The sequence below is a fragment of the Castanea sativa genome, chromosome 2 (assembly GCF_040712315.1).
Source record: "Castanea sativa cultivar Marrone di Chiusa Pesio chromosome 2, ASM4071231v1".
Lineage (NCBI taxonomy): Eukaryota > Viridiplantae > Streptophyta > Magnoliopsida > Fagales > Fagaceae > Castanea > Castanea sativa.
Window position 1 is genome coordinate 43,506,889 of NC_134014.1, and position 69,850 is coordinate 43,576,738.

Genomic DNA, 69,850 nt, shown 5'->3' on the forward strand with positions numbered 1-69,850 from the left:
GGGTGGAGGGCGAAGGGACTTGAAATAGACCGCCAACGTCAATCAGTCGAGTCAGTTTCGGGTTTAGGTGGAGCTTGGGTTGGTTCAGTTGTTGCTAAAGTTCGCTGGAAACTGCAATTCATTGCCAAAATCTAGAAATTTTTGTTGAAATTTGCTGTGATTTGGTTGGATCTAGCTAAATTCCACCAGATCTAATTAAGATCTCACCAAATTTGGTCGAGATCTTGTCAGATCTGGCTGAATTTAGCTCGATTTCCTATATATCTCTTATTGGGTTTGGGTAGCTCAGGTTTTGGAGAAGGAAACCTGCCACTTGACCCACCAGTGTCGCTTCTTGAAAATGGAGACCTGCTGCCAACTAACTAGACCTTCAGTTCAAGCTAGGATCAGGTCGACATCAAGCAGTTTAGCCGGGGTTTTGGGCTCCAGTTGAGTCTGGACAGTCCTACTGGTGACCTATGTCAAGATCCAATTACCAAAGTCATTGCTCCAATGACCAGTTTTGGCGATTCGATCACCGAAGACATTATTCCAATGATCGATGTCGAAGGCCCAATTGTCGAAAACTGTCTTGGTGGCTAGAAACATTTTTTCAACCACTAATGATGACAATCTAGTCATCGAAGACATCACTCCGATAGTGGTGACTGACAGTCTGGTGTTGGAGCCACTATTTTAGCTGTTGGTTCCAACGGTTCGGTACCCGAACCTTTAGTATTAATGGCTCTAGTGGCTGATCTACCAGTTTTAGTGGTTTGCTAGAAAAAATTTTACTTCTCATATCAAATACTTGAAAAATATATTACTAAAATTGTTTTGCATGTAAATATTTTACATTTTTGAAAATATTTAACTTCAAAACAAACTAAACTTTAGAATAATTTTATGTCCTAGCCTATCTACCATACCATATTGACCAATTACTCCTATTTTTTTAAATTAAAAAAATTATAGATAATGACCAAAAATAAAAGATTGACCAAAAACACAATCAAACAAAAATGAATAAAAATATAGTGACCAAAAACATTACGTGCCACATAAAATAGGATTATAATAAAACCATAATATATAGGAGTATTAAATTTAAAAAAATCCCATAACTTGGGTTTGAGGCGCCTGAGCCCCCAAACCCCCAAAATTTGAGCGTGAGACGCGCCTAGGGTTTCGTTGAACCCCCCGACCCGCCAAATCTCCCTCCCTAATAAAACAAAACAAAACCAAACCCTAACCCCATTTGTTACTTATCACTTATCTCCGGCAATTCCATATTCTCTGCATGAACCGGATCCAGATCCGAACCGCCATTGCCGTCTCGGGTCCGGACAAGCTCCACAAGCTCCAATGGCGTCCAAGGCCTCACCGAATTCGGCTTCGCCTTGCAGATCCGACCCTCCCAAAGACTCTTCGGTATTCGCTTTCGATTACGTTATTCATTTCTCTTTTTTCCTTTGTATTTTTCACCTGAATTATATAAATGTTTGATTTTCGTCTGTTTAGGTTAACTAAGGCAGAGATAATTAGCTGCATTGTCAAAATTTGTAATCAATTTTAGGTCAAACTTTGTTGTTTTGACAATTTCGTTGCAGCACATAATGTACGACGTTCATGTTGTGGAAGCGCGTGGAGTAATTTAGAATTTTTGATGATAAACTTGTTGTTGTAGAGTGTTCACACGTTAAATTTGGTGTAGTCATCTACTAAACTAGTGTCTGGTGTCTGGTGTACAATGCATTACGGTTTATGTTGTCAGCTGAAGTTGCTTTATGTTATGTTATGTTAATGTTGTTGCTGCTTTCGTGGTTTTTGTTAAACAAAATGTCCGTCCTCAAATGCCGCACTTAGGTTTGCTAACATATGGAGGGCACGTTAGATTGGTTGAATGTAGTAAGTTGGTAAGAATCATGTTGATTGTTTACAGATGACGGGGCCGCAAGAAACAAGTCCAGCTCAAAAGGACATTTCAGTGGTCATTGAATCTCTAAAGAAGCAAGTTGCTGCTGACCGGTCTGTTTTCATAATGGTGCGTTGTTAGCTTTCCTTAGATAATATTTGGTCTTATAATTTTGATATCACTCTTTTGGGTTTGGTCGTTGTTAATCTTTTTTTTTTTTTTTTTTTTAATCATCAGAAAAGAATGGAAGAAAACAGGCTTAAAATGGTTGGTGTGACAAACCATCTGTTTAACTTGTCTAATGAAAGGAGCAGTAGGACTAACAATACTGATAGAAGTATAGATCTACTGACTAAAAGGCAGAAAGATGCAATTGATATGCATAATAGTGTCGACGCAAGTAATGGGGATGGGGATAGTAGTAGCTCCCAAGAAGATGACCATGCTTGTACAGCAGTTCTTCTCGGATCTAATGTTCCAGTCAAGAATGCTGTTCGTCCCATTAAGCTTGTAGAATTAAAAAGATTACCTCCCTATACTACATGGATTTTTTTGGACAGGTGTGTTAAGATTTCCTTTTATTTTCTTTATTTATTTTTTTAGTTTTAAGAAAAACTTGCTCGGCCATGTTGATTATTTACATATTTATGAAATATTTTAATCATCTACTCATGTAAATGTATTTAAGACCTGAATTGTTCTATTTATCTTTGTTCTGTGCCCAGTGTTAATCACTGGTACTTTGTGGATTCTGATTTCCCAGTTTTAGTAATCCTTGAATGTGGTGTTTTCTAGACTGAGGATATAATCCTCCCATCCCCCATTCCCCCTCCACCCTTCATTTTTTTTTTTCATGATTGCAAGTTATTCAAGCACCTGGTAGGTTTTGAACTCATGACCATCATCCTCTTCTTATTGCTAAAGGAGGTGTCATTTGAGCTATAGCTCGTTGCAATTGGGAATATGTAGACTGTGTTTGTTGGCAAATTTCATGGGCCTGATTTATTCCACAAAAATTTAGAGTTATTCAGAGGACCAGATATATTCTACTTATAAAAAAAAGAGTAGATCATTTGAGGTGAGATCTTTCTACAAGCTGCTTCATACTGGAGAGGTGCAACATTTCCCTTGAAATGTATTTGGCAGGTTAAAGTCCCCTCTTAAAGTTGCATTCTTTAAGTGGACTGCTGGTTTGGGGAAGATTCTGACATTGTAGGAGAGTATCTGTTGTTGAACGGTGCTATGTGTAAAAGGGCCAGGGAGAGTGTCAATCACTTGTTGCTTCATTGTCATTATGATAGAAAGCAATGATCTCTAACATTGTGGGTATTTTGAGTGCAATGGGTTATCTTAACTGAAATCTTCCATGCATCACATGACAGTTTCCCAACATATTTAGTAGTGGGATAATGGGGAATGGGACTGAAGGCATGGTCTATATGTGAATGACCAGATAATGTCTCATTATATGAACTAGTGGCAGGACTTGTCTGTCTCCTTCTGCACATTTCTTTGACAAATCAGGCAAAATGAAACTCTAAACCAAATGGAAGTTATTTGCAGATAGCAGCAAAAAGGAAATGTGGAAGCACATGGTTAAGACTGGTGTGTTTGTCTCAAACAACACTGAAGGTTATGCCTTGAAGGGTTGTGGATTTGTTGGCATGTTGAACGGGGGAGGTTTGCCACAGTGGGGGAGGAATATGGAAAGCTGTACCTTTAGGTCTTATGTGGTCTATTTGGAAAGGGTGGAACAACAGAGCCTTTGAAGGGTTTGAATGGTCCATGATGGATCTAAAGCTGCTGATATTGTGTGCCTTGTTTGATTATGGCTGTTTTATCATGACATTTAAGTTCTAACTTGTTTGAATTTACTGATAGCTGTAAATTTCCCATGATTTTATTACCTGTGTATACAGCTTGTGTGCAGGGTGGTGTTTCTAATTTTAGTAAAGCTTACTTATTTATATAAAAAAAGTAATGTACTGATGTCAAATTCATATTCCATCTCTAATTGCATTTAATATTTATCTAGCTTGAGATTTTAGTGACTTCATGATAATTATGATGCAGAAATCAAAGAATGAAAGAGGATCAGTCAGTGGTTGGTCGACGGCGAATCTATTATGATCAAAATGGTGGCGAAGCACTAATTTGCAGTGACAGTGAGGAGGAATTAGTTGAGGATGAAGAGGATAAGAGAGAATTTGTGGAATCTGAAGATTTTATACTTCGGTTGGTATAACCAAATTAACTAATGTGATCCATATGTATTTGTATGAAATAAAACTTATTAGTTTGTGGTATTCTGTTATGAAATTGCCAGTATGACTGTCAAAGAAGTTGGTTTATCTGATCCCGTGTTGGAATCACTAGCACAGTGTTTTTCTAGAAGCCCTTCTGAAGTCAAGGTTTGGATTTTAGTTTGTTGTTTTCTATTTTAGGAAACATTTTTATCTCTTCTTCATGCTTCTATCCTCTTTATTTTCTGATTAAAACTGGTCATAGTGTAAGCTTTGGTCCAGCCGTTTCCCATTTGGTTTGTGCTGGCTTTACAGAGATATGAAACACGATCAAACATCTTATACAGGCAAGACACGAAATTCTTATTAAGGAAGAGAAGGCTGTGGGAGCTTCTAAGAATGGGGATAATGAAGATGTTTTACAAAATGGGAATTCTTTTCTTGATAAGGATCTTGATGCAGCTCTTGATTCTTTTGACAACTTATTTTGTCGTCGATGTCTTGTAAGCATTGTTCTTGTGCTCCATTCAATTCATGCTGTATTGTGCTATCATTCTATTTATAATTCTGTTGAATTTTTTTCTTCCTTTTCTTTGTGAAGGTTTTTGATTGCAGGTTACATGGATGTTCACAGGATCTTATTTTTCCTGTAAGTTTATTTCTTTTAATTAATTCTTAAGTGTTTGTTTGAATATCTCACCGAAGTCTTATATTCTTTGTCAATAAATATTTTCAGGCTGAGAAACAATCTCCCTGGTGCCCCACAGATGAGGAAAACAGACCATGTGGCCCACATTGTTATCGATCTGTAAGTGTTTGGTTTATTATTACATTGAAATGTGTCACTCAGAAGACTTCTGTAGAGAAGTGTCAAAAAAACTATATAAGTAGCTTAATATTGGCTCATGTCAGGTACTGAAGTCAGAAAAAAATGCTAGCATGAATGGTGATTTTGAAGAAAAAATTGTCCCTTCATCCAGTTGTGCTGGGGCTCAGATATCATCTAGGAAGAAATCTTCTGGTCCATCTGCTAGAAAGAGGCTGAAGTCCTGCCAGAGTGAAAGTGCTTCATCAAATGCTAAGAACATCTCGGAAAGCAGTGACTCCGAGAATGGCTCCCGGCAGGACACCACTTCTACCCACTATTCATCACCTTCCAAAACTAAGCTTGCAGGAAAATGTGCAGTTAGTAAGCGGAACAGCAAGCGAGTTGCCGAACGTGTTCTAGTTTGCCTGCAGAAAAGGCAGAAGAAACTGGCAGCTTCTGATGATTGTGATTCCTTTGTGAGTGGAGGCCTTTGTCCAGGTGATATGAAGCCTAAGTCTAATTCATGCAAAGAAAATGAAGAAACTAGTTCCTCTTCACATAAGAATTTGAAATCTCCAACTAGTGGAAGGTCTAGAAGGAAAGAGCCATCAATTCAGGACGGTCACAAATATCTGCAGGGTGAAGTTCCTAATGGTTTGTCTAATGAGGTGATTACTGATCCACCTGCGACTAGTAGTGATGACAACTTGAGGAAAGAAGAATTTGTAGATGAAAATGTCTGCAAACAAGAACTGAATGATAATAAATCTTGGAAAGCTTTTGAAAAGGGTATTTTTGAGAAAGGTGTCGAAATTTTTGGCAGAAACAGGTCAGTGGAGATAATTGTATTTGATCGTATAGATTTTTCCATTCTATGTTGATTTAGGTTGGTAATAAGGTTGGACATGATTTAAATACTACAACAACAATTAACAACAAAGCCTTGGTCTCCAAAGTGGGGTCGGTTATGAATCCTCAATAGATAGTCTAGGTTGGCCACACATTATTTTCCTCCATTCTATTTTATCCGAAGTCATATTCGAAGTCATACTCTGTTACTTTCTTAATTGACATGTCCTTTTTTGTAACTTCTACTAATGTTAATTTTGGTCTTTCTCTACCTTTTTTTGGTTCCTTCGACTTGAGTAAACTCACTCGTTATTACCAGTATATTAAGTGTTTTCTGAACATGATCAAACCATCTCAAGCGACTCTCTCTTATCTTTACATCAATAGGGATCACCTTCTTTAAACTAATTTCCTCATTTTGAATATTATCCTTCGTGTAAGACAAGTTCTCTTTGAACATGATCAAACCATCTCAAGTGACTCTCTCTTATCTTTTCATCAATAGGGATCACCTTCTTTAAACTAATTTCCTCATTTGAAGACTCATTTTAGCTACACTCATTTTATGAATATGTAAAATATGTTTCTTAACATGATTTAAATATGTAAGATAATTGATGTGACCACTTTATTGAAAATCTACTAAACTTTGCTGGACAAGGAATTTATTGAATTATTGAAGTGTTCAATTTTTGGTTCAAAATGTGGACATAAGTAGTTATTTCTAAAAGAGAATCATTGTCATTGATCTTAATGGTATCCATAGTTGTCAGTATTGCACGATACGTGTATAAAAAGTTTTGTATGATAAGGGCATATTGTAAGTACTTATAAATTGTACAGTACAGTTGTACATATCGTATGAATCATAAAATCGTATCATATGTATCGCATGATACATAGACATGTTTTATAATGAGTTTTTTTTTGGTTAAAATTTGTGCTTTTATTACCAAGTTGTTAGACTTGTTTTTAACACATATATTGTTGTTAGACTTATTTTTAACACAAAAATATTAGGTTACTTAATTTAACCAATAAAATAACAAGTCCATAAGTTCTTTTTTCCTCTCTTTCTCATACAAAATTTGGACTACACACTTATACTTCACTTTCATATTTGCAAATTTCTTTTTCTATATTATGAATAAGGTATTAATTGACAATATAATTAATTTTTTCTTTATTATTGTTATAAGTCTAAGGAGCTAGAATGCTAAGAAGAAATATTTAAATAAAAGAACAAGAAGAGATAGTAAATGTTGATGATGATAAAGAAAATTTTGATAAAGAAATAAATTTGCAAGATGATGAACATGATGATAACATTGATTTGGATGGAGTTGATTGGGCAAGATGATGAATATGATAAAAATAAATTACTATTTTGGGTTATTTGTGATGTATTATTATTTTTGAGTTTAATCAATTTGAGTATGTATATTATAAACACGTGTTAATTTGATTTATTTAATTAGCTTGTTAAATATTATTACATAAGTGATATTAAATTAGTTATTAGTTGAATATATTCCAAATTTATAATGAATATACCTTTTATATAATATCTATAATTTTTGTATAAATTTTATTAAGTTTTTGTATATTTTACGATACACGATACAAAAATAAAAAATCGATTCACGATATAATTCACGTTTTAACAACTATGATGGTATCTGTAAATCAATCATTTCCACATATTCCTTGTTTTTCTTTTTTGAGGTAATTAAAACATTGAGGTTTGCTAATATCAATTTGCTTTCTCTTACAAGGCCAAAGCTTTCTTATATTTGCTAGTCTGGATATATTTTTGAGATTTGGTTCATGGAAAAGATAAGAGTGCTACTGTCAAGAAATGAATGCGTAAACCTCTTCTAGATATGTGTTTATATGTTTGAGAGTGGCAATATGGTTTGTAAACGATACAACATATTTTTACCTCCGTATTCTCCCTGCAGAACTTTACTCTGGCTGCTTTTGGACATTGTCATTATTTCCTTCCTGACTGCTTATTGATTTTTTTCCAATTAAAGTTTTTTCTTTATCTGTCATGACAGCTGTTTAATTGCAAGGAACCTTCTAAATGGTATGAAGACATGCTGGGAGGTTTTTCAATACATGAACTGCTCTGAAAGTAAGCTGTCTTGCCAAGCTGGTGATGGTGCAAATTCTCATGTTGAAGGCTATTCTAAGGTTGACTTAAATGGAACTATGGTTAGTGCTTTATTGTGCTTGTTCGTATCTTGCATGGAACCCTCCCTTCCCTAACAAGTGATTGCGTTTTTGTCTGGGGTAAAATGAAATTTAGGGTAATAATGAACTGAGAAGAAGATCAAGATTTGTACGTAGGAGAGGTAGAGTTCGACGCTTGAAGTATACGTGGAAGTCTGCTGCCTACCATTCGATTAGGAAACGGATTACTGAGAGAAAAGATCAGCCATGCCGACAGTACAATCCTTGTGGTTGCCAAACTGCTTGTGGAAAGCAGTGTTCTTGTCTTCAAAATGGGACCTGCTGTGAAAAGTACTGTGGGTGAGTTTTTATATTTTGTTTTAATATCATAAGGCTTTTCTTGTATAGTTGTAGTTTTATATTGTTCTCCTCCCCCGTTGTCAAGTTACTACACTTGTAGAGGTTTCTCTTCTCACTAGATGAGCGATTAAAGGGTTTATTAATTTAGATTTTTGGTTTTTGTGTTTGTGTTTGTGGCTGCTGACAACTGATAATTTCTTCTGAGCCAGATGTCCAAAGAGTTGCAAGAACCGATTTAGAGGCTGCCATTGTGCTAAAAGTCAATGTCGAAGTCGTCAATGCCCATGCTTTGCTGCTGACAGAGAATGTGACCCAGATGTTTGTAGGAATTGTTGGGTCAGGTGAGTTACTTATAAATAAAATAAAATTGTTGGGTCAGGTGAATCATAATAATTGATATTTTCATTTTACATTTCACCACCTTTGACCATTGTGAGTGCAATGAAAATGAGGGACTTAGATATGCGATTTATCTCTGTATATTAAAAGAATAGAATTGTTTAGTGTCCACTTATATGTACTCTCCAAAATACCTCATTTTATGATACAAATTTTCTAACAAAATTAGATTTTGAGAGCATATAAATAAATTAACTCCTAATTAAAGCATGTTTCCAACTTCCCTTGTGTATCTTCTCACCCATAAACACACACATGGTAGTAACCAATCTTTCAAAATCATTCTTGTAAATTCCATAATTCAAACAATAAATAACTCCCAAGATATTGTCCAACAAAGCCAAGCCATAATGGGTTATACTAGCAAATCAGATTTGAAATTGAAGCCCTGTAAGTACTGATTTTTCTCTGGTTCTTGAGTCTTATTTTGGACTTCCATTTTCTAAGCAGAGTTAAGGTTTTCAGGTAATGCAATTCATTTCCATGACTTTTCCTAACGTTTCAGCTCTCTGATTATTTGTGTGCATCTGAATCATTTCTCTGTGAAAAATCCTGATTTGAAAGTGTTCCAAATTTGGGTTGTTTCCCTCTCTCCTCTCTGCGAGATTATGACTCTGCATTTGTTTCTCTTAGGTGGTTGGTTGTTTGGATAGACCAATCCAACTACCACTCCCTAAATTGCAATAAGACCTGGATACTATTATTTATTGATTATGTTTGACCCCTTTTTTTGCTATTTGCTTGTTTCTGTGTAATAAGCATTGACACTTCGGGAAAAACACCACAATGATGGTCCCCTTTTGATGAATAATTGGTGCATGAGTTCTCTTTTCTTTTATTTTTAAAATAATCAAATGCAAACTTCTAGAGAAGTTTGTCAATGAGTAATGCCTAGGAAGCATGGACATGGCTACAGGTACAACACGGCGAAACAAACAATATTTGAAAAATTATAACATGACAAGGACGGTACGACACCGATAGGGCTGTAAATGAGCCAAGCCAAATATTAAAAGTTAAAGCTTGTTCATTTAATTTTTTTCCAAACATGAGCCGAGCTCAAGCTCATCATTGAACAAGATTTTATGTTCAAGCTTGGCTCATTTTCTTGTTGAGCAAGCTTGAACTTGTTCACAAGCTACTTGATTAACTTATTCTTTTTCTATTTACTGTGAAACCATGACTAAAATGTTTTAGTCTCTTCACAATTCTAAGAATTTTTTACTATGAATAGACTATTTATATCATCAATAAGCTACAAATAATAATTTAATATAATATGAACCTATTGACAAATTCACACAATCTGATTTCAAGTCTATATAAATATAAAAATATAATATTATATATAGTTAAATCGAGTCTTAATGTTTATGAGTTTGTTCACAAACACATTATTATGTTTAAGCTTGGCTTGTTTAATAATCGAGCCTAAACTTAAGGCTTGAACTTGGCTTGCTTTCTAAACAAACAAATACAAACAAATTTTTCATGGAGCTGAGCTTGAGCTGTTCATAAACAACTTGGTTCATTTACAGCTCTAGACACCGATACATGACATTGGTACGACACGAGTACATCACCCCAAATGATGTGTCCGTGCATCCTAGAGTAATGCAGTTGAAAGTGAAACTTGCAGGAATGCAAATGTGGGTCTTAACTTTGTTTAAAAATGAGTTTAATTTTGTGAATTTATTTATCAAATTTTGAATTTTTAAATATGTTAATAGCAAATGTGATGCAAATAGGTTAAGGAAGAAGAATATATTTTTAATATTTTATGTTGTTTTAGCTTTCCCAGTGGAATTAGGATTTATTTGCTTTTTCAAGTTGGGCTAAGATTCTTTTCCTAGCTGAATTAGGATTTTATTTGTTTTTATTTTCCTAGTTAAATTGTTTTCCTTTCTCAAGTAGAGTAGGTTTATTATTTCTTTTCCTAAAAGGAGTAGAAGGATTTTTCTATCTATAAATATTCTTTATAGGGAGGTGAATTATTATTATGTGGTTATTAATAAAAGTTTGTTTTGAGAGGTTGTCTCTATTATTTTGCCTACTAGCTTAGTGTTCTTGTAGAATTTAGGTTTTGTGGAAGAGTTGTAGTAATTGTGTGTCATAGATTTTGCTTCTACATGCTTACACTGCATCAAAATGTTACTAGAAAGCAATTGAAATGGCCAATGAAAGACATTGAACAATCAATTAATGTTGCATTACAATATGTACTATATCTATAATGGACTGAAACATTTTACAATTTGGCTGGCTGTAATTCTCTACATACATATTGATGCTCTAAACAATTTTAATTTATGGGCATGTTTTACTGAAATTAACTCATTGGACAAATGCATGAACCCCGAATTCGGATGAATGGAAATATTTGACAGAAAAGAAGTGTCTGAACATAACATGTGCATAATGATGTGAAGAGGCTAATATATCGTTGTTTTATCCTTGGTGGGATGAATGGAAATAATTGATAGAAAAGAAGAGTTTCTGAACATGCAACTAGCGCATGTGAAGATGCTAGTTTCTATTTGTAAGATTGCCAAAATATAAATAAATACTTCATGGCACCTTAAGATTGAAATTATTTTCTACGAAACTTTTGTATCTAGAAAAACAATGAATTTAGCCAAGTAGGTGATATATTCTAATTTGCTCTTCTCAATCATGGACACATCACTGAGAGTTAGTGATTAGGCAAGTTTATGTGCTCTTATATAATTGTAGACATGTTAATATTTGCTCTTGAAATTAGATAATAATCGTTAACTAGCACAAGTAATTGAACAAGTAAATGTTTGAAACTTCTTGGACGTTGCCTTTTAAATTAAAAGCAAGTACAATTTGCTTCACCCAAAAAAAAGAAAAAAAAAAAAGGAAAAGAAATAAAAGAAACTGCCATACTTTTCAAATTTTGATTTGCTAATTTAATTTGTTGAAATTGAAAAAAAAAAAAAAGGATTTGGAATCTTGCTAAAAGCTATTTCAGCTTGTCAAAAGTAGGCATTTATCTTTTTGGGGTTTAATAATAATGGGGTTTGAAGATTTAGTGCTTCTCATATGGTAATATTTTTTTGAAAATTTTTAAACAGTGATAAATAAATTTTCATAAACAGGGATAAACTAATTCATTGTGATTATGTGTGCTATTTTGGATATATGTCTATAGTTTGCCTTTATTTTTTGAAAATTTTATAAAAATATTACTTAATAAAGCATTTAATGCACCTTAACTACTACCCTTAGGGCATTTGTTAACAAAAGCCATTTTTTTAATGAATCTCTTACATAACTGTGTTGTCATATCAATTTATTTATTATTATATTTTTAAAACTGTTTTGAGTTTTTAAAATTGGCTTTGCAGCTGTGGAGATGGTACTTTTGGGGTTCCTAGCCAAAGAGGTGATAATTATGAATGTAGAAATATGAAGCTTCTTCTCAAACAGCAACAAAGGGTAATCACATCGTACTGTTCTTCTGATATGTTTCTTCCTTTTCTAATCTATTTGCTGCAGTTGGTTATCCAAAGCTTTTCTTGTAATAATTCTATTAGTTGTAGGAAGGAATATCAAAGTTGGGCAATGCCTCTTTCTTTTGCAAATGAGGACCAGCGAGTCCAATTATCTTATTCCTATATGCCCTCAGTAGGTCTCCTTTAAGGAGGACTACAGGTTTTCATTAGACTTATTGAGGAAGTTGATGTGTGGTTATGTTGATATTGTGAAATTTCAATGCCTCTACCTTAAACTGCAGTGAACTTTTACATCATTAAACTATTTTTGATATTATGTTGAATATGATATTATTTTCCTTCTACTTATATGTGCCTTGGTCGTAGATACTTGTCATGGCATTTTGTTTTATTTTTTTTTCCTGGTTTCTCCTTGCTATGTTTGAAGCTTTTACTTTATTGTCGTGTGTGTAGGTTTTGCTTGGTAGATCTGATGTATCTGGCTGGGGGGCTTTCCTAAAGGTAATATATAAATCTGATGTTGTTGTGTGCTCCATTTTGTTCTTGCTTCTGAAATTTTTTTTGCGACCCTCCAGAATAGTGTGGGCAAACATGAATACCTTGGTGAGTACACTGGGGAGCTAATTTCACATCGAGAAGCAGATAAGCGTGGAAAGATTTATGACCGTGAAAATTCATCGTTTCTCTTCAATCTGAATGATCAGGCATGTTGTAGGACTTTGTATGAAAGTTGAATACCTTTTTTGTGTTTACATTTCAAATGTGAATATGGATGTTGAAACATTTTCTACAGTTTGTTCTTGATGCATATCGAAAGGGTGACAAATTGAAGTTTGCCAACCATTCACCAGATCCAAATTGTTATGCAAAGGTACCATTTTGACTAACGTTGGTTGTAGTTGCCCTATTATCAGATTCTTTAAAATTTTGGCTTTTGAGCTCAATGACTAGAAACATTGGCATTACAAATAGGTTGTCTCCAATTACTAACTAGCATTCACTAAAAAAATTCCGAGGCAGGTTATTATGGTTGCAGGGGATCACAGAGTGGGCATATTTGCCAAGGAACGAATTTGTTCCGGAGAGGAGCTCTTTTATGATTATCGTTATGAGCCAGACAAAGCCCCTGCTTGGGCTCGAAAGCCTGAGACATCTGGATCAAAAAAAGAGGATGGTGCTCCTTCAAGTGGTCGTGCTAAGAAGCTTGCTTAATCCGAGGATTTATTTGTCAATTCAAATTATTTTTTATTGTTCTTTTACAGGTAGAGGCATCATTCTCGTTGACTAGAGAGGAAACTAGTATTCTTGATCATTTTGTTTTGAGAGGGACCATTGCCCTCCCCATAGAGAACTATGTATCATCTAACAATTCATGTTTATTTCAGAGCTAATTGTATTGACAAAAAAGAAATGAAAAAAACCCAGAAGCGTAGTGATTAATTTTATATAAAACGACAATTGGATACAATCTCATGAACTTCATTTTCTACATTCTATAATTCTATTACCAATTGTTATTACCTTCAAGTGAACCCTTAAGCCCAAGTTGTACAGAGCTTTTATAGGAGGGGCTTGTCTTCTCAACTAATTTTGTCTTCTCTGTGGTTCTCATCCCAGAATTGGGGGGGTTGGGAGGGAGCTGGGATTTGTTGTCACTGTCACAAGAACAAGCCTAGAAATTAGACGTGGAAGGTGGTCATCTGACTAAGTTGTCATAGCCCACAGCCAGAGCCCATCGATAATCGTATCACATCGAAAAGGATAAAAAGGTCCAAATGAAGGTAGGTATTTCTTCTCAAATACTATCAAACAAACCAAGTTACAATACACGTTTGCGCGAGGGTATGTTGTAGATCCGTCTCAGGGATTGTGATTTTTCTAAAAATTTTTGGAACAGTATGAATGCTGGTAATGTTATCCATGAATTCTTCGATAATTGATATTGATTTATGTTGTTGGCTAAAAGCTAATGTCCATTGTAATGCTGGCGGCCAGGGAAGTTCTATTCATTGGAAACTTTTCTGTCTTTTGCCATTTGGAGCATTTGGCTCCATAGAATCAAGGTGATTTTTAAGAAATCTCCAGTAAACCTGGACCTTCTTACAGAAGTTAACCACTATACCTCTGAATATTTTTTCCTCGCTGCCCGGTCTAGAATGAACTAAAAGAAGCATGTAGTTAGAGCAAGATGGACTAAACTTGAGGAAGGTTGATTCAGACTTTGACACTGATGGCTCTTCTTTGGGCAACCTTGGCCGTGCTAGTGGTGGGGGTGTTATTCAGGATCATAGAGGGCTGTGGATTATAGGCTTCACTATATCCATTGGCGTGACCACTGGTGTTGATGCAGAGCGTTGGGCACTGAGAGATTGTTACGACCACCTTGACCATGATGACCACCACGTTCACCAGTTCCTTTAAAGTTTTCTAAAATAGAAAAAAAAAAATACAAATTTTACACGTTTTGAGCAAAAAAACACCCACATCAGTAGGTGTAAAAATGTATAAAGTTGTGCAAATTCATCCACGAGCTACAGTAACTGTGTATGTTTACACGGTTATTGTAGCTCATTTATCCATTATTTTAATAGTTGTTTCTCTCTCCTTCACCTCACTCTCACCTCTCTCTCGTTTTATATCTCCCTTAGTCTCACCGATCTCACCTCAGTTTGATTACAAAAGCTCCGATCACGTCGAATCCCTTCAAAAGCTCCGATCACATAAGCTCCGATCTCACCGTTGCTGGGTTTTTTTGTTTTTTTCTCTGGTTTTTTGGTTGATTGTGGGTGTGGGTCAGTGGGTTTTGATCTTGATCGGCTTGTTTTTTCTGGTTCATTGGTGGGTTTTGATGATCTTGCCGCTGATTGGGTGGGTGATGATTTGGCTTGACTGGGTTTCAGGCTGGGTGGGTTATTAATGGATTTGGGATTGAATGGGTTGGTTTTCCTTGATGATGTTGGTTGGGTGGTGATGGTGGCTGGGTGTGGAGTGAATGTTGGTAGTGATGGACTGTGGCTTTGTGAGAGAGAGGGGCAATGAGGAAGGGAATAATAAAAAATTGTAAAAGAATGAATATTTTATTGAATAAGTGTATATAATAGATAAATTGATGTGAGTGTTTTGTAAAAGTGATTGTGTAAAATATAAAAGTGATGGTGTAAAATATAAAAAATAAGTTTTTAGTGTAAAATGGACAAAAATTTTTAAACTGAACTGGAGTGGATGCTCTAACAAACTTAATAAAGAAGATAAATTTGGTTTTAGTTCGAGAAAAAACCAGACCTCCGAATTAGCAAATTTGCTGAATAATATTCTAATTGATTTCTTATTGATATAACGTGAAGCTATATAAATAACTTTACAGACTTGGATAATCAATAAACAACTCCAATATTCCTAAACAACTCAGGAACTGGATAAGGATAAGCAAGACTTCTAAACCAACTTCCTGATACTTCAATCTGATAACTATTCAGATTGTTATTATCAAACCAAACTCCTAATACTTCAATCTGATAGCTATTCAGATTGTTATTATTATTATTATTATTATTATTATCTCCCCTGACTCTACTAGCACAGAGAAGCTAAAAATAAATACGAATAAAAGGTAAATGCTAAATAACTCAAAACAAATGAATATCCAACCGAGCGTGTAAACCTAGTAGCTCCAGTCACTTCCTTTGGACATAACAGAGATGGTCTGGTAAACTTAAGATGTGCATTAATTTAAAATTGTAGGCAATAGAAATAGAAGTTGATGCTAAAGTAGTTCATGATTGGATGAATACTACTCTTAATAATAATTACACCGCATCAAATCAAAATAATAATAATTACACCTTGCATCTCTTATATTAGATTACACAATAAACCTTCTTAGACAAATACTTTGGGTGAGAATAAGACATTGCTTCCCTGAAGCAAACCAATGTACTATGATGGATGCTATCCTATTCTATATACTAGTCCCCCAACCCCCCCCCCCCCCCCCCCCCCCCCAACACACACACACACACACACACACACAAAAACACTTTTGCATATGAATGTTATCATCTTGCTGCATCTGAACACACCATAAGTTGTCAAGGCCTACAGTCGACCAACATTTAATCTAGGGATGTGTAGCCAACCCGCTAAAACCGACTCGACTAAACCCAATTAGCTGGGTTGGGTTACAAATTTTTTTTTGATAGCGGGTTGGGTTGGGTTTGGGTCATAAAATTCCAAACCCGCCAAACGCGACCCGACCTACCCACCCATATATTTAATATATATCTAAAATATATTATATAATTAATAATTTTTTTCAAATAACCAACTATTTCTATCCTATATAAAAGTCAATTAGTTCAAACAAAACCTAGTAAATTACTATTGTTGTTTAGTCAATAGTGTTGTTTGCCTTTAAAGAGTTACATTGATACTAATTTTTGGATTTTTTTTTAAGGATTTTCCTAATTTGTGTCTTAAGAGCACACAATAATTTATCATTTTTGGAAAAAATTTCTCGGAAATTGAAAAAGTTTTGACAGCTTTTTCAACTCTCAAGAAAATTTTTCCAAAAATGGATGGGTTAACTGGACCCTTTTTTTAATATATTTATATTTATATTTTTTATGCTCAATTTAATAATAATAGTAATAAAAAAATTGTCCAACCTATAGGTTCAACCAAATCCAGACCATGATGAGTTGGGTAAAAAAATACCCCTTAACCAGACTCGATCCGTGCACACCCCTAATATAATCCAACTTGAGAAAAGATTGAAAATGTCCAAACTAACATTACGGTGGGAAGGCATTTCTCACCAAATACCAAAATAGCAAGAGAAACTGTCCCAATTTTGATCGCAAAATTCTAGATATGATTCCTCAAAAAAAAAAAAATTTCTAGATACGATTTGTGACACCCCTTCCAATTTTTGGTTCAATGTCCTCCGGATGGGCAAAAGCAAAGTATAAGCAGAAACAAACCTACCCCACCACGTGAGAAGCACCGAAAAGTAACCTGCAAAAAGTGGGGCCCAAAAATCCAAAAGTTAGAAAATACTAAAACCGAAGATTAGAATTTATTAGAAGCATAATAAAACCAATCTTACCAAGGCAAAAAAAGCATCATTAACGTTCAAACGATGTCGTCGTGACTCACCGACCTTAATTAAAGTCCCAACCACCCTTGACAAAAACAAAAACTAAAAAAAAGTGTGGGGTTAAAAAAAAAAAAAAAAAACACAAAAGGTGATAAAGAGCCCGCGTTTACTCTCCAAAGAAAAAGACCATGTCACCTTGTTCCTTCTCAGCACAGTAAAATTGTTCTTTTGCTTTGTAATTGTACCTACCTGACCTGAGAGACTGTGAGTGAGAGAGACTGCTTTTTCTCTTTACAGTTTCACTGGTAGCTTCTTGAAACCTTTGCACAGGAAGCTGCCATGTTGGCGTGTTCTGCGGAGCACCGTAGCGTGTGCACAGTTTCTGCTATTGCTTTTCTCTTACTCTCCTTCACTCTCTTCTCCACCACTTCCGCTGCTTGCTCCAATGGAAACTGCCAGGTTTTCTCTTTTCTCCGCTCTCTTCCTCACCAATTCTCTTTCTTTTGTTTAAGATCTGTGCACTTTCATATTTTTCTCAGGTTTTGGAAGCTTGTTCAGCTGCCACTGACTGTGGCACAGGTCTCTACTGTGGCAACTGCCCTGCTTTGGGCAAGACCCAACCCTTCTGCGTCAGAGGCCAAGCTACCATACCCACTTCTATTGTAAGCTTGCTTTTCTTTTCTTTTTTTGTGTTTTTTGGTTATGGGTTTGAGCTAAATTGCATGCATCTGTTGTCTTTTATTTATGGTTTGTGTGAATTTGGTGGTGGGTTTGAACTTTGAACTGTGATGCAAATTCTTTGGAATGTAGGTTAATGGGCTTCCCTTCAACAAGTATACATGGGTGGTGACTCATAATTCGTTTAGTATTGTTGATGCACCACCTTTGCCCGGTGTTCAGAGACTCACATTTTACAATCAAGAAGACACTGTGACCAATCAGCTCAGAGTATGTGCTTTTCTTTTTCTTAGTGCCTAAGTTTTTATTTCGTTGATGCCCTGTGATGTGCTGTGCTGTGCTGTGCTGTTCTGTTTGGTTTCTGAGAATTTGGTGGTAAGAATAAGAAAGGGACAATTGATCATTACATATCTTAGTGTTCTTGATGCTAATATACAATGTGATCAGCTCAATTATGTCCTCTACGCTTGTGAGTTGTGACATTTTGTTTAGTATTCTTTCAGTCAGTATTCTAGCCCATAAATCAAAGTACAAGAAATTTTTTTTGTGATATCTCTTTTAGACCTTTTCGCTGGATTAATTTATGTGTTTTTGTTTGATGGTGATGTTCAGAATGGAGTGAGGGGATTGATGTTGGACATGTACGATTTTGATAACGATATCTGGCTCTGCCATTCGTTTCGAGGGCAATGTTTCAATTTCACTGCATTTGTAATCTATTCTCTCCTTTTCCTTAACTTCTGGCTTTTGAAGTTTTGTTTTATAATTTGATTGTGTCAAGCAATTTTACAACGAGTCCACTGTGATCTTCCAGCAACCTGCTATAAACACTTTGAAGGAAGTGGAGGCATTCTTGAATGATAACCCGACAGAGATTGTGACCATTATAATTGAGGACTATGTGCATACTCCTAAAGGGTTGACAATGCTGTTCACCAACGCTGGTTTGGACAAGTATTGGTTTCCAGTATCCAAGATGCCCACAAAGGGTGAAGACTGGCCCACTGTGACTCAGATGGTACAAGATAACCATCGGCTTCTGGTTTTCACTTCTGTCGCTTCAAAGGAAGCAGAAGAAGGAGTTGCTTACCAATGGAAGTACATGGTGGAAAATGAGGGTAAGTATTGCATGAATGCCATGTTTTTATGACTTTGTTATTTTATAAGCAGTGTCCAATAACAGCCTCATACTGGATTGGGTTTCAGCTGGAGATCCTGGGGTGGTAAAAGGTTCATGCCCAAATAGAAAAGAATCAAAGCGGTTGAATTCAAGAAGTGCGTCTCTTTTCTTTCAGAATTACTTCCCAACATATCCAGTTCAGTCTGACGCTTGCAAGGAGCATTCAAATCCACTGGCTGCGATGGTCGGTACCTGTTACAAAGCAGCAGGGAATTTGATGCCTAACTTCGTGGCGGTCAACTTTTACATGGTATTGTAAATTTGATTCATAGAAAAGAAACATACAGAAACAGATTCCCTTTAAATATCCTTACTGGAAATTAAACTAATGCAGAGGAGTGATGGAGGAGGTGTGTTTGATGTGGTGGATAGAATGAATGGTCCAACATTATGTGGGTGTAGCACCGTGACTGCCTGCCAGGTTTGTTTACTTTAACTCAGCACTACTTGCTCCAATCCCACATTTTTATTAGGTGGTGGTGGTTGTTGTGTGTGTGTGTGTGTGTTTCTCTTTTTTTTTTGCTGAATACTCATTTTTTAGTTGATTATTAACAACTTTGACTAATCCAATGGGTTTGAATCCCAGACTTCACCCTCAGCAGCTAGAGCTGGTTTTTGAAACTCTTTTTGACCTGAATTCTACTTCTTCTTGATTGCAAAATATTGGGCTGACTTTGCTCTGACTAAAACTATCTGTTCAATGTCACCAGATGTCCTTGATCTTCCTGAATATTTGTCAATTTTGAGCAGAGTTTATAAAGAATATCAGAAAATTTTGGATACTTCTAGAAATTTTCTTAATAAATGTCCTCCTGAATTCTGCTCCAACTCAAGGTGTCTGGGTGATGGGGGAGTGCAAGGAAATATATTTTAATTTAATCTTATTTAATTTTGGAGTCTATTGTATTTTTATTCTAGGCCTTAGTAGTTAATTAGGTTACTAGTATTTTATTCAATTTCCTAGAGTTAAGGGTATTTTTTTAATCCAATAATTGGGATTTCCCAAGTCATTTAGAATCCAGTTTCCTTAGCCAATTAGAATTAGGGTTTAGTCTTAGTAAGTATATATAAGCACAATATTGTACTCCTATGGAGAGATATACAGTTTGATTGATAATAAAATTTCTCTTGGAGTTCTTCCAATGGCCTGATGGTGACTCCAACCAATCATAGGTGCAGCCTCCGTGAGTTTCTCTACTACTTGGTGTTGATTCCAAGAAAACCTAGGTGCTAACTTCTAGGTTACCTAACATTTATTTTTCAGTTCTTTAATTTTTCGTGTTGTGTCATTTTGGTTTAGCAAACCTTTACTTTTCTGTTCTTTAATTTTTGTTGCATTGTTTTGATTTTGTCCTGCATCAGTAAGTCTATAGTGGGCCAAATAATGCAATTGGTAGGTCACCAAATTATTAACCATGCTCTTTGTTTTTCTTTCTTATGCATGCAAGAATATTCATGTGTCAAGATGGGCTGATAGGAAGAAGTTTTAATCATTGGAATGGAATTTTTTGTTGGAGAAAAGGATTTTTAGCCAGCTTCAAATTGATTCAACTTTATGTCATATTTTCCTGTTTTGTCTCAACTGTAGAGACCTTTATATGATCAAATGGCAGAGGCCCAATTCGTTTACAGCTATTCTGGATGTTATGTTTTTTTCCATAATTTGGGCAAATATCAATGGGAGCAATTTGGACTCTTGGGACTTAATTTGTGTAGTGCTTTTCTCCGTGCTCTTCTTACAACATATTGTTTTATGTTATGGAGCTTTATCTGAAAGACTAGATGGGATTTTGCAGGCTGGAGCACCTTTTGGATCATGCAAGAATGTTACTGTACCTAATACAAGTCCAGTAACCAATACTGCTGGAAGTTTCACTGGATCTGTTCAGTTCTCAAGCTCTGCCTCCACAGTCCTTTCTCCAAGTTGCTTGATTCTTTTCCTTTTTTGTTTTTCATTGATGAAGTTTTTGTTATGATTACCATGGCTAATTATGGGACTAGGCATTTGATGAGCTACTTCTAGCAGAGAGGTTTAGTGTGTTAGTACGTATATTTTATAGTCAAAACAGGTATACTCTACCCCTGCCTTTTATGTCGTGGGGGCAAGAAATGCATGCTAGTGCTGTGAAATTTGATTGTAAAGGAGGAACTTGTTCTTGTATGGAGGCAAAAAAGTAAGGGTTGCATAGGAAGCTAACATAGATAGTGACCTAGAGAGAACCAAAGTGTACCAAGAAGTTATTCAGGTATGCAGTTTATTTCTTAAATCTTAACTGCAGAAATTGGTATAATACTTGCCTTTTATCATGTTTCTCTTTTCTGCCATGCAAAACCTCTATACTCAATGAAGAAGTGCACCTCATTTGCACTTCTTAGTTTGTTTCTGATAATATTTGACAACGAGGTCTCACTTAAATCCCACATATTCAGACTGTTTTAGAATGCATTAATCATGTGTTATAGGACTTCTAAATTTATGTGCTACTACACATTGAATTAAGATATAGTATAGCATGAACTTTACACTCTTGTAATGTTGAGAGGGTAATGGCTTAAAATTTGCCTAGGGATAGTGGCCAGGGACTGTCAGAGAACAGGCAGCTCCCATAGGCATTTGGGTTAGAAGAAAAGGCGTTGGTTGACAACAGAAATAATAAAAGTTGCTCAAACTGTGATTATCAGTTCATAAGATGAAGGCCCTCTCCTCAAGAAGGTTTCTCATTTTACATGTTTTTCTCAAAATCAATAGCAAAATTTTGTCATTGAATAAGACAATCACTCAATCTTTGAGTAACAACAGTCAACTTTATACAAAGGACTAACTAGTGACAAGTAAATGCTGTAAAGGCAGGGGGGAAATCACTTGGCCATCTGAGGATTAACAACTGTTTTATCCATAATTTCCCTCTGGCAATGGTTTCTTCATGTGTATGTTTGATTGACCAGGATAGCTGGTTGTTCATTCTTGTTTTATTCCTTGCAAGATGTTGCCATCTGCAGTAATGATGTTGATGACAAGAGAGAGAGAGTCACTCTCACTGATACTTTGTTTCTATGTTGATTAATTAGGTTAGTGACACTCATTACCTCTTTGTGGTCATTGAAACTACAAAACCATTATATATTTGGATGACTGTCAAATCTAACAAACTTTAAACATAGAGATCGTTTTTTTGAGAAAGAACAAGTTAAATTCATACTATTGCACTTAATATGTTGTCCACTCTGTGGCAAAAATGTGTGAACTATTGCTGAATTTTTAAGTTGTAGAACTGTGATATCTTCTATGCCCATTTAATTAATCTCATCGTGTTTCCTTGTACTCAATTTAACATTTTCTTTTCGTTTTTCTTCAGGTCCGGGGCATAGCATGAAGTAGTGGAATGTATGGCATAGCATGTGTAGAAGTGGTTCCATTATGTTACTAGATTTTCTAAATAGTTGTGTACTACTTCCGGTGTTCTACAGTCTTCTTTTGGTTTACTTGTGCTTCCTACACTCGGGTTATTTTCTTATGTTTTCATATGACTTTGGAACATGCACGGTATCACAAAAGAGTTAAATTTTAGGCTGCGTTTTTAGAAATGATATATTGTTTGCAGTTTCTCATTTTGGGAGTGGAAATTAAATTAATAAGTTGGTGGCCCTCGAGAACTATGGTTTCGAGTTGAGTTATGTTTACTCTCTCAGGAGATGAAAGTTTGGTTGGATTGCACTAGATTGATGCTAGATATATGCATATGCCGAACATATGACGAGGTATCTCGTGGAGTGGCTCCGTGAAATCCTCTCACCGCATGTTTGATCCAAAGATGTGTCAATCCCACATGCTGTGAGAGCGGGTTTCATGGAGCCGTTTTGTAAGATAATTACCTTCTCCATCCAATCAGATTGTGAAACCTATTGATTATGAACTATGGAACCCACCAAGTAAAAAAAAATGGAAATGTAAAATAAAATCGTGAACTTAATTTACCAAATGTGGCAAGCGCAAAAGAATTCAATTGCATGTGTACTGTACAATACAGACGCAGAGACAATAAGGTGAATACCTGTGTCTTATTTGGCTGATATATTTATAATTATGATGAAGAAACAAATAAAAACAACCTGTACATTAAAGCAATTGGAAAAGGAACCACAACATGGGGAAACTTATACAACGGGCCATAGAGAAGCGTTTCCAACATCTAACAGCAGCCTGGATTTTATCTGAAGGGCTGGACTAATGGTAAGTAAACCAAGGAAGCAGTCAACAGGAACTCTGGTCCCCCATACATTGATGGATTCAAGCTTTCGACATTTATTTACAAGAACAAGAAGACCGCTCTCAGTTACATGACGGCAGCTCCACAGGACTATAGTCTGGAAAGAGCATTAGGTCACTGACAAATACAGATTTTTGTTTCTTCATAGAAAGACCAAGAAGGATATAGGTATACAATGCAATGATGAAAATTGACAAACAAAAATAATTCTTGATTTAAATGACAATCCATGCTTTAATAAAGAGCATCCAATAATTAAAATCCTTGTCGCACCAAGAATGGTGAGTTTTAGGCAGTCACGAGGGATCCATTGAGATCGATTCAAATTGGAAATACAAAATCTTTAACCAAGAAATTTTAGGAGAAAGAAGAGAAGGAGGCATCCAGTGTTATGATCTTCAAAAAAAGGAGGGGTAGGGGGTGGGGGGACGGACTTATAAAGTTTTAGTCCACAGGCAACTCACCTTTAAATGTGGACAACTATTTGCAATGGCGAATAAAGATTCATCTGTGATAAATGTACCTCCAATATTGAGGTGTTGCAAGGAATTAGCTCTGGATATCTGTACAAAACAATCAAGAATCAACTGAGATAAATAGAACAAAATGAGTCTTAGTTAAGCATACTCATCAGATGCCTGCAAGGTATCAATTCTGGAATGATTTAGACAATGAAAATATACAGAATCTGTAAAGTCATTTAAACTGATGACAAACTTCTTAAAGCCAGAGTACCACAAGATCTATTCAGACACCAAAACTGTGAAAGCATTATCCTCAGTTGCAACACTAAAGAAAATTTGTAGAACTACTCTGTATTACTTAATGGTAACTATCACATACCAGTTGAACAACACCTTTGTCTGTGATCCCTGTCATACCCCATAGAGATATGGACGTCAGGTTGCTGACACACTTTGCCAAAGATATTTGGCATAGTCCATTGTCACTGATTTGGCAACCCCAACGGCTCCTTGAACTGAAAGCGTGATAAGATAAATCAGGAATTCAAAAACTCAGGAATCAAATAGCTGCCTTTTAAGTCTTTGATATAGGTACATGACAGTTGCACTCAACATATCAAAGAATTAGCTGGTGCTAGTTTCCTGTATAAGGATTCAAGTAAAACTCACAAATTTCATATTTAACCTTAAAGATGAAACAACCATGCTTTATGTTACTTTTCTAAGGCTATTTTATCAGAATAAGCACAAAAATTGCATCCATGCTCAACTCAATTATGCTTTTACTCAATCAATTTGTGTCAAGTATAAGGACACTTTTCCATAGTAATTCAGGTCAGCTAAATGGTTTCTCTTTCACCACTCTAGTCTAATCTAAAGCATAAAACTGCAGCGATGATATTCACTGTATATGTTTATAACAAGAAACTGCAGATCAGAAAATTGAAGATTTATCAAAAGGCCTCTGGAGTATCATTTGGCAAGGATTAAAGCTGTCTCAGCTAATAAAGGCCATTGAATAGGTCTCTAGTCCTTTTGCAATGCAATAAAACCATGTTCTGGACTTGGCAAAAGTGCTCATTCATAAACTCAGTTACGATTGTCAATTCAATAAGACCTCTTGCTTGATTTTAATTAGGCACGAATTCATGGATTAGGAGTTGGACTAAGGTGGAGAATTGTAGAACACAGATCACCATACAAACTACCCAATTGGCCTAATGCCAGAGAAGCTTGATCCTTCTGTACCAAAATCTAAATCTAGTCTGACTCAAAGAATTAAGCGACTGGGCAAATGGAAAAATATTTTCACAACAATACAGAGCCACAAAGTGAAGGAAGATACCAACAACTGGAATTGGTCCAACTACATAAACTAATTACCTGGAAGGGGCAAAATGTGGCCAGTATGATCATAGAAAAGTAATGTCATTTATGCAGGGAATTTCCTGGGGGAAAAAAAGCCTATTTCTGTTGCACCTAATTTCAATCCCATATGAATTCCCTGCATACTCTATGGATATTCACATAAAGAACCCATGCCTAATTTTACATAAGAATCAATCCTCTAATTCAAATTTCCTCATCTATTAAGAACCCAATTCTCATTTTTTCTTGTTAAACACTTATCTTAACAATATTGACTACCATCCTTACAAATTCATAATAAATCAAGAACACAAAAAGGACACAATTTAGAAAAAGGAAAAGTATCAGAGATCAATAAAGATAAAGAGTGTAGTGTACATGTCAAGCTCTTTGAGGTTGTAAGCATGGCGAACAAGGCGGGCTGTGGAGTCATCGTCCATCCTCCAACCAGCAAAGCTCAGAGTCTCCCTTCGAGCCAGAGACTGCTTCACCCCCTGCTTCCATTTCTTGCACACACTTCTCGCCCTGAGAGTTCAACAACAATAATAACACTAATGAATACAATTTCAAATGGTACAAAACAAGAAGATATAACAACACACACACACATATATATACACGTACTGAGCCAAATCAGTGAAGGAAGTGATGAGAGCAAAGATATGAGCCAGAAGGTCTATGGGTAAACGATCAATCTCTGCCTCTTCCCCCATCTTCCTCACACACATGCGCGCAGAGAGAGAGAGATAGAGACAGAGACACAGAATTTTGCCCGTGGTACTACGTTGTGGAAATGATCGAAACTCGTAAGGAAGCTTTAAGGAAGAAGAAAGCTCTGACAAACAAGTAAAGGGTGAGAAAATGTGCTCATGTTTTCGTCATCCACTGTTTCAACTTTGAAGAATGAAGAATCTACGCCTTCCTACTATTATTATATTATTATTATTTGGTAAGAATATTATTACTACTTTTTATTTTAGTATTTGTAAAGGTCAAGAATCTACGTTCGGAGTTTGTGTCCCTTGTCCGTTTGGGATTTTATACTATGTGGGTGTTGTCGTGTTATCTCTTCATGCTCCTCCATCCTCATCCATTGGACAATAACAACTCCAAAACTGAAATTAAATAATATTAATAGCATTATATTACTACTAGCCAAAACATTCTATGTGAAAATTCATGTGTTTGAATTTAATTAGAAAAATTAATTTGTAGTATTTAAATTAATAATTGTATCTAAAATTTTAATTTGGGAACTTAATGTATTATATATATTTTTTAATTTTAAGAATCTAACATAAAACAAGTAAAGGGAGAAAGAATGTGATAAGTTAAAACTGTGTACATTGCTACTGGTTTGTACTCCTTAAGGATTTCAGCAACAACAATTTCTATTTTAGCTAATTAATTTCTAATGCATTATCATTTTAACCAAAAAAAAAAATTGTAGACATTGTACACCTCGCATGTATGAAATTCTTTAAAGGTATGACTATTTGAGAATATTTATATGCTTGCATTAATCGTTAGGGGTAAGTTTGAGATATATACACACGTGAAAATTTGTAAAACTTCAAAAACTTAGATAGCAAAATATTATAAAATCAACTAAAAGTCAAACACCTTTAATTATGTGTGTGTATATATATATATTATATGTGTTAGGATTGAATTATATTTAGATTATTTTTTTTAATATTATACCACTTGATGATTTTGTATAAGATTATTATTTTTAAAATCTTTCCATTAAATATAGATTTTCTTTATAGAATACCATAAAATATTTTTCATTCCATTTTCAAGATCACTACCAAATACAAAAAAAAAAAAAGATAATATTCTTGATTTTTTTTTTGAAAAAGAACTCATTTTTTAGAATATATATATATATATATATATATATATATATATATATATATATTGAACCAAACGGAATATTTGGGAAGTATAGAGTGTATAGACTCTAGAGAAGCAATGTATTTAAATCGTAAGTTAATACTAGCCTCATTACACGCGCTTCGCGCGTGCGATGAGGCTTTTTTTTTAAGTGGTCTTATTTTGTAGAATAAAAAACTGTATTTTTTATTTTATATATATATAATTTTTATTTGAAAATATAATTTATAAGTGAATAAATCAATTTAAAAATTAATAGGAGAGTGGTCCTATTTTTTAGGCAATGTTTTAGTTTTAGTGGGAGTTAAAGTTGCATTTATACCCTTACATTCCTATGTTTAAGTAGAGACAAAACTAAAGGACAATCTGGTAAAAATGCAACTCTAAATTCCATTAAAACATTGCCTAAAAAATATGGTTACTTTTCTATTGATTTTCAAATTTATTTATCCACTTAAAAACTAGATTTTCAAAATAAAAATTATATATATAATAAAAAACATAGATTTTTTTTTTGCTACCACCACTAAAAAAAAAAAAAAAAAAACCTCATCTCACGCGCGAAGCGCGTGTGATGAGACTAGTATATAATAAAAAACATATATATTTTTTTGCTACTACCACTAAAAAACATAGATTTAAAAAAAAAAATAAACCATCAATGTTGGTTTCTTTTTTCTTTTTTTTTTGCAACTTCAAGCAAAAAAAAAAGAAGAAAAAAAAAAGAGAAGATAAGGTAAGATAATGATATAATAAAGGAAAAGAAAAATAAAAAAATAAATGAAACGATAAGATAATGATATGAAAATGATAATGATAATGTTAACAAAGTGGAGTCCTTTTAGTATCTAAATCACGATAAAATAATATATTTTTGTTGGAGATAAAACAACTATTTTTTTTACAAATTAAACCATAATCCAAGACTTTCAAAATTTATAAAAAATAAAAATAAAAAAAAAAGTTACTAACCTGAGGGAAACAACCTTCAACCCTGAGCGTTATGATGGCAAGGCATTAAGCTTGGTGGCAAAAAAAAAACCTGTATAGATAAATGTAAGGGTATAAATGTAAGGGTATTTTTAAACTAAAAAATGTGGAATCAAAACAGGAGAAGTCCCTTAAATAATAGTATAGATATATATCATCTAATAAAAATTTATTAAATAATGTATAATATTGTGAAAAACTATAACACAAGAAATAATTTGAATCTTAACCCTTTTTTTTATTTTTAAGTTGACTCGTTTTATTTTGCTAAAAAAAAAAAGGTTGACTCGTTTTATGCATATAACTATATATACATTATACGCACAACCGATTATTGCCGCATACAATAATTTCTCCCCATTCTGAATCATGACAGTTGCATCTTTAATCTCTACCTTACCTTTGCTTTTTGCTTTTTGGCTATTTTTCCTTTTTTTAGGCAATAATCTGATCTTTGCCTTAGGTGTCAATTCCTCGAAAGCACGTTACGTGTTTTGACAAAAGGATGAAACGTGGATTGATGGAAATCCCACAACGTGAACACTTAGCACAATTCCCACTTCAATTGAATTTGGCATAGATGTTTACAATTTTTTTTTTTTTGGGTATAATGCCACATAAATGTTTTGACTTTAAGATGTTTAGACTTTACACTACAGCACGTATTTAGTCTAGATTTATATCATGAAAAATTCTTAGTTTATATTGAATTAACATTGTAAATTTATTTCATAAAAAAAACATATAATATAAATTTACATCGTAAATATATCATATATGACACTTTTTATACATATGTACATCATTTATCACTTTATAAAAAAAAAATATATATATATATATATATATATCTTTTTTCATTCTTGTTGCTCCATATGGTCATCACACAATTTAAAAAGATAAGTGCAAGCTTTTTTTTTTTTTTCCTTGTCCGTATAGGATTGAATTTCCATAGCATTTATTCTTTGAGCAAACACAACTTTTTTTTCATAATTTTTTAAGGTGAAAACATAAATAATGATAATTTTTTCACAACTTTTATCTAGACATGTCGTTGCCATCACTTTTATTATACACTAATTACAACATATGAAATCAACAATTATAAATAAAATAATAATAATTCAATATGACAATATCACGAATTGACTTGCAAAGGTCCAAAAGCAATAAATCAAATGTTGTTGATGACACTCCCACCACATGTTTCATTTGATCCCTTATGATTTTTTTTTTTTGAATGAAAAAAAAATGTAAGATCATGGAGGTAAATCACATTCTATTGGGCATAATATACTATAGGATTCTCATATCTGTCTACTGTCTTGGTGCTAATGAGTCTCACATTACTCGAACCCAAATTTTATGGCAAGGTGGATGAGGTGCTTGACAACTAGACCCCCACATCGGGGTTATTTGATCCCTTATGATTGATCAAATTTACCCCATACGTGTTATCAAAAACAAAAAAAAAAAAAAGTCTACCACATATGGCCACATGGCGAACAAAGATGAAATTGCTTGCTCTTATATTTCTCTCCCTTTTCTGGTTGTAGAAACAAATAGGGAATAAAATGCATGAGGCGTGACTTGATGGTAGAAGTTTTTTTCCTAGTCACCAGAGAGGAGCAGTTTGAGCGATAGCCCTACTAAGGCATGTGTGGTACACCTGGTATTACTCATTACCGTCACATAGGGTGGGGTCGATAAGTCTACACCGAAAACCCTTTTTTTTTAAATTCAGCAAAAAAAAAAAAAAAAGAAATAGGGATCTATAGTTATGGTATTTAACCACGCTGTCTAGAATTGTTGAGTATTAAAATTTATTTGCACTATCAATTTGTTATAATTTGCTATTCTAAAAGCCTTGTAACTTATTGGTATTATCTTCCTATTTATTGTCACAACTGAATTATATAAAAATAAAAAATAAAATCTGTTGCTTAATACAAAGGATTTAAAAATGGCTTACCAATACGCAAGCTTCTCCATTCAACCCATCTAAGATCATTGTTATCTGAAGAGACGAAGAAAAATTGAAGATTTCTTCATTGATTTATATTGCTTGCACGTCTTGAAACCAATCTACACTAACAAATAGAAATGACAACTACCCTATACCATTGTCGGTTCGACTACCACGAGGAGTTTGTCAAATAATAAATATGGCAACGCCGCAATTGTAAGGAAAAGAAAAAGAAAAAGAAAGAATTAATAATATAGTAATCATTATTCTATGCATCATAATCCACCCATTTAGTTGTAGATATAAGTATAAGACTAAAAGGTAAAGAAGAACGAAGACATTATAGATTTTCATCAGCTAATTATTATTACTATTAATTTTTTTTGCTTGATATGGATTTTCATCGGCTGTGAAGAGGAAAACATAATAAATTTACAAATTAAACATCCCAGAAGCATCTTCTCAAAAAAAAAAAAAAATCCCAGAAGAAAATTAATTAGGAATTCTGGAATTTTATTAAAGAACGGAATTACAATACAATAATAAAAAATAAAATAAAAAAAACTCGATGATAAAATAATAGCAAATTAGCAATGTAAAATGAACGATTATAAATATATATAATCCTAGACCACAAATGGGGTAGATAATCAGCTGATGCGGCGACACAGAGTAATCCCATCACCCACGGGAAGCTGGCAAATCTCAACCCTCTGATCAAGGGCTAAGGCCTTATTGAGCTCCAACACATAGTCTCTATAATATCGAACGTACTTTCTAAGAGGTGCATCAGGTGGGGCCACCACAGAACCATTCCATAGGGTGTTGTCATAGCCGATTAGTCCACCAACCTTCACAAGCTCAATTAGCCTCTCATGGTAGTTCAAATAGTTATCCTTGTCTGCGTCCACAAAAATAAAATCGAATGTTCCATGGTACGTTCCCTGTGAAAATTGTACAATTTCAATCGCAAGTTAACATTTAGAACTAGTGGTAGTTACACATTGTGCATACAAAACACACAATTAAAATCGTGTTTTTAAAACATAATTTCAATTGGAGCATGTATAACCGTGTGTAATTCAGCATATACAACAATAATAATAGATAGACTTACTTTCTCAATCATTTGGTCAAGAACTGGAAGAGCTGGGCCTTCTTTAAAATCAATCTTGTGAGCAACGCCAGCTTTTTGAATTACAGGTAAACCCAATTCATAATTTTCACGGTTGATGTCCATAGCCAATATCTGCAACATTCCTAAAACTGATTATTCCTTTCATTCATGGGTTAATTGTTAAAATATTTTGCCAATTAATTGAAATAATTATAATCTAGTAAATTATTTGGGACTTAATTCAATCCTTTTGAGTATCATTTTTTATTTCATTTTAATCCTTTAATTTTAATTTGTTTTCAATCTAGTACTTCTCTCTATTTCTCTAGTTTTAATATGTTAGTCTTTAGCTTTTCAAAACAATGTCGTTTTAGTGGACTTAATGGTGCGAAATGGATGAAAGTGAACAGAATGACTATATTGGAAACAATTGGAAATTAAGGATTTGAAATGAAAATTTTTTTTAAAATTGAATTGAAAACAAGTCAAAATTAAAAGTTATATTTTGTAATTTAATAAAAAATTAAAGTTTTAAAAAGTTGTATGTGGACTGAATAAACTAAAAACAAGCAAGGGCATGTAGCTATTTGCATAGTGAGTCACTCCTATTTGCATAGAGCTACATTAAAGTTGTTCATCCAAAAAAAAATAGTGGTTCTGTTTTCTTTGTTCAATTTGGGATTTTGGATTTTTAGAAATGATTAGATTAATGAACCTTTCCATCCTCCGGTAGGGCGAGGGCAGTGGCAAGTAGCGAGTAACCAGTGTAGACGCCGATTTCCATGGTGTTCTTGGCGTTGATGAGCTTTAGGATCATGTTCAAGAATTGTCCTTCATCGGCTGAGGTGGTCATGATGTTCCTGTTTATACATGTCATTGCAAAATGAAAATCATACACATGGATATATAGTTGTCAAACCATGAATACGTAAATAAACTAAGCACATCAATGCAAGACTTAAAATGTAATATGAATAGATCAAAAGAAAAACTTTGAAATGTACACTTACCATGGATGTCTTGCTGTCAATTCCCGGAGCTCCTTCATAGGCTCTGGCTCTTTTGGATACACACTGGTTTCAAGTATATACTGCAATGAACAATACGAATTTTAGAAAAAATAAATAAAGTTTGATGATAGAATAGAAAAAAAGAGTGGAATTGGGATTGTGTTTGTGTTTGTGTCTGTGTACCTGGTAAAGAGCATCGCTCTGTAAGAGACTCTTGTGGCCAACTTCTTGGTGCCTTCCAGCTTCGTTTTGCTGCTCTTCTTGAGTGGATGCCATTTTCTTTCTTTCTTTCTTTCTTTCTATATCTGACTTCTTTTCTTCTTTTGAGGCTTGAAGGACTTTTGGTTGATTCCCTGCTTTTCCTCGTTGAGAAAGAGTCTCTATATATGAAGGTTGGGGCCTGGGGGGTTGGTCAGAACAATATTATTATGAAATTCATTTTTTCACAATTATTGTCAAGTGGGTTGTTGGGGTTGGTGTGAAATTTTTTAATTAAGTTTAGAGATTTGGGGTATACTATTTTTCATAAAAAAATAATTGCAAATTTTACTATTAAAAGTCTAGTAGTTTGTAACTCAGTTGTCACCTATTAATATTTCTAATGAAGATATTTAAGATTCAAATGTCTCTCTCTAACTATCAAATTATAACAAAAAAAAGAAAAAAAAAACATGACTTCCTAGGTTTTATAAACTAAGGTGTTTAGTTTTAAACATATAACACAACAGAAAAATATTTAATGAATTTATTTATAATGGTATTTTTTTTGGAGGGACTATTTATAATGGTATTGATAGCATCAGTTGTATTCATTGTCATGTATAAGTGTTTTGATAGTAAAATTGATAGTTGATTTATCATTCTTCACAAAAAAATTACAGATATTTTTAATAATTATTAATGTGATATGTTGTGATTAGTAATAATAAAAATAAAATAAATAAAAGAGGTTAAGTAAAACTTTTTCCCTCATTAAAATTATGGTGAAATTTTTTTTTCAACTTAACACGTATCAAAATCTGAAGAGCATGATTTGATTGCGCAACAAGTAAGGGGTTTGGTGAGTGGTGATATTGGTTTATTTAATTCTTTAGCCTCCAGCAGTGACCAACTCTGTGATTTGACCCAATGCAGATGCAGTCCTACTTACCACTATTTTTGGGGACTTCCGCACGCCAACCCCAGCCCATCTCTTTGGACCCTTCAAATTCAATGGTCCAAGCCATAACAAAAACAACAATAAATTGTACAAAATGCTACTATTTTTCAACATTTTGGGGGTCATTTTTTAGCTTTTAAAATGGATAACACTGTCGAGGAATCTATATGCAATTCAATCATATTAGGTTTTTAATCAAAAATCACATAAGAAATTAACAAGAATCTTAAAAAAATTAACCACATAACAACTCATCCAGATTCAGCGGAGGAAGCATCCTTAGGGCAAATCAAATTAATTCATTATAATTATATAGAATTAATAACACTCAAGTTTATATGATCCAAAACTTGACTCTAACAAATTTGACAAAATCAAAAAATATCATCTCTAAAAGAACAAGTACAATCATAGCATAAAAAATAAAACTTTGAAAAAATCAATACCGCAACATGATCTCCCTTTGGAATATTACAACCACTTTATGGTTGCAAATTTGCAATACCAAAAGCATCTCATAGAAAAAATCTTTAATTTTTCTTCATGTAACTTTCCTTTTATCTTTTTGGTATGTCTTTATAAGAAAGAATTTTTAGATAGTTCCGGAATATAAAAAAATAGTTATTTTTCCTCTCACATTTATAACAGACCTTATAATGAATTTAATGAGTGGATTTGACCATAAATATTTTATGGTAGAAAAGAAAAGCATTCACCATACTCCGAGAGTACCTAAAAATTACTTAAGAAAAACAAAAAAAAACTCCCTTTTATATTATTTTTTTATCCGTAATGAAGATATTATGTACCCGTCACATACAGCGTGTTCACTTTTTCTTATTTCTACCTTTTTTCCTAAAATTTAGTCTGCAACTATTTGGTCAAACGGTCAACTTAGGGACAAAAAGATATATACACTGCTCACACTCTTAAATTCCTACCATCCCTTACTCATTTTAAAAATCTTAAATTTTAGATAAATTATAAAATAAAATAAAAAAGTTTCTTCAATCCACGTCCCATTATGAATGCTCGTAATATATATATATAAAATTAAAAGATGAAGTGTAATATTTATTATTACTCTACTTTTGTTAAGTCACATCATCCACCTATTTTCAACAATCTCTCTTTTTTTAACTATTTTTTCTTCTTATTAAGTTCTCAACTTATTGTTACATTTTCTTCAACTTTTTCCTTCCCTTTTACCTTTCCATCTCCCTACTACTTTCTACCTTAATATCACTTTTCTTCTATCTCTCATATTTTTTGGTGGATTTTTTTTTTCTTACATCTCTATTTTAAGTTAATTAATTTTTGTATTATTTGGAACTCTACTTCTGGTTGATGCGATTAAATTTTGCATTTTTAAGTTGTTATCTTTTTTTCTTCACTTTGATTTCATACATGTTATCCTATTGCATTATAAAGATAGTATATAAAAATCTAATGTTATGTTAGTACATAAAATGACTTAGATAATTTGGTGTTTATTACTATTTTTTTTTACTCTTTTTCTTCTAATCTTATTTTCTATAAATTTCTTATTGTTCTCTCTCACATTCTCTCCTAAAAAAGTGGTTATTCTCTCTCTCTCTCTCTCTCGATATTTTATTCTTTCTTGCAGTTTTACTTTAGGTTGATGAATCATTGTGATTTTTAAAACTCTATTCTTTATTCATATGCTTTGGTGTTGTATTTTGGAAGTAAGAATTTGAATTTATATCAAACACAATCTTTGCTATGTTAATTACATATTTACATTCGGTCCATTTGGTTCACTTTGGTCCATTTTGGTCCAATGCAGTCTACTTTGAATTGGTCTATTTCGGTCCAATTCAGTCCATTCAGTCTATTTTGGTCCACTTTAGTTCATGTCGGGCTATGTAATCCACATTGGTACAATTCAATCAAACTCAGTCAATTTGGCCAACTTCAGTCCAATTTGGTATATTCGGTCTAATTCAGTCTACTTAGGTCTATTTGGCCTATTTGGTCCATATCAGTCTAATTCGGTCTATTTGGTCTATTCTGTTCATTTCAGTTTACTTCAATCTAATTCGGTGTACTTACTACTTACTTAAAAATGGCAAAATAAAAGTTTGGGTTTATCAATTTGTAATTATATGATAAGTTTTGGTTATCATAATAATCTTCTTAAGATAATAAGAATTTTAATAATAACTTTAAAATTTTAGTTTTACTAATAGAAATTAGGAAAAGTTAAAAGAATATGGACCATTTCAAAAAAGAATAATATCAACCAAAAACATCAAAAATTATATAATTATATAATTGTAAAAATAGTGATGGAAATTAATTTTTAAAATTGTTTAATTTTGAGAAAAAATTATCTACAATAAAATTTAGAGAATAAATTATACATATTTAGTATAAGTTTGTTATGAGTTTTGATTATCATGATTGTAAGTGCACAATTGCACCTGGCCCCAAGAACAGTTACGGGCTCAGGCCCAACGAGCCTTAAACAATGTAATTTGTAGAGTGTGGGCTTGAAACCCAGGTTAGAAGTGTTTGAGGATTAAATAGCAAGCTAAAGATTATAAACACTTAAAAACAACAAAGAATGCTATGAATCAATCTGCTCGGACGTAAGCCGAGAACTGTTCTTATATAATTTCTCTCTCTTTCTTTTTCTCTTTCTTTTAGGTTACAAGGAGGGAGATCCCCCCTTTCTGTCTTAGATTCCTCCTTAAATACTACTCTCTTGAATACCTTTTACACGTGTTGCTTTACCTCCCCTTTAACCTAGATATTTCTTTTCCCAGTGCCTTTGAATAGTAACCAGAAGTTTCTCTTCCACTGTTCAGGTGTCACTTCCCCATCAATGCGGCCAGGGTGGTAGGTGTAGGGTCTTTAATGTGGAGGTAGCAGCCTTTATCTTTGACATTTCTTCAACACCAGTGCTTCTGGGGCATTCTAGGGTTTCCCCCTTTTAACCATTGGTCTTAACCGTGTCATCCCCTAATCTTTATTGCGAAAGCCCGAGTTCTTCGGTGTCCGTCCGAGGATAAGTTCACCCTCGGCTGGATCCTCGGACCCTCGGCGTATGGGCCGACCCATAGTACCAACAAATTCTAAACCCAGTAGCAGGTCGGCCCTCCTTAACACGGCCCAAAAGGCCCACATTCTCATCAGGATCTTTTCGCCCTCCACAATGATAATCTCTTTTAAGAGAATGAAGAATTTGAATAATTTATTTGAAACTTAAAAATTTTAGTTGTACAAAAGAATTTGAAAAATATAACATACTATAACATAATTTTGAAGAATATGGACCACCTTATAAAGAAATAATATCAATTAAAAACACCCCAAATAATAGAATGATATATTGGTAAAGATAGAAAGATGAAAAATAATTTTAGAAATTATTTCAATTTTAAGGAGAACAAATTATCTTCAACAAATTTTAAAGAAAAAATTATACAATAAATTACAATTATAAAATAATTATTTATTCTCATGCATCACATTAGTCCTTGACTAGTTTAGTAATAAGTAATAACAATATATACTGTTCTTAATGCGTGTCAATTGTATTGCACGTTCTTAACGATTATAATTACAAGAGGCTGAAAAAAAATCATTATTATATAGAATGTCAACATTTTCTAGAACCCGGGGTTTGTGGGATATTTTAATCCTTTTGTTTAATCAGTGTTTGTCATTCTCTTTCTTGAACAACAATTATGCTCTAGTACTCTACATGTGATCTCCATTCAAACTGGTTCAAACCAATTCTTTCGTACAAGTTTAGTTTTCGTACATGTTCTTTTTTTAAGGTTGAGACCGTTTATTAAGTCATCCTGCTTAAACTTTTTTTTTTCTATTATCTTGGGGTAGGATAACACTCAATTGTTAATTAGTTTCAGAAAGCCTTTTGACTTTTGGTAAACTATGTTGAAAATAACTTGATTCAAGATCCAAGTGCAAAACCAAATGAGCAAAGGATCTTTAATACTCTCTAGAATCACTAGCATATATTTGTAAACAATATAAAGGAGTAGAGCACACCTTATTAAAGGCCCTCCACCTTGAGAGCAAAAGCAAGAAGCCACCTGACTGATGAGGAGCAATGAGAACGAGAGGAAGAAGCCAAAGTTCCTGCAAGGTCAAGAATGGCCATGTGTGTGTGAGGAAGGAGAGCTACTACACCTCTTCCATTACTCCTCTCTCTAATTTTCGTTGCTCAATCTTTTTTTTTTTTTTTTTGTGATCATTTGGTAGTTGGGTTTTGATTGTTTCGTTGGTTATTGTGACTTCAATTGGCAAAGGAAGTATATCAGGTTTTAGACATTTTAGGGCTGTTTGGTACGGTTGTTTAAACAACAGTTTTCAGTATTTAAACAACAATAATACTTCTGACACGTATTTCTATAATATTCAAACATGTATTTCCACAACACTAAAAACTGAACAATAATACTTAAATATTGCTACTAAACAGGCTCTGACAAAGAATAGAACAGCAGTTAGAAAACATTTGATTTCCTCATTCTTCGTAGACAGGTAAAACTAATGTACAAAAAATCACATTTTTTTTTTATCAAAAAAGGGGAAAAAAATTCACATCTTTAATCTTTTACGGTTAACCAGAAAAATGTCGCCAAACAGCTCCTTTTTAAACTATCAAACAAAATAGTAAAATTACCATTCTTTTGGAACTCGACTGAAACTCGACATTAACAATATTGAGTATAAAACTTGACCATGCAAAATTTTCAAAAAAATTTAAGTGGCAAAATATTCACAGAACTCGATATTGCTAATGTCGAATTCTACTTAAAACTCGATATTTCAAATTCAAAACAGTGGTATTTTGCTATATAATTTAAAAAGGGATTATTTTGCCATGTTGATGTCAAGTTCCAAATTCAAAACAATAGTATTTTGCTACATAATATAAGAAGGGGTTATTTTTCCATTTTTTGCTCAGTTAACCTCATGCCTCAGCCTCACCAGAATTTTCAGGAGGAATGAACAACCTGCCGTACATGGTTACAATAAGCATGCAGCAAAAAACACATTCAGTCTTTTGTTGACTTTGATTTATCAGGATTGTATCTTAACAGGCACTGCCCTGAGACTCTTGTTAATCTTTATTTTTAATTGAAGTCTCTGTTTTACCACCCAAAAAAAAAACACATACTACTCGAGTTTATATAAAAATGTTGTCTAATCTTTACAATCTCATTTTCTCACCGCTCCAAATCCTACGAGGCTTCCTGAACCAAATAGACTTCATAGCCAACCTCAACACTATACGCACTAAATTGGTTTAGTTCAGTGTAGACTAGACCCATAAGTTGCTAAGTACCCTCAACAATCCCCCATAGTAGTCTAGGCATGATATTAATCAACATATAAAACAAATGATTTTCAGTGTAAATATATATAATACCTACTTGCTTACAACAAGTATCGCTACCCTGTTTTGCCCTCCTACAAGTGTTTTACTACCTAGATATGAAAACAAATGAAACCCTAATTTTAATATAAAAACAATAATTTGGACCACGAATCCCTTCAAACACCTCAAATTGGTCAAAATCTATTAGACTACGACAAACCTGGGACTTCTATAGCAAACTACAAGGTTTGACCTGCTTTGACCAAAAAATCCCACCGTCTAATCGAAACGATTTTTACACCAATGCTAAGAAATTTCAATTCCTTTCAAAACGAGCGATTGATCATGAAAACTGAATATAAATCAATGATATCACGAAAACACACCAAAAAAAAAACAAAAAAAAAATTCACAAAATTAATCATGAAATTTTACTTAATTTTGACTTTGTCCTAATATTGGTCAAATGGTCTCAAAATTGCATGTGTCATAGTCAGGGACGGACTTAAGATTTTAAGCTCGCGGAGGCCAAAGTATAAAGAAAAAAAGAACTCCAAATAGACATTCATATAGAATTAAAAATTATAAATACTTAAAATCGTTGTTTCTAAATACATTAAGATGAAATTATTTACCAACAAATACAAAAACAAAAACAAAATGATGTTTTTTTTTTAATAATAGGATTTTCTTTTTTGAAGTTAGAGCAATCACAGTGGTAGTGCTAAAAACACCTCAAAAAATTACTTTATTTATTTTACCACCTCACTTTACAATATACCTAATATCAAATGTTATATTTTTTTTTATCACTTCATTTAAAATAATATAAACAACTCATTAAGATAATAAAGAAAGTGAGAGAATTTGAGTTTTTTAATTGAAGGAAGATATATAATCTAAATAAAATATTTTATTTTATTTTTAACAATTTGCTATCGTCAATGGTATTTATACCAATTTACTGTAGTTGCAAAAAATTTAGCTTTAGTTTATTCAATTGCACATGATTTTTTGGTTTGTTGGTAATAAAATAATTTTTTTTTTTTTGTTACTAAAATACAATCACCATTGTGAATGTTTTTTTATTTTTTTTGTTAAGTTTTTGGGTTGAATAGTTTTTATTTGAGTGAGGCTAGTTTAGGCTTATTGAGGAAAAGTGGAACCTAAGGTTTTGGAAATAAGGCCCAACTACAAAAATAAAATATATAAAAACTATTAAAAAAAAATTGGACCCAGGGGGCCTAGGCCACCTTGGGCCTCCACCTGGTCCGTCCTGGTGATAGATAATTAGAAAGTTCATGCAAAATGATTCATTTTGAAGGGTCTAGAGCAACAAAGAGACGTTCATCAACATAACCTTGACCAAAAAAGAAAATACACTTGTTAACGATATATCACCTTACGCACACAATTCATTTTAGTTATGTGTTTTTTTTTAGGATATATCATTTTTTTTTTTGAGAGAGTAGGTTGTAAGTGCACAATTGCACCTGAACCCAAAGACAATTACGGGCTCAGACCCAATGAGCCTTAAACAATAAAATTTGTAGAGTGTGGGCTTGAAATCTAAGTTAGAGGTACTAAGAACTTGATAACAGGCTAAGAGTTACAAACACTTGTAAATAACAAATGGTAATTACAAATAGACCTCCTCGGACGTAAGCCGAGGAATACTTCTGTATTATTTCTCTCTCTCTCTCTCTCTCTCTCTCTCTTAAAAGTTACAATCCTTAATTTCTTTCTTAGTTACCGACCTCCCTCTTCTCTGGCGTTCATCCCCCTTAAATACTTCTTCTCCTGATGCTTTATCCATGTGTTACTCCAACCCCCTCCCCCTAGATATTTCTTTTCTTAGTGCCTTTGAATAGTGACCAGAAGTTTCAGTTCTACTGTTTAGGGGTCACTTCTCCATTAATGCGGCCAGGGAGGTAGGTGCAGAGTCTTTAATGTGGAGGTGGCAGCCTTTTCTTTTGGTATTTTTCTAACACCGGTGTACCTCGAAGATTCAGGGTTTCCCCCTTTAACCATTAGTCTTTCCAGAGTTATGCCTTGACCTTCATAATGAAGCTCTGAGTTCCCTTTGATCTGTCCGAGGAGAAGCTCGCCCTCGGCTGTATCCTCGGACCCTCGGCATATGGGCCAATTCGCAGAGTTAACAAATTCTTAACTCTAGAGCAGGTCGGCCCTCTATGCTATAGTCCAAATGGCCATATGCCCACTTGGGTCCTTTTACTCCCCACAGAATATATCATTTATGTGTACAATTTGATGTTATTTTTAAGAAAAAATATATAAAAATATTATTTAATAAAGAATTGAATGTATTTTAATAATTAATCTCAGGTATCCATTAACAAAATCCTTTTAATTTATACAACTAGAAGATCATTATGAATTGTATTTATTGCTATTTATTGACCCCTTGAAAGTGTATCTATCCCATAAATTTGCACCTTTTTTAAGATGGTAAGATCATCAACATTTTTATTAGTACTTGAATAGTTTGACTTTTATGCATTTTGGTTGGACAAAGATGGTAAGAAATTAAAAGAAGATGGTAAGAAATTAAAAGAAGACAGTCACGTATTGTAACTGATTATTATTATTATTATTTCTTTACTATTAATACTCAAATCCTTCCTCATCATTTTTAATACAAACACAAACTATTTTATAATATTTTTACAAACTGTTAATATGGCTTTAGCATTTTTTAAATAGTTATTGTTAGTAAAAATGTGATCTTAGTGATGGGGTCATATTAGAACTAGTAAGAATTTGCTATGTTAGCAGTTTGTAAAAATGTTGTAAAATCATTTGTGTCTATAGCATTACTCATTTTTGTATTTCACTTTATGCTCTACCAATCATAATTTATCATATATTCATTTGAATTTTTTTATATATAAAATAACTAAAGTTTAGTATAGAAAAACAAATAATCATGTGTCAAATTGTGATTGGTAAAGTATAAAGTGAAACAGAGGATTTGTATTATTTTTTAAAGAATGATACAATAATATTTGTCATGGAAACAACTTTACATAATTGTCCTATTAAAAAATTTAAAAAATTGGCTATGAACCTTTTTTTGTTGCTTTGATTATTGTGCTCAAATAGAAATAAACCTCACATCCTTAGATTTTGAAAATTCCATTGCCATTGAAGTGCATAAATTGTAAGCATTTTTTTGGTAAAATTTTAATTACTATTAAGGAAGTCTAGCTTGATTTAGTAGTTAGAAATTATTAATTATTAACTGTTAACAAAATTAATGGAATAACATCTTTTTAATTGTTTTATAATAAACTACCACAAAAAAAAACTATCATTATTGAATAACTAAATAAAATTCATTTTATCTATCATTATCTAAAATATCATATAACAATCATTAACTTAAATTTTAAATTGTAGATTTTAATTAGTTCAATTAGTAAAATTATTATAGTAAGAAAAAAATAATTAAAATTAAAATTAAAATCCAATTAATTAAGATTAATAAATAAATAATAGCTTGTGCGATTTATCTACAAAAAAAAGCTTTTATAATTATATATTATGTTAAATATTTTTTTTGAGAAACAATTATGTTAAATTTTTGGTTTAACAAAAAACATTTAAAAATCAAGGGGCAATTGAAAAAAAGGCAAAAAAAAAAAAAGTGAGCAAAAAATAAACCCCAAAAAAAAGGGCATAATTGGATATAAACATGTGAAGAGAGAGAGAGAGAAGCTTGTGAAGCTTTTCTATGAAGGAAAGTTGGGACTTTGAATCCAAACCCAGATAGACATGACACGAGGAGGGAAAAAATCAAAATCTAAAGGAGAGAAAAAGAAAACAAAGCGTTCAAGAAGAGTATATAACGGACGCTTGGTGGAGACCTCAGCTGTTTCCACTTTCCATGTATTTTCAGAGAGAGAGAGAGAGAGACATGCAGCAAAGTGACACGAGGCCTAGTGAGTGAGGTCTCAAAACTGAAACTGCAAACAATTGGTTAGCAGCCACAAATGCCACCTTACTACCAAAATTGTCTGTGTTTGAAAAATGCAATAATGATTCCACACCATCCTCCTTTGATAATTTCACTATTTCCACATTATTATCCTCCTTAGATACACTCCAATTCTTACCACTGTCCCACCCCCCCCTAATCCAATCTATAAAGCTGCTGCCTTTCCCTTCAGTTTGTTCACACAAAAGCAAAAGGGTGACACAGAAAGTGAGAGATAGAGAGAAAAGGAGAAGAAGAAGAAGAAGAAACTAGTGGTGGGTTGTGGCGTAAGCTTCATTTCCTGTGTCCACCGACTCTCAGCTATACTGGGTATATTAACTATAAACCCTTTTCTTTATAGTGGTTATATTTGAGATTAGTGAATGATAATCTAGTGCCTGTTTATCTAATGGTTTCTTTTTCTTTTTTCAAAGGTTTGTGTTTTTGAAGTGGGGACTTAATTATATTCAATTTTGATTTATCATTTATGGTTTGTTTAAAATCAATTGATATGTGTGTGTGTGTGTGTGAGAGAGAGAGAGAGAGAGAGAGAGAGAGAGAGAGAGAGAAGTATTTCTATATGTTGATTTTGGGATGAAACGCGGTTCTTTGAGAAGCTCTTTGCAAGTTGTTTTAATGTTAAATTAATTTTTCATGATCAATTTAATTTTTGGGGTACAAATCTTGAAGATTGAAACTTTTTGTTTGTAATGACTAATGAAATAAGAAATAATTATTCAGTTTAATTTATTATAGTGAAAATCTAGAAGCTTGAAACTTTTTTTTGAAAATTTTAATCTAGGTGACATTTGTGATCTAAGGCTTTGAATTCATATGTTCCAATGGCTATTGAAACTCAACTTGATCTCAATTTTGTTTTTTTATTATTATTATTATATGTTTCATATGGCCTATTCAGTAGATCAACTCATTCTTTATTGTTGACAATATTGATTGGAGAGGGTTTGTTCTTCATTCTTCTTTTTCCTTGCTCTTTCCCACACAAAAACTCTATTTTAAGTATTTTTCCCGCCTTGATTAGTCTCATAGTATAGCAGCTATTTAGCAACTGTAAAGCACGTATTCTTGCTGATATCTGCACTGCTGTTAGGGGTTTATGGCTAGATCTTTGGACCCATGAGAATTCTTCATGATTCATTTTGGATGATATAACATGATCGATTAATTTATAAATTATAATTACCTATTAAGACCCTTCGACCTATTCTGCTAAAGCAATTTGTTAGTCTAGGAGATTTATGTATTTCTGTGTTTGTTACTGATCGGCTTGAATAAAACCAGTTTGAAGGTCAATAAATGGCATTCCATCTTTTCTCTAACTCATCATTTGATAAATTATTTTTACTCTTTTACTTGCAGACTAACATCCTAGACTTCAATTGACACATTTGGAGGATGTTAGAAACCGAGTGAGGGAAGGAATGTACTTAAGTAGGGTGTTTTTTTTAATCCACTTTGATGAAATTGTTGAAAACAATAACTTGTGGGACACCTGCCATTTCAACTCATTAGTACTTTCAACACAGATACCATTTCATTTGGAAAAATGGTAGGAAGATGACTTACAGGAAACCTGGCAATTCATCACATTTTGGTGAAAGGGCTGTGAAATTATTGACTAGTTATATTCTCAACCTAGATTCCATTTCATTTTTATTAGGGTGATTGTTTGCCAAAAACCAGTTTGTTTGGTTAGTCGAGTAAATTTATTAGAAACTTAAGATTGTTTTTTAGCTACTTGCTTGGAAGGGTATACATGGTTAATGTGCCTATGTGTGAGAAAATTAGAGTTGGACTGTTTATAGAGAATAAACATCTCTAAAACTTACCCAAACAGAACAAGTTATAAGGGGGTAGCTTGGTGAAATATCTGTCAGTTACTTAGGCTTGTTATCACTGGTTTCTAGGGAGGGTTATCTTGTAGTTAGTCTATTCAAGATGAGGTCTTGTAGCAGTGACATCAAAGTTCTCACTATAACTTGGACCAGAAAGACTCAAGGCAATGCTACGTTAGTAGGAACATGAATCAAGGTGGGCTGCTGATGAGAATAATGAATTGAAGATAGATAGTTACTTTACAGATATCTCTTTCCAGTGTTCTGTTAAAATTCTCGTTGGGTAGAGACTAAGAAAATGAGGAGATGAATAGCTGAAGCAGAGATGTGCTTTGGAGGTTTCTTTGACTTTCAAATTTTAATGAGATGGAGGAAAACAGATTTATTTTCAGCAACTTCCGGATGTTTTGAGAGTATATTTTAGAAAATGAAGAGACAATATGTTGGTAACTAAATTTAGTTGAGATGTGGATTGGAGGGATATTTTGATGAATGACTAGAGAAACAAGATACAAAAATAAAAAGGAAAAAAAACTTAGTAAGATAAAATTTAAAATATATGCATCTGGAAAATCCTGAAAGTTCTATGATAAGAAATGGAAAGTTGATACTCTCTTGACTTTTCTAAGAAAACTCTCTCTCTCTCTCTCTCTCTCTCTCTCTCTCTCCAGTTTTGTAAATGTGATTCAGTTGCAGAAAGTTATGCTCTTGATGTCTCAAATTGTAAATCTTTTCATTTGTGTAGCTTTGTAGATATGAAACTAGTAGATTTAAATTATTCTAGATCTAGCCATGAGCCTTGTAGCTAAACTAGCACCTCCTAGTGTTTCCAACAGAAACGTCCATAATTTAAACCCCCCTCCCCCATTGCAACTATCGAATTATCAAAAAATTAATATCCAGATCTAACTCTATTCCAGGTGCTGTGATTTCAGGTCTGTGGAGAAGACTTTCTGTTTAAACTCCCTCTGGCAATCTGTTGACCTCTGAAGTGACTATTGTAGGCCAAGATGAATGGTCAAGGAAGCACCTCCAACTCATTTCCTCAAACGTTTTACGTTGACCATGGGCCGGATGTCAACAATCTTGGGTTTCTTCAGAATAATGTGTTTGCAACTGATGCTTCACTTTGTGATAGGCATACTGTTATAGGCCATGTGTGCCAATCTAGTTCCAGTTTGAACACCCAATACCAGAGCAGTGCTCAGGAGTTGCTCGGCAGACATGGATGGCTTTCTTCTGCTAGTGCCTCTGATCGAACTGGTCAAAGGTTCCAAGAAAGGCATTCTGAGCTAAATGTTGCTCCTTTTCAAGAGGTTGCAAATATAATCCCAAATAATGATCAGGTCACAAATAGGCTATCAATTATGCAAGGGGCCAATTCTGGTGCTCTCCCTTGGAACGTAGACTTGAATGCCTTTAATGAGAGCAATAACAGAAATGTCAACCAGGATGTGGGGGAAGGTTTAAGCCTGCACCTATTTAAACCTGATGGACTAGAAGCTGATCAGAATCCACATTCCAGCAATTCTTCTATCCCACACAGTATATCTTCTGGACTTGCAAGACATATGTTGGAAGAAAATGATGGCAGAGAGAGTCTGTCATTAGAAGGTAGGCGGCTACCCTGCAAAAGAAGAGCACCTCAAGATGCTCATGGACTAATGTCTTTGGGTGAAAGTTCAAGCACTGCACGAGGTTCTGGAAATTCTGAATGGCAAGCTGTTCCCACTCAAGGAAATGCCAACAGCAGCTTGAATATATCAACTCCTTTGATTATTCCTCCAAATATAAGTCAAACAGAACATTTGGAGAATAGATTTGACATTGGCCTAACGGGAGCATTTTCTGGTGTGCACCAAACTTCAAGTGGGGCAGGACAAGCACAAGGTTCCCAGAGAAATATCCGTCTGAGGAGAGGTGCAAATATACAAGATTTTGTACCACCTAGTATGGTGGTGAGTGGGACCCCAAGAAATTCTCATTTGCATTCATCTGCTCAGCCATACATGTTTTTTCCGTTTGATCAATCTACGAACTCAGGCTCAGCAGCAACATCACAAGTTAATGCAACTTATCCAGTGCACCCTTCTGTGCATGTTCCTAGTGCGTTGCAACATCTTCAGCCTTCCCCATGGAGTGATTTGATGAGGTTAAGACATGGTGTGGGATCCATGCCTCCTGTTCATGCTGTCAATGGTGGTGACACTTTGCAGCAAGAACAGAACTCAATGAACATTCCATGGAACACCCTACTTACTCCTGAAACTGAAGGGGGAAATGTGGGACAGAATCCCAGATATTTTAGCATTTTCAATAGGAATTCAGACTTTCCTAGAACCATTGCTAATGGTTCTAGAAATGGAACTCTTTCAGTCGCTCCTTTCACAGTTGCTCCTACCAGGGTTCCTGAACCCAACATGGCTGAATCTAGCGGGCAGGGTGGTTACTACCCGCTAAATTTAGGGACTTCTCCAGCATTAAGGGGAATGGAGCTTTCAACAAGAGCTGGTAATGTGAGACCTCCTCAAATACGTCTGAGGTCAGAACTGATAGCAGCAAGACTTGGGAGACAAGCTAGCAGTCATCCTGAAAATCCCCCTTTATTACAGTCCATCAGTGCCTCTCAAAGCAGTAGTAGACTGGTAGCTGAGGTATGCTCAATACATACATACATATGTAGTAGAACTTAAAATTTTTCAAGAAGTTGCAGCTATTTGATAATTTTTATGGAAATCATATAGATGAGATCTCATTGAAAAGAAATTGATTAGTAGATAATGCAGAATTGGGCGAAGCCAACCCAAATCTAATTTCTTTCTTGTGTTGGGAGGTTGCAAAACACATGTGAAATTATCCAGTGCACCTGGCATACTACACCTTCCTCTCACATGAAGGCAGACCCAACTGCACATTGGACTACATTTATATGACAAGGAGATGTAGCACACCAGGTTATGGTATAATTTCAATTGGAGCACAAACTTTGCACAAGAAAGGGACTTTTTTTTAATCTTTTAAAAACTTGAAAATATAATATAGATGGGAAAGGAAGAATCACCCTCCTTTCGATATAGAAAACTCCTAACACTACAAGTCAACACGATATTGTGTTGAACCAAGGCCCTCCTTTGAAAGGGGGACAAATACTATCTAGTTACAAAGGCTGTTGAGAAGGTGCTCTGATATAGGGCTATTGGTGGATTTCAAAGATTGGAAATCAGAGAGAAAATGGATCTAAAACAAATCGGAAGAAGAAATGGAAAAATTGGCGGAATGAGAGTGGAGTCATACCATGATCTTCTCCAAATAAAGAATGATGTAACTCCATATAAATCTGAAGTCAAAGGCTCAGTAGGTGTCTGCTGCCAATGGGGAGGAGGCTCACTTCTTTAAGAGTCTACAATAGAACTTTTGTGATGAAAACTGCACATTCCTCCACACCTTCAAGATAGAAGGGAATATGACCTTTTATAGGAGGTAGGAACCCTAGCTATCCAAGCAACCTTCCTTATGTGTCTAGAGAATATTCAGGGCATCTACGGCGAATATTTTCTTGGTTGGCACATCCTATTATAGGGAAAACTTTAAATATTGTTTCATTTTTAAATTTTAATTTTTTTAAGGCTTTTTTTTATGACGTGGAACCTCGCCAAGGCAAGTCTCTTTGGACCCATCCTTGGGGAGTAAACCATGGATACACGACCCCACACACTAGAACCGTGTATCAAGTAATCCAGGGGAATTCCTAGTGGGGATTCGAACTTAGAATGTTTGGGTCTATAGCTCATCCCAAGCCTCCCACCGCTAGGCTGCACTCTGGCTGGTTTTTTTTTTTGCATAATCATAAAGCCAAAGTATAAGGCAAAGCCTTTGTCCCTGAATTGAGATTGTTTTTTCTTTGTGGAATTTTTTCTTGCATTCTTTACATCCCTTTATAGACTGCCTATAGATATACTTGCTCCTGTTCTCAGTCCAATGTGTGCTGGTTAATGGTTACATGTGGGAAGCTTTATGACCTCAGACATTGCTAAGAAATAGGGTACTTTCTACCTTTGAATGTATTTTCTGCGAGTGACCAGCAATGGTTGACAGTGTCTCTATACCTTGAAACACTTGCTGTTTAGTTCTGGTGCCAATGTTTTACTTAATTATTAATAGTTTAAAAAAAAAATTATGATGAGTAATCCATGAGCCCCTCTAGCCTTGGTAATCCCCATATGCTGAATACCACCATTATTGGTAGGTTCTTTTGGAAAATGAGAATCTGTGAATGATGGTTAAGTGATTAAAGGTTCATTCATTGGCCCCACATATATTTCAATCTAGTTATGATTTTTCAAACACAATCAACTTTAGCTTCTATATGAGCAGGGATAAGCCCAATATCCAAAATTTTCCTTCTCCTTCAGAAGAAATTAGAAACAGATTTTTATTACCAACTCAACAGAATTTTGTCAATGGAAGACTGGCTTTGCAGTTTATTCTGAATTCTAATTGCAGATTGGTATTTATGATGTAAGGAATGGATAGCTGGTTTTATCACGTTCAAACTTTGAAGAGATTTCCTTTAACACTCATTACACTTACTGTTTGCAATTTTCTTGCTGTTATAGTAATTTTATTTGTGCTTACACCTACATAGTTTAAGCATACTTGTAAATATCTGGCCAGAAAAAGGAAACAAATATCTTGTACCCTATTAAGCATAAGCAAACAGTTTATGTACCATCAACTGGTTTTCCTTTTCAGTATTAGTGTATTACCACTTAATCGGATGTTTGATTTCCTCTATTTTTTACGTAACAGGTTCTAAATGCCTTGGCACTTGTTCGTAGGGGTGTTACCTTCCGATTTCGGGTAGGTATTAGCTATCTCTTTACATGTTGCTCTGAAGTTCCATATTGCTTCAATAATGCTAAAGCTAAACATTGTATTATTTTTCTTCATGTTATAAATGCTAGAATCATTAGTGCTGGTATGAGCAGAAAATTGATAGGGATGTTATCAACATGTCATATTTGTACACTTCCTCAAAATAATTATTAGTTGTTGCAAGAATGGGTTTCCACTACCAAAATAGTTCCAGTTTGTTTTGATTTCATCAAGTTCTGATACCTGATGGTGATTTTCCAGAATGTTCTGGTTATTAACCGTTCAGTTTTATATGCTGTACCCGAGGAGGATGATATGCATGAGAACATGCGTCTTGATGTAGATAACATGTCTTATGAGGTAACACTAAAAAAAAATTGGTACCTTACAAGCTTAGAATTTTTTGAAAAATAAATTATTTTACTTTCCATCTTCTGGCCGTTCATTATAGAAAACAGCTTGAAAAAACAATTTTTGGCTTAGGAATTACTGGGCTTGGAAGAGCAAATTGGGAATGTTTGCACTGGACTTAGCGACAAAGCTATTTTGGCAAATTTGAGGTGGCAAAAATATGAGCCCATTGCATTAGGGTCTCCAGTGGAGAATGAATCATGCTGCATCTGTCAGGTAAGTGCCATTCTTTTGTCCTCCCTTCCAGTGGTAGTTAGAAAGAAGAATACTAGAAGACAATGTGGTTCATGAAGTAATTCTTGACTTTAATATTGATACTACCTCTATTCTGTGAAATAATTTAGTGCACCTGATGCGCATACCTTCTTCTCATATAAAGTTAGAGCCCACTCGTGGGTCCTGCACATGGGACCACATTTATGTGAGAGGGGTATGAAATAAAATCTTGTCCATCATTTTGTTGGTCGTGTTTAAAAAATCCAAACTTTTAAGGGAATATCATTTATTACATTGTTATTTTAAATATAAAGATACAAGTTTCCAAAATTATTCTCAATTTTTTTGATAGGTAGGTAACTATCCTCCTTAATTCAAACACTAGTAAAAGAAGGTATCAACATTTTAAGTAAAGGGTAAGTAGGAAAGTTATTGGTATTGTATTCATTGACTTTTCAAAGAGAACTATATTTTGGGACATCCCAAAATGAAATAGATAACCATCAAAATGGGATGGAGATCATAGTTTTGTTTTTGCCTGTTTTTACTGTAGCCTGCTTAGTCCTTGTTAGATTACTGAATTGATTCTTACCTGCAGCTTTTCATTCTGCCTTATTGTTTCTTGTTTTCGCTATTTAATTTGATCTGTCTTCCACTTATGGAAACGCATTGCAGGAGGAATATGTTCATGGAGATGGCCTTGGGAAGCTGGATTGTGGGCATGACTTTCACCATGCCTGTATTAAACAGTGGCTAGTGCAGAAGAATTCCTGCCCCATTTGCAAAAAGACGGCACTGGCTGTTAGAGACAGATAATTTCTGAGCTATTTTTGCAAACTAGAGATAAAACCAGAGAAAAGTTCTTTGCTGCGCATGGATGGCATCTTTAGTATCTTTATAGACATCATAATTTTTTTTTTTATTAATTTTAAATATAACGCAGTTTTCCATTTGCAACAATGTGCAAGCCCATTAGATGCCTTGGTGCCTCATGGTCTTGCCTTTTCCTTGCGGAAGGCAATAGTTTCTATGGCTGGGGTGACATGCTAGGGCATTGGCCTGCTAGTGGGGATGTGGTATATAGAACAAAATTTTCCAAACTTCTGTGTACTCTTGGGTTCATGGATACAGTAAGCAACAGTTTGTCAATGTGAAAATAGATTAAAGTTGAATCGATTTCAATGTACAAAATTTACATATTGGAGCATATGTATATACATATATATATATATATAGAGAGAGAGAGAGAGAGAGAGAGAGAGGGGGGGGGGGGGAGAGAGCCTAGCTTAATCCTAATCAAGTCCTAGTAGGACTAAGATTGCTTGCCCTAAAAGTTCAGGTTTGGGCTTTATAACGTGTCTGGCCCAATGGGCTCCACTAGATCTAATGGTCAAATAGCAGGTTAATGAATGGAACCTCTCCCATGGAAAATTAGGGAACTTTTATGACTTTATAGACAATATTTCATAAGAAGTCTGCCTTGTTAACTAGGCTCTCACTTGCTGGAATTAAAGGTGTTTTTAATCTTCTTCCTTGGTGTTGCTATGTTGGTTCATTTGGAAAATTTTTGGTTTTACTGTTTTGTGTCTTTTCACTTTTGAGTTTTTTTATTTTTTGGTTGACAGATAAGATAGTATTACAAACGTATGACATTACTCCATGATAATTTTTTTTTATCATCAGATTAAGACACCAATTAATTTTGTGTAGACGATGATCAAACCTTAAATATCTTATTTAACGATAAAAAAAAATTTACCAATTAAGATAACATATATCTTTTGAGTATTGATGAGGTTAGTAAATTTTGCTAGCTTGGTAGATTGAATGTTACTAATGGTCTAGTCTGAAAATATAAATAAATAAAGAATGTTACTAATTATATAACACTTCCTCAATGGGCACAGCTCTTGCCACATTTTGGTCACAATTTGCTTCAATGGTTCGCGAATGTTGGACAACCATTTTCATATTGATCTAACAATTTTTTTTTCACCACTCACAATCAACTATTTAAACTAATCTATATCTATATAATATCTAACCATTTAAGCATAGCATTTATTGATACTATGCTTCTGTTAAGCTACATCAACATAGCATTTTGATTTACTTCCATCAATTTTAATTTTTAAGATCTATTGCTAAATAATTTTTTTTAGTAAATAACTAAATGAGTTAATTTAATTATTTTGTCCAAATCTATTACTACATGAATTTATTTAAGAATTTTTTAAATTAATATTAATCAAATAATGAGATCTTTTAAATAATGCATCTTATAAATGTCTTTATTTAAATATAAAAAAGAACATTTTAACAATATCATTTACTAACTAAAAAACTTACAAAAAAACATGACTGATTAGTTTCACATCAAAAACATAATAAACAAATTCCTAGTTTTTTTTTTTGTGATATTGTATTTAGTACAAATTTTATTACATATAATATATAAAAGTTGGAACATAGTATTTATTATTGCTATGCTCATTTTGAGCCACATCAGCATAACATTTTTGTATACTTCGGTCCACTTAGGTCTATTCGGTCATTTTCAGTCTACTTTCTATCCATTCAGTCCACTCAAGTCTATTCAGTTCAATTCAATCCATTTTAGACTAATTAGGCCTTAAATTGATTTTTTTTTTTTTATAAGTTGTTTTTATAGTTTTAGACTCAAATTTTCTTTTTATTTTTCCTTAAATTTTGAGTTGAAAAGTATGAAATTTTATTCTATTTGGGCCAAACTCTATAATTTTGGACTAAAAAATACAAATATATATATATGCATTAGAAATTTGAGATCTAAGCCCAAAAAAACAATAAATATGATAAATATTCAAAAGTTAAAGTATATCATTTATTCTTGTTATACTTTTTTTGAACCATGTAAGCGTAGCAGTTTTGTCCATTTAGTACACTTTGGTCCACTTAGTCCATTTTAGTCCATTTTGGACTAATTGGGCCTTAAATTAATTTTTTGGTAGGGTGCCTTTTTAGTTTTGGGCTCAAAATTTTATTTCATTTTTCTTAATTTTTTGGGTTAAAAACTATGAAAAATTATTCTATTGGGCCAAACTCTTTAATTTTGGGCTAAAAATACAAACAAAATAAGTATTAGAATTAGAGATACAAGTCCTAAAAAAAAATAAAAATGATAAATATTCAAAAGATTACCTTAAAATTCAAGTTTTATAATATAGGCATTATACTTATATTTGGAAAGAAAAAAAAAAGCTACAATTCATTTTATAGAATCTTGAATTTTTTATCCATAATTTGAATGATTAGATCTTATTATCATATAATATATTTAATAAACAAAAAATTATTTTAATTATGATTTTTTTTTATATAAATACAATACAACTTCAATCATTTTAATTATAATTAGTTGATATTTTAATAATATCATACTAAAAAATATTTTAAAATAACTAACATTTAATAAATGCTGAACAGAAACATAAGCAAGTCCTATAAAAAACAATAAATAAATAAAAAAGAAAGAAAGAAAAAGAAACAGAAGCAATTCTAGAGTACAACAGTGGTATCACTCTCTGTAGAAACAACATAATAACATAATAATAATTGTCAGATGGAGGAAAATGATAAATCCTTACCACTTCTAATTTCCTTGGAAAAGTTGTGGATACGACTCTGGGTCAATCTGAAAAGATCGTATTAGACAGGACAAAAGCAAAAAGGAAATATGCATTCGAGATGCGTTTATTGACCAAACTGTTTCATCTACTTTTCATTTCCATTTCATTGACCCCTAGCCCTTGGGTATGTTTTCATTGACATTTTCCTCCCATTTCTCTCTTCTTGAGAAATTGTATAATAAACCAAAAATAGAATTTAAAAACCAAAATTATATTAAAATTCAAGAAAATATATATACGCTAAAAAATAAGCATCCATTTAGTGTTGAAAAATATATACAAAAGAAAAAACACAAAACAATTGTTTCTCAATACATTTCAAATCAATTATTTATCAAAATATATTTCACCATTCTTTTAAATCTCAAAAATAATTTATGATTAAGTATGTACTAAATTTCACAACAATTTCTCCATGAAAGTACTAAATCAAATAATATTTTAGAAAATTCTCCTTTTTTATTATGAAATTTAGCTTTGATAATATTTATGACTAATAATATTTATCTTGTAGTTGTAATATAAACAAGAAGAGTAAGCACAAATACACAACCATTTTATAAACGTTATTGATTTTTTAATCCATACCAACACACACATACACAATTTTTACATATAACTTATTTTAAAATGTTTTTCTTTTAGGGGAGGAGGGTCACAAGTTATAGGTTAGCCTACCATTATTTTTCTAATCCTCTACAGACCAATTGAATTCTTGAAGAGACCAAACTTCAAATATTAATAAGTGTACAAGTAAAACTTAAGTATGAATAAATTTTAGGTAAAATACCTTAGTTTCTTGATTAAATTTTACCCTGTTATTGCATTAACTAATGAATCATATTCCCCTCAAAAAAAAAAAAAAAAACTAGTGAATTATATTGTTGAATTTATTTATCATTGAAAAAGATAACACAACCTTTTTTTTTTTTTGTATTGTCTAATACAATCACATAGTTAAATTCAATTCTACGATCTAAAGTAATATCAAATAATAATTTTGAAAGAGAAAAGAAGGAGAGGCATACGGCCAAGAGGCCATGAGTCATGACCCTCATTGGTATTTGTCACGTTTACTTCATTCTATCTATTACCGTCACATTTATATTTTTATGTTGAGTTGGTAATAGAAAATCTGTTTCTAATTTATTCTTAAGGAGAAGGAAAATTTTGGATATTGGGCTTATCCCTGCTCATATAGAAGCTAAAGTTGATTGTGATTGAAAAATCATAAATAGATTGGAATATATGTGAGGCTATCCAATGAACCTTTATGGCCTATTTGAATGGATGGAAGGGGAGTGGAGGGGAGTAGAGTAAAGTTGACTAAAAATAAACTAATTTTGTGCTAAATTTACTTTACTCTACTCTACTCTACTATACTCTACTCCCCTCAATTCAAACGGACCATTAATCAGTTAATCATCATTCACAGATTCTCATTTTCCAAAAGAACCTACCAATAATGGTGGTGTTCAGTATCTGGGGATTACTAAGGCCAAAGGAGATCTTGGATTACTCATCATATAACTGATATAAGTAAAACGTTGGCACCAGAACTAAACAGCAAATGATTCAAGGTATAGAGAAACTGTCAACCATTGCCCTGGTCACTCTCAGCAAATACATTCAAAGGTAGAAAGCACCCTATTTCTTGGCAATGTCCGAGGTCATAAAGCTCCCCACATGTAACCATTAAGCAACACACGTTGGACTGAGAACGGGAGCAAGTATATCTATAGGTAGTCTATAACATGGTATAAATTCCAAAAAGAAATTGTATTGGATGTGCTGGAAACAATCCCAATTCTTGGACAAAGGCTTTGCCTTCTCTTTTCGCTTTATAATTATGTCAAAAAACAAACTCGCGAGAGTGCAGCCTAGTAGTGGGAGGCTTAGAATGAGCTATAGACCCAGACATTCTAGGTTCAAATCCCCACTAAAAGTTCTTCTGGATTACTTGATACACAATTTTAGCGTGTAGGGTCGTGTATCCGTGGTTTACTCCCTTATATTACTTTCTTTCTCATATCTCACATATTTATTATTTATCAAATTTATTTTTTCTTATTAAAAAAAATCCGATTCCTTTTGTCGTTGTTAAATTATTGCTCAATTTGGTTAAAAAGGCCAATGAAATGACTGTTACCAAATTAAGATGAAGCCTATTGATATTCACAATGAAATGACCTTTACCAAATTATGGTGCTTCCTAACATTAATCATTCTGCAAGGTTGGCTTTCAAACTGCCTTTTGAACTCGATCGCAGTTTAATCGTTTGGTCAAACACTCAAAACGTGTAGCGTAGTCAATATTATGGAAGTTGTAATAAAGTTCCATCAAATCAAGGAAACCTTTATTCCAATCTTCCATTCATTTCAAACCAAAACCCATTCCTTCTTAGGACAACAAATCAGCCCAAGCTACTTTAGCACCAGCACCAACCCCATCAACCCCTTCCATAGAAAACATAACAGATTTTGCAATTTCTTTGACAACATTCTTTGATAGCATAAATACATTGATCCAAAATTAGAGGCTTGAAATCCTTAGAACTGAGTTTTCCAAAGCTTAGAGGCAATTTAGTCCCATTACTTCCGTAATTAACATGTCTGTTTTTACTATTTTTGCTTATGTTATCTTTTGTTTTCCTTTATATTTTTATCGTTCCCTTAATTTGAATTAAATTATTTTTTCACACTAGTGTATTAATTGTTCTTCTTTGAATATGATCAAACTATCTCAAAGGACTATCCCTTGTATTTTCACCCTATCATTAAGCTCATTTTTCTCATTTTGAATTATAGTTTTCATTGTATTTTCACTTGTCCACCTTAACATTCTCATTTAGCTACACTCGTTTTATAAACATGTTACTTCACTAATGATAGGCTGAAATCTAATAATCAATCCCCAATTCAATTCCAAGAGTTTAGCCTCCTCTTCAACTATTGTGTTTCCTTTTGCCATTTGAACCCTTTGGTTAAACCAAAACCATATTGTTTTTTATCCATGCCAACCTCACCAAGACCTTTGTATCCAATTTTTTTTTAAGAGCTGTTACAGAACTTTAAAATTTAAGGCCCATGTTACAAATATCCCTATAATTTAAAATTTAAAAAAAAAAAAAATTAAGAGCCTTGACCTTTGTGTGACATTCTCATCAAACTCACCTTTGTTGTTATCAACATTATCTAGCGGAACAAACCCCCTATACGATGTTTCAAACTTAATTTAGATGGATGGATCTTCGTTCAATAGGTCAAAAAGATTTTCAATGTCAGCGGGGACAGTGACCAATTCTGCATAGATGAAAATTGGGCCCTCTAGAAAGGTTTGGAATTGCCGTCAAACTTTGGGATAGAGACAACTAAAATAGAATTGGATGCAACGAATGCAGTGCAATCATTAATACGTCCGAATTCAACTAACAACTTGTTGAGCCCAATCATTGATGATTGTGGCGGGTGTTTGATGAGGAAATTTCCTTCACTTCATTATTACAATTTGCATCATTCTTACGACGAATCTAATGCAATTTCCTTTCATTATTATAACAATTTGCATCATTCTTCTTTTTCCATACTAATAAAGTTTATGATTAAGACTGTGATTGTTTAGATAGAAATTGATTTTTGAGAAATATTTTAAACGTCTGTCGGTGTTTGAGGCAATCAAAATTGTTAGCCAACTGAAAATTATTTTCTAGTTGACCATCAAATAAATATATTTGTGGTAAAAATATTTTAAACTTTCGCTGGCGATCATTTCATTTCTCATCTTATGCAAAACTCATTAACTAAACCTCCACCCCCGCCCCCTCACAGCCACCAAACCATAACCCCACTAATGTCTCTAGTCACTAACCACCACCACCACCATTGCCGCCAATCACCAATCATGATTTTTTAATCTAAAATTCTCTTCTTTTAAAATTTATTATATATGTACTTACGAGTTGAGAAGTTAAATTTTAAAATTATATTATGATGGGGTCTAGATTAAGTTAAGTTCATTCATGGTGGTCGTCCATGATCAGATCACATCCAAAGCATTTTATAAAGAAGGAAGTCCAACAGAAGCACCACAAACATGAACAGGGTCCGTCCCTAAAGGTCATGATTGTCCAAATTAGGATGGTCGTCCATGGTACAAGGGCATGGATGACCAAATAACACTTAGCCAATCTCAAAAGAGTTTTCTACCAGTTCTATGCAATCTGACCATGATCTGTCATTCCAGAACATAGGGAGAATTCTCCAAAATACGCTCCATTTTTTTTTCCATTAACTCCACACATCCCCCATGATGTTAGTGGATCCGAACAAATAGACTCACTCTAAACTCTCCATAAAATGATCAAGTTTCATTCAACCAAAGTAAGTTCTACTATTCACAATTCTCCATCTTTGTGTTCTAAAGAAAAAACTAACTTATCCATCGAAAGGTCTTTGGCTGGTTCATACTGGTCATCCTTGACAGTTTTTTTTTCTCTTCAGGTCATCAAGTCATTCATTGTAACTCGGAGTATTCAACCTACTGATTTTGTGTATCATCATATTATTTGAATATTTATATTAATATATGTCTAAATCTGTGTTTAAATTTAGTTCATTTCCTCAATAAATTTTTAACAATCCTTCCTAAGACCAAAAAAAAAAAAAGGGGCTCACCAAAAGCGCGTGATGCAACATATTTTCCCCCGTGAGAGTCAGAGTAAAAAAAAAAAGTACCTAACACGAGAGTACGTCCTCCTTTAATCATAACCGTTGAATCTTGTCGTAATCACATCAAAACACTGAGCACACAAATAAGAACATGCCACGTGCAACCGAAACCATTTGATTGTTTGACCTTTTTTTCATTATCCCAATACCTTGGGAATACATGATCTCCTAAAATTCACGACCCACCAAAACAATCCAATCCCTCACTCAGTCACTCACATATATAATTGACTTGCAAGCAATTCGTAGCCGTCCGATCAGGAACACAGATGATGTGATGGCTCACATCGCAAGATAAAAGCCAAATCTAACCCTATCCTCTTGCCACGTCCGCATTGGAAAAATCTGGACCCTCAATCGGACACACACAAATTAATCAGGGCAACTTGATGGTGTTTATTTACTTGCCGTGTGTGGATATTGATGGACGTTTGATGATGTTGACACGGATACTATGGTGGTCCCGTCCGTAGGTTAGCAGAGGGGGTGTTGGATACGATTCGAGATCTCATATTCCAATCAACTGTGGAGACGTAATCGTTCTGACAAAAGATATTATAAATGAAAATAAAAATATTTTGCGGATTAAGGTGACGTTTGGTCGGACAAGACAGTGATAGCGGATGATAAGATGGTGTGAAGTCTGATCCTCTGACCAACATGCTAATAATATAGAGGACCAGTTCTATACAGTTCTTTGCTATGGTTTAAATATTACAATTCACAATATTAAGTGCCCGTTTGTTTCAGCTTTTAGCGGCTGAAACGCAACTTTGTATAAAAGCAGAACGGAAATGAGCGTTTGGATCAGTAAAAATGTAACTTTTGGATAAAAGTTACGTTTTAGATCAAGGTAAAAAACGCTCAATTCAATTATGGAGCTTCGGAGGTCTATAAACAAAAAGTTCATGGGCGTTTTGAAGCTATTTGTTGGGCATCTTGAGCAATTACCAAATTACCCTTCAAAAATATGTCCATTCTTCTTTCTTCGTCTTCTTCAACGCCTCTCAGCTCACTCACACCTCTCATCTCTTCCTTTGTATTTAAAAAAAAAAAAAAAAATTATTTGTCTAATCTGATTAACACAAAACAACTTAAAATCAACTCAAACCCCATTGGAAAACCCATCCCAAACCCAACTCAAAATCAACCAAAAACAAAATCAACTTAAAATCAAACCCAAAATCCACAGGAAAAAAAAAAACCCAAAATCCCAAAATCCACCCAAAATCCTTATGTTTCAATCATCTTCATCTTCTTCATCATCATCTTCTCCGAAGTGTGAAAAAAAAAAGAATAAAGAAGGAAAGATGAAATATGGAAATAAAGAAAAAAGCCGAAAAAAGAGATGCAATGGCTCTGTGGACAGATAGTTCTTGAGGACGGATGAGTTCTTGTGGTACCTCTGTGGACGGATGAGTTCTTGCAGTGAGGGAAAAAAAAAAAAAAAAAAAAAAGAGGAAGAAGTAGAGCTCTATTATGTAGGATATGGACGAAGTGAAGTGTCTGGAGGATATGGCTGGGAAAAAGAGAGGAAAGAAGTAAAAAAGGAGAAGTGTAATACGTGGGTGAAGGAGAAAAAAAGAGTGGAAAAAAAAAGGAAAAAAGAAGGAATGCAGTACGTGTGTGGAGGAGAAAAAAAGAGGAAAAAAAAGAAGAACAAGAAGGAAATGCTATCACAATATTTTCACAATAAATTTTAAATGGTAAGTTATTATTGGCTAATATGTTTGAGAAAAAAATAATTTTAATAGTACGTTCAAATTAAAATCAGTATAAATTTTTATCACAATATTTTCACAATAAATCTTAAGTAGTAAGTTATTATTAGCTAATATTGATAAGAAAAAAATAATTTTTATAAAAAAAGAAAAAAAATGATTTTAATAGTACGTTCAAATTAAAATCAGTATCAATTTTTATCACAATATTTTCACAATAAACCTTAAGTGGTAAGTTATTATTAGCTAATATTGGTGAGAAAACAATAATTTTTATAGAAAGAGAAAAAAATAAATTTAATAGTACGTTCAAATTAAAATCAGTATTAATTTTTATCACAATATTTTCACAATAAATCTTAAGTGGTAGGTTATTATTAGCTAATATTGATGAGAAAAAAAAATTTAGAAAGAGAAAATTTGATTTAAGTATATGAAGTAGTTGATTTAAGAATGAAATAAACTCTCTTATATCTACATTGTCCTTTTTGGTAATTTACCCTTCAAACTGCAACTTTTATAAGTGCTAGCCAAACACTCAGCTTTTTCAAAAAGCACTTTTTAACAGTTTTTACCAAACACTCATTTTTTTAAAAAAACACTTTTTCATTATGCACTTTTTCAAAAAGCCCAACCAAACTCACCCTAAGAGCAACCGCACATATGTAAAGTCTTGCCAAATGAAAAAAAGTTATCTACCCTGCATATTTTTAGTGTGGTGATCACTTCACAAGTATAAGTGTTTGTAGAGTGTGAGAGGTAAGAGTCAGGGTTCAAGTTTCTAAAAGGGAGCTTCATACACATATACACTTAGATTAAGTTAGAGTAGAATTCTATCTTATAAAAAAAAAAAAAAAAAAAATTACCCATTTTACACATTTTGACCCAAAAAACACCCACATCAGTAGGTGATAAAATTATGTATTTATGCACAATTACTACAGTAACCGTGCATATATACACGATTACTGTAGTTCTTGCATTTATTATTTTACATTTTTTTTCTCTCCATCACCTCACTCTCTCACTTTCAGCTTCTCACTCTCGCCTCTCTCTCTTTTATCTCTGGTCCCTTAGTCTAGCCTCACCAACACAATCAGTACAGAAAGGAGAAGAGAAAAGAGATGAAGAGGACACACTCTATGCTGATGGTATCGACAGTCTGGCAAATGGTGAGGCCAATCATGGAGGTTTTTTCGGTACCAAACTAGGCCTGAGCGATGACATCTCGACCCTAGAGAATCGGAACCTCGGTGCGCTACTGAATCACGGAGGGCTTCTCGAAGTTGTTACTACCTGGACCTCCTTTAAGGTCTTGAACTCCAGCGCCTCCTTTGGCGCTATAACCCACCGTGGGTTTTGGTGGACCATGCTTGCGCCGCCGAGGTTTGACATTTTTTTGGTCTCGATTTTCTGTGGGGTTTAGGGATAGCAAAAAAAAAAAAAAAAAGAATCGAGACGATGAGAGTCTATAAGCTCCAAAAAATGAGTAAGGAAAAGGGATGAGGTATTTTAGTATTTTGTTTGATCAGTTTTGGATTTTCTGTTTGATCAATGGGTTTTGGGATGATGGTGGTTGATGATGGTGGTTGGGTGGGTTGATGGTGGGTATGGATTGATCGTTGATGGTGGGTGGAGATGAATATTTTATTTGATTAAATGTGTATAATAGACAAACTGATGTGGGTGTTTTGCAAAAATGAGAGTGTAAAATAGAAAAAGTGGGTTTTAGATGTGCAAATTTACAAAAAATTTGCATTCACTAATGCGGATGCTCTAAGAACAACAAGACATTTTTTCTCTAAATAAAAAATAAAAAATAAAAAAAGAAAGAACAAGACATTGTGTCACATAACCTTCTAGTTGGTGCAATAGTTGGATATAATAAATGGATCCGATATATATTAATCATCTATTTTATGAAGTTTTTTCTTAAAAATTGAAAAGGTTGTAAGAAAAGTTTTATTTTTTATTAAGGGCATACGCTAGTAAAATTCATAGTAAAGGAGGGTCAAGTCACTGAATTATTTAATGTTTAAGAGGAAATCTTAGAATCAAATAGTGATGGGAAAGGAAGAGTACAAAGTTTACGCTGTGATTGGTTGCAAGTAGGGTAGGAGAAAAGAAAAGACAAGCATGGGAAAAGAAAGGAAAAAAAAAAAATGTTTCCCTCGTATATGTTTAGGTAAGACGGAGGGAAGAAGATATGTTAGGTAACAATGAGGGAAGGAAAAAAAGAAAAGAATAGAAAATGCTTAATTTTTTTTTGGTTTTGCAAATAGAAGATAAATGAAAAGAAGTTTGTTTTATATTTTAGAAAAAGTAACAAAAATCCATGGGCACAAAAGTAATTTTTAGAGTATTGAAAAGTTGACATTTGCCGCTAATGGCTATTTCTCTCTATTTTGGGCGGACACAAATTGTGGGTCCAGAGAGATTTGGTTTCCCTCACTCTTGGCTTCTTTCTCTTCTCTCATATCATCCAAACAATGGAAAAGACTCGCTTTCTTTTCTTTTCCATCATTTTCCTCTCAATCCAAACACAATGTCAGTTCTAATTTGGTTTGGAGTTATTACTAAAGTCAAAACTACATATAGATAGTCTCTTCAGTTATCATTACTAAATTTACACATAAATAATCTCTTCAATTGTCACATAAAAGGTTGAAAGATGATAGATAGTTCTAATTTGTATATCATTAGATCCAAATACTAATTGGTTTTTTGTGTAGTAGGGATTGAACGCTAAATTTTTTATTTGACAATTAGAGACTTCACCAATTAAATTAATTAAAACCCACAAATAAACTGATATTAAATGATCATAGTATCACTTGAGCCATGCAAATAGTTTAATTTAACAAAAAATAGTTATAAGGAATGAAATTCTAAAACCATCATTCTATCTTTACTTTTAAGATAAAGCAATGTTCGTAACCTAAAGATGATGACAAAAAACATAAAATTGGAGAACTTAGAGGAAAATAAGTTTATGAGAACTACTTTATATATATATATATATCAACATTTAGGAACTACTTAGCATACACATTTAGTAATGGTTGAATTAGTCACTTTAAAGTGCTACTCTCATTAATTTGTTGTACTTTTATAATTTAGTGATATTGTTCAGTTTTTTTTTTTTTTAATGTAAGTATAACCTTTTAGTCCCTTAATTTCCCCCCCCCCCCCCCACAAAAAAGAAAAGAAAACCCTTTTAGTGCCTTATGCTTATTATAAGCAAGAAAAGTACTATTCTCATTGGTGCAGTTTTGTTCTGCACTCCCACCAAAAAAAGTACTATTCTCATTTCTATATATTTATAATTATAGTTATTAAATAGTTCTTGTCATAATTTAGACCGAGGCAACTTTAGGCATAAGCAATTTAGGCCATTGCATTCTGAGGGTTGTCGTGTCATTGCTGATACCAAGCACTGCCTAGCCGTGGCTTGGCTACCCACCAACTCTCCCACTCTCCCCTGAGTAGGATACTTAACCTTCAAATGTAAGATTGAGGACACAGCACCCATAGCGTGAAGCTAAGGTTTGGCCAGGATAGCTGTGTAGGGGGAAAATGCATTTACTACAATGAAGTTAAACTGCACCTCCTCATCCCTGGCTTGTACGGGTAACCTTATCATTCCTCGGGAGACCACCATCCTACCATCAAATCCTACCAACGGTGAATCATACCTTTCCAGGTCCCCAGGCTTCAAGTTTAGCCCCTGTACAAATCGGGGTATATGATCTCTGCTTCACTTCCTTGATCAACTAGCACCCTCCTTACATCATAACCCCCAATCCTAATTAACCACCAAAGCGTCATCATGTGATTGGAGAGTTCCCTCCTCAAAGAAACCCAGGGTAGGGGTGACCATTGTTGGAAAAACATGGTTTGTATCTCATACAAAACATACGCTGCGAAAAATTAACGGATCTATTTCATTCGTGATTGATAACATGCACCATGTAAATTTCAGAATTTAAAAATAAGAGAGCGTACCTTGAAGTAGTGAATTTCAAAATAAAGATTAGAAGAACTTGGGAACATTTTTAATCTTCACTCCAATTCCACTAAAGCCCAAGAAATGTGGTCTCTCAATCAGTTTCTAAGGGAGTATTAGATAGTGGCTTTCTTTCACACATACACACTATTTCACAATAGTGTCTCTCTTACACAATTCTGTATGTTTCTCCCTTTGTATCTAACTGATTATCTAATTGGACTAGCCTTTTGAACCTTTCCAATTAGGCTTAAGTATATGGCTTGGACTGAGACCAAAAGGGACCAATAAGACACTAGCTTCAATGGGTCTTGGGCTTTTCTGTCAACTCTTAACAAGTCCAAAGTTACCATTAACTATATCTAATACCACTATATAAATATAGTTGCACTCTAAGCCTTATTTATAAATTATATCCCAAGACTTTATTGTACATGCAACCACTTCAGAAAATATTTGTAGTAATACAAAGTCATGAAAATAGACTATCATTTTGAAGATTACTATAATTTAATTTCTTAAGTACCCAGTTTAATCTTTTAAATTATTCATCATATATTTATGAAATCTAATTCCATAAATATATACTTTAGTAACTCCTTACTAAAGTGGTTAGACCTAACTCTCTGAATAACCAAACCCATTAAACTTATCTCAAGGGAATATTTTATATCTCCGTTAAGAGACTATGAATTCTATCTTGAGAATATATATTCCATCGACACTAAATGTGGCTGCCCAACATACTGAGGTTTTGATTGTTACTTTAAATCTCACTCCTGATATATCAAAGTAACCTACACTTCATGATCAAGTCCATTATTCTCTCAGGATTAAGAGTTCATGTAAATAAAAGTCGTGAGATTTATGACAGTCGTTAGGAGAATAATAAATCTCACAGCGGTCCCGTTCAATATGTTTTAATTCTTAAAACATATTAACATACCAATTAGAAATCTCAATTTCCATGATCAAGACAAATTATCTTAGTTGATATGTTATAGTCTTCGCAGATGAAATGCTCAATTTCATCACCGACTACGAACTAAAATTTTGAGTTTACAAAGAACTTGTAATTTATATTTTTTGTGAATTTTCACATAAATCACATATTATACATCTCATGGACTATGATAATGTCCCAATATTCATGTTACCATTATTTTTAGATAATAATAAAAACAACTTTATTAATTACAACATTAATGTTATACATAGCATCATACAATAAGATTTAATGGCACACATCCTAACAACCATCACCACGGACATAACCCAAATACCCGAGCCCCTACTATTCTTTGGCTTGGCAAATGTCACATTGATAGTACCCAAAGCTGGCCGAGGAGCACTATCCTTGTGAAACTCAGTCCCTGAGTGACTGAACTGCTCTGTAGGATAATGCAAAAACCGATTGAGCTTCCCTGCCTTCACCAATTGGCTCAGTTGGTCTCGCAAAATTCTACAATCCTCGGTAGTATGCCCTCTGTCCTTATGGTAGTGGCAATAGAGGCTTTGGTTTCTCCTAGATGAGTCACCGCTCTTCTTATTGGGCCACTTAAAATAAGGCTCATTCTTAATTTTTTCCAGTATTTGATACACTGGCTCTTTAAACACGGAGTTGACCAACTGAGCTCCTGCAAATGACAGTTGATTATAAAACTCCCTTCGGGGGCGATTACCCTCGTATCCCCCCCCCCTGAGAGTCTCTCTTCACCAAGAACATCTTAGACTTACCCGTTCCCTGTATCTGGTCCTCCTTAGCCCGCTTATATTTATCTATGCGCTCCATAAGTTAGCGCATGTTTAAGGCGGACTTTATCGTTAACGACATCCTCAACTTGTGCTCGGCAAGGAGCCCAACCTTAAAAGTCCTCACGGCCACATCCTTAAAGTCTTCATCTATCTCATTATATGTTTCTCAAAACCTGTCTGAGTAGGTCTTGAGGGTCTCTCATTCCCTCATCGCCATAGACAACAAAGAGTCTGATGGCTTGGGAACCCTGCTGCATGTTATGAATCTGGCCCTGAATGCCCTTGTTAGCTCCTTAAAAGACCCCATTGATCCTTCCTCCAAGGCATCAAACCAACGCATAGCCACAAGACCAAGACTAGAGGGGAGCATTTTGCACATTAGGGCCTCATTGTTGGCATGGACCGCCATCTTCTGATTAAAGCGGCTGACGTGCTCCACAGAATCAGTTCTCCCATTGTAAACGGCAAATGTCGGCTGAGAAAACCGGTGAGGAAGTTTGGCCTTGTTAATCCTCCTAATGAAGAGTGACTTAGAAATCTATTGTAAGGCCTTACTCATTGCATCATTCCCCATGTCATGGTAGGAAGGACTTTTCAGACGCTTATTACTGCTCTTCTCCCACTTATCCTGGTGCGAAGAGGCTGAAAAAGACTCACTAGATGGAGTTCTAGACCTGTGATGATATGAACGATCCCTGCCTCCCCTAGAACCATCGCTTGGTGGGGACGATGGACTTCTCCTATCACGTTCCCTACGCCTCAGCTTGCTACGCAGACGATCTATTTCCTGCTGCAACTTCCGCGTGTCCTAATCATGTGATGCATGACTCCTAGTCCCTGAGTGACTCCGCTCAGTATGGTAAGACTCCACCATAATGCTTGGAGTGTGTTGCCTATCCCTCCTTCGCTCCAAGTTAACAAATTGGTTCTCCCTTTACGAGCCAACTAATTCTTCCCTATCCTGGCCTACGTTAGTAGTAAACACTCAAGATGAATCCACAACACCTTGTTGTTTCCCACAGACGACGCCGATTGTAAGAACCTATAAATCAAAACAGCCCAGGCCCAATTAGAACAGTGAGTTTATACAGTTCAACTTAGACCCAAATCAATAAATTTGTAAGAGAAAGAATCAAATAACAAGAGAGTGCTTAGCCTAAGGATGAGAATAAGGAAGGAAGACTTTGTATTAAAGAATATGTAGGTAAATACCTTAATACAAGCTTGCCCGAGGAGACCAATATTACACAGAAAAATACGCTATTCATGCTCTTCTCTCAATGTTCTTGTTTTTACTCCTTTTTTTCTAATACTTGTGTTTGGATCCTTTTTTCTGGAAACTTTCTTTTTCTTATATACTCTCCCTTACTTCACATCTTGACCCCCCCATCTTTACCTAACCAAATTCTCATCGTGACACCTGCCCCTTTAAACATCTAATGAAGATGGTAGAAGGAGCTGCTTAGCTGTGAATCGCACTATTCGGGTCACTTCCTCGTCAATGCAACTGATAAAGCTGTTGCCTACTATTTAATGCGAAGGCAACAGGCTACTTCAAACTAGAAACTTCCCCTATGATCTCTGATTCTCTCTCATCAGATCTCTCCTCCCACTTGGAACACCTCAGAGTCCTTTTGCCTCATCCCTTCCTCTCCCCTGGCAACCTTCCTCCTCGAGCACGTGGCATCCCCCACCAATACTACAACTTTTCAACTTCATCCTCGCTCCTCGGGCACCCACAACATATTTGTAAGACAAAATGAAGATTTAAACATTTTCTAAGTTTGTAACTTTAATAAATAAAATAGACTAAAGTACACTTTTGGTACTTAATGTTTCTATTTTGACATTTATATTTCAAAATTTTCATTTTAACTTTTCATGTTTAATTTTGTTTTCATATTGGCCACTATAAGCTTTCATATTGGCCATTTATATTTAAACATTTCCCAAGTTTGTAACTTTAATTTCATTTTTTTATTTTGCCATTATAAAAACAAAAATTTTGAAATATTAAAAGGCAATATGAAATGAATTAAAGTAGCTTATGACTTTCACTTAATAATGATCACTCTTTAAGAGCATCTCCAATGGTATAGTTAAAGGCAAAATATTGTCTATAATAGAGAATGAGACCATTAAAATGGTCTCCAATGGATTCTCTATACCTAGATTTTTTTTTCCTGATGAACAGTAGCTCATCAATTCCGATGGGCTACTGTACATTAGCAATCCCATTTATGGGATTAAAAAATTACATCGGTCCTTTATTATATCAATTCTTTCTCTCTCCTCCACATTTTTTTTTCTCTCATTCTCTCTGTTGCTTATTTTTTTCTCTCATTCTCTCACAAAATAATCCTTGCTCTCATAAAACTGATATAATTTAAACAACAAATCTAAAATCAAAACAACAACAACAACAGAAAAAAAAAATTAGAACAACAATAAAAGATCAAGAAAAAAATTAGAAGCCGATCTGAATCATTCTCTCCGTTTCTCACATAATCCAAACACAAAACAAAATCCAATTCTTAAAATAAAATTGAATCAGAACAAGCAAATATGAAAAAAAGAAAAAAAAGAAAAAAAAAAGAGGAAGCCGATCTGACCCAGCCTGGTGGTGGGGAGGAGGATGAGCGGCAGTGGGACGGCGGACGTGGCAGTGCTGCATGGTGAATGCCGATCTCCACCGGCTTTGTCCTTTCGGTGACCTCAATCTCCACCGACGGTGGGGCAGCGGACGAGCAGCAGTCTCTCTCTCTCTCTCTCTGATGTGCTGGAATGTTTTTGAGGTGAAAAAGAAAATAAAAGAAGTGGGGATAGAGATAGGAGTTGTGTGGAGGAGAAAAACAAGAAAAAGAAAAAAGAAAAAAGAAATGAAACGTGTATGGATGAAAATGAAATGAAAGAAAGAAAGATAATATAAAAAATAAAAAATCCTAAATGAAAAATACTACTATAATATTTTCACAATAAATTTTAAGTAACAAATTGTTATTAGTTAATATTGGTAAGTAAAAAAATAATTTCAGTAGTGGGTTCAAATTAAAACTAGTAATAACTTTCTACATAAATTTTTTGTGAAAGTATTGCGTAAAATGTTGTGAACATAACACTTCTTATTGAAAAATATAGTTGTTAAAAAAAGAATAAATGATGATTAAAAAAGAATAAATAATAAATGAAGAAATAATATTTAAATGAGATAGAGAATGAGATAGATAATCTGTTGGAAAGTGTATTTTAAAAAGTGAGTAGATAGTAGCTAAATGTCACCATTTTTTCTCCAAATAGTATAAAAATTTAAAGAATTTACGAAGATGCTCTAAGATAGTATTAGTTAGTTAAGATATTAATTGGTTTTTTTTGAAGTGTCTTAATAGGTGTAAAGAAAAAGTTTACCAAACTCAACAGACCAGGACCCGCTTATCAATTTCAAACTTGGAACGAAAATCTCTTTATTTAGTACGGATTCCATGAAAATATGAAGCAAATACTCTTTATGACAATGTAAACATAGTTAGAAAATGGTACGGATTACTGAGGAAGGGTCAAACCTCAAAAAATGTAGTTAAAGAATAAAGATTACGGGCACAGCAAAAAATGCTGGTTGTGGCCTCACGTGCGACTTGGGAGTGGACTCCTCTGACAAAAAAGCAAACAAAGCTTTTGTTAATAAAAACTACCCTAAACATTCACACAATTTTTATCCCAACTCATCCCATCATATGACAACTTGAATGATAGAACAGGAAAAAGAAAAAGCAGTGGTTTCATTTGGATTTACGTTTTCACCCTTCATAATTTGCCACACGATGAGTTACGGCAAGATAATGGCA

General features: G+C 33.8%; 5 protein-coding genes across 8 annotated transcripts; 3 read left to right on the plus strand and 2 right to left on the minus strand.

The window, feature by feature from the left end:
* The first annotated feature begins 1,152 nt into the window (after nucleotides 1-1,152).
* Nucleotides 1,153-13,675, plus strand: LOC142625903 (histone-lysine N-methyltransferase CLF). 2 transcript variants are annotated; one of them, XM_075799654.1, is made up of 17 exons: nucleotides 1,153-1,410; nucleotides 1,922-2,023; nucleotides 2,132-2,454; nucleotides 3,968-4,129; nucleotides 4,221-4,305; nucleotides 4,485-4,640; nucleotides 4,739-4,786; nucleotides 4,874-4,945; nucleotides 5,050-5,774; nucleotides 7,855-8,011; nucleotides 8,106-8,329; nucleotides 8,539-8,670; nucleotides 12,100-12,190; nucleotides 12,661-12,708; nucleotides 12,783-12,911; nucleotides 13,001-13,078; nucleotides 13,228-13,675. In XM_075799654.1, exons 1-17 carry the CDS (start codon nucleotides 1,345-1,347, stop codon nucleotides 13,417-13,419), a joined length of 2,790 nt encoding a protein of 929 aa, XP_075655769.1. In that variant the 5' UTR covers nucleotides 1,153-1,344; the 3' UTR covers nucleotides 13,420-13,675. The 2 variants fall into 2 exon arrangements, with proteins under 2 accessions (XP_075655769.1, XP_075655768.1); XM_075799653.1 differs by having other exon boundaries at nucleotides 1,201-1,410; nucleotides 7,855-7,990.
* A 3,815-nt stretch (nucleotides 13,676-17,490) lies between these two features.
* On the plus strand, nucleotides 17,491-22,767 carry LOC142625904 (PI-PLC X domain-containing protein At5g67130). The gene is made up of 9 exons (XM_075799655.1): nucleotides 17,491-17,761; nucleotides 17,842-17,964; nucleotides 18,113-18,250; nucleotides 18,593-18,691; nucleotides 18,795-19,098; nucleotides 19,187-19,410; nucleotides 19,495-19,581; nucleotides 20,957-21,406; nucleotides 22,517-22,767. Exons 1-8 carry the CDS (start codon nucleotides 17,642-17,644, stop codon nucleotides 21,134-21,136), a joined length of 1,275 nt encoding a protein of 424 aa, XP_075655770.1. The 5' UTR covers nucleotides 17,491-17,641; the 3' UTR covers nucleotides 21,137-21,406; nucleotides 22,517-22,767.
* Nucleotides 22,768-23,131: 364 nt separating this feature from the next.
* LOC142625905 (F-box protein At5g67140) lies at nucleotides 23,132-26,165 on the minus strand. Its single transcript, XM_075799656.1, has 5 exons — nucleotides 25,885-26,165; nucleotides 25,639-25,785; nucleotides 24,272-24,407; nucleotides 23,893-23,991; nucleotides 23,132-23,525 (listed from the first exon to the last, which is right to left on the minus strand). The coding sequence occupies exons 1-5, from the start codon at nucleotides 25,986-25,988 to the stop codon at nucleotides 23,316-23,318; spliced, it is 696 nt and encodes a 231-aa protein (XP_075655771.1). The 5' UTR covers nucleotides 25,989-26,165; the 3' UTR covers nucleotides 23,132-23,315.
* A 4,442-nt stretch (nucleotides 26,166-30,607) lies between these two features.
* LOC142626488 (caffeoyl-CoA O-methyltransferase-like) lies at nucleotides 30,608-32,614 on the minus strand. The gene is made up of 5 exons (XM_075800317.1): nucleotides 32,426-32,614; nucleotides 32,243-32,322; nucleotides 31,948-32,092; nucleotides 31,233-31,364; nucleotides 30,608-31,059 (listed from the first exon to the last, which is right to left on the minus strand). Exons 1-5 carry the CDS (start codon nucleotides 32,516-32,518, stop codon nucleotides 30,766-30,768), a joined length of 744 nt encoding a protein of 247 aa, XP_075656432.1. The 5' UTR covers nucleotides 32,519-32,614; the 3' UTR covers nucleotides 30,608-30,765.
* A 10,307-nt stretch (nucleotides 32,615-42,921) lies between these two features.
* LOC142626228 (E3 ubiquitin-protein ligase MBR2-like) lies at nucleotides 42,922-51,312 on the plus strand. Of its 3 annotated transcripts, none has more exons than XM_075800024.1 (6): nucleotides 42,922-43,102; nucleotides 45,564-47,282; nucleotides 49,438-49,488; nucleotides 49,765-49,863; nucleotides 49,987-50,130; nucleotides 50,806-51,312. In XM_075800024.1, exons 2-6 carry the CDS (start codon nucleotides 45,639-45,641, stop codon nucleotides 50,944-50,946), a joined length of 2,079 nt encoding a protein of 692 aa, XP_075656139.1. In that variant the 5' UTR covers nucleotides 42,922-43,102; nucleotides 45,564-45,638; the 3' UTR covers nucleotides 50,947-51,312. The 3 variants fall into 3 exon arrangements, with proteins under 3 accessions (XP_075656139.1, XP_075656141.1, XP_075656140.1); XM_075800025.1 differs by having other exon boundaries at nucleotides 42,965-43,102; nucleotides 45,549-47,282; XM_075800026.1 differs by lacking the exon at nucleotides 49,765-49,863.
* The last annotated feature ends 18,538 nt before the right edge of the window (nucleotides 51,313-69,850 follow it).

Excerpts from the sequence above, each read along its gene's own strand:
- LOC142626488 (XM_075800317.1), bottom strand. The coding sequence starts at position 32,518 with ATGGCATCCACTCAAGAAGAGCAGCAAAACGAAGCTGGAAGGCACCAA. Across the intron at positions 32,093-32,242 it reads TTGACAGCAAGACATCCATG|GAACATCATGACCACCTCAG; the intron begins GTAAGTGTACAT and ends ATGTATAAACAG. Across the intron at positions 31,365-31,947 it reads CCCTACCGGAGGATGGAAAG|ATATTGGCTATGGACATCAA; the intron begins GTTCATTAATCT and ends GGAATGTTGCAG.
- LOC142625904 (XM_075799655.1), top strand. The coding sequence starts at position 17,642 with ATGTTGGCGTGTTCTGCGGAGCACCGTAGCGTGTGCACAGTTTCTGCT. Across the intron at positions 17,762-17,841 it reads GCTCCAATGGAAACTGCCAG|GTTTTGGAAGCTTGTTCAGC; the intron begins GTTTTCTCTTTT and ends TATTTTTCTCAG. Across the intron at positions 17,965-18,112 it reads CTACCATACCCACTTCTATT|GTTAATGGGCTTCCCTTCAA; the intron begins GTAAGCTTGCTT and ends TTTGGAATGTAG.
- LOC142625905 (XM_075799656.1), bottom strand. The coding sequence starts at position 25,988 with ATGTGTGTGAGGAAGATGGGGGAAGAGGCAGAGATTGATCGTTTACCC. Across the intron at positions 25,786-25,884 it reads TCCTTCACTGATTTGGCTCA|GGCGAGAAGTGTGTGCAAGA; the intron begins GTACGTGTATAT and ends TTGAACTCTCAG. Across the intron at positions 23,992-24,271 it reads ACAAAGGTGTTGTTCAACTG|ATATCCAGAGCTAATTCCTT; the intron begins GTATGTGATAGT and ends TGTTTTGTACAG.
- LOC142625903 (XM_075799654.1), top strand. The coding sequence starts at position 1,345 with ATGGCGTCCAAGGCCTCACCGAATTCGGCTTCGCCTTGCAGATCCGAC. Across the intron at positions 8,330-8,538 it reads TGCTGTGAAAAGTACTGTGG|ATGTCCAAAGAGTTGCAAGA; the intron begins GTGAGTTTTTAT and ends CTTCTGAGCCAG. Across the intron at positions 8,671-12,099 it reads TGTAGGAATTGTTGGGTCAG|CTGTGGAGATGGTACTTTTG; the intron begins GTGAGTTACTTA and ends TTGGCTTTGCAG.
- LOC142626228 (XM_075800024.1), top strand. The coding sequence starts at position 45,639 with ATGAATGGTCAAGGAAGCACCTCCAACTCATTTCCTCAAACGTTTTAC. Across the intron at positions 49,489-49,764 it reads GTGTTACCTTCCGATTTCGG|AATGTTCTGGTTATTAACCG; the intron begins GTAGGTATTAGC and ends GTGATTTTCCAG. Across the intron at positions 50,131-50,805 it reads AATCATGCTGCATCTGTCAG|GAGGAATATGTTCATGGAGA; the intron begins GTAAGTGCCATT and ends AACGCATTGCAG.